Below are 72,089 nucleotides of genomic sequence, written 5' to 3' on the forward strand. Positions count from 1 at the left end.
GGACTTGGCACTTTTTTATGACCCTGTCCAACAGGAAGAGGCGGTGTCTGTGTGTGTGTGTGTGTGTGTGTGTGTGTGTGTGTGTGTGTGTGTGTGTGTGTGTGTGTGTGTGAGAAAGAGAGTGAGAGAGGGAAACCTGCAGATGAGAGAGACAGTTTGTATGTTGTTGTTGCCAACGCAAATGTGTCCGTATCCGGTCTTTTCGCTGTGCTTTTCCTGGTCGATCGCCCCCAAAAGTGCAAATAGAATTCATTCATACACATTAAAGAATCTACCTGTGCATTTTGATACATGTACGTGGACAACTGCATGTCTAATTAGTGTACGGAAGAGACCGTAATGAGAGAAAGCACTAAGAGCGCTTTGGTGACATTCAAAGTGGAAATTAAGAAGCTTTAAAGGTACATTGTGTAGTGTTTTAAGTATTTTATTAGCTAAAATCAATGTCTACATTCATAAATATGTCCTCATTGGTGTACAATGACCTCTGCCAATAATCTGATTTATCCTCGTAAGCGAAGATTTTGTTATCTGTATTTACATAGGACGGGTAAGTCAAAGGAGGTTTCCATGTCGTTCCGCCATCTTGACAAACTACAATAGCTGAGGAGGGACATACAGCACTAGCCTATCTGTCTAGCTAATCCACAACGCGTTTTTGTTCAGAGCCAGTGTCACGTGACTGAAACCAGAAAAGAGAGACAGCGGAGAGATCAGTGTGCCGTGAGAGGCCATTGTGAGAGGCAGAGAGAAGACTGCACTGCTCTTTAGTTCAAAAATAATGGCGGATCATACTTATGCCGAGCCACAGAAGGACTACTCGTCGCCAAAAAAGCGAAAAAGGGAATTAAAAAGGCAAAGTGACCGGCGAATTCAAAAAACGAGGGTAAACATCGGGATAGCCTTTCCCAGGTGGAAAGAGCTAATGAAGGAGAAAGACTTCCAAAGGGACGCTGAAGTTGCCTGCTTCCTTCTCGACAGGTTAGTCAATGTTACGCTCTAAATTATAAGCTTTTTTTCATTGCTTGGTTGTGTAATTCATTATTATAGGCAGCATAACCGTAGAACATGTGTAATTAAAAGCTAAACAGCCTCGTAAGTGAATAGCAGCATAGGCTATGTTTGATGGAATAAGGGTTGCATTTCATGCCCACCACCTCCATCAGTAGCCTACTTTTCATGATGGTCTTACACCTGCTATAACGTTTTAATATTAATTTGGTCTCTAGGGGCATTTCTATTTTCCTAATTCAATGCTAAGAGTGCTCCTGACTGCAAACCCAGGTGTATTGACGACAACCCCCACCCGTGAATGGGGGATGGGTTGCCTTTTGAGTAAAATGTAAAGTGGAGAAGGTGCTAAAAACAAGGTTGTAGCCCAGAAGTTTGATCAGAATCCATTTTGATAGAGCATATGACTGATGTTGCATTGCTTGCACACCAAAGGCCACTTCAAGTTGTAGGTTATCTGACATTTACTGTTATTTATCACTTTTACTGTGACCTCAAATTGAGTAATACAGACCCGTACAGTAATCTGTATGTATAGTGTCTATAGTGTTATTTGTCGACATGTTGGAGAGAGTCAACACCTGCTTGAGTCAAGTTCCTTGTATGTAAGAATATTTGGTCCATAAACCTGATCTGATTTGTCCATCTGATATGTCCAGTTATGAGAGTACTCTTGGGATTGAGAACTCATCAACCCCCATCAAGGCAAAACGTTTTCAAGTGCAAACTGCTCCAGCATTGTCAAGCATTTCCAGTGGGACAGATAGGTAAGTCATTGCATGGAAAGAATTTTATCATTGCTTTTAGTAGTAGTTTCATAAAAATTGTACTTTATCTACCTATACCTCATAATGTGTTATGATTTATTTTTTTTTCAGAGATGAACATCTGAGTGCAATTGAAAGCCTTGAGCAGAGGTAACCCATAAACTGTCATTGTTTTTAACTCTGTAGTCTGGCTGTGTCCCTTTTGAAAATACTCTCTGGTTACATGTTTTCATCTGATACATGTTTTTAATTATCATTTATTCTCATAGCATGCATGACATGAGCATTGTTGAAGAGGAGTTGAATGAAAATACCTTCAACGACCCCATGAACAGTGTGTAAGTGGGCTTCTATTCTATCTATTGAGTTGTGTAGTCTTCATTCACGAAGTTGCTATTTTCTGAGTATTTTGTATATTAAAGGATTGATTGGGCAGAAGAGGGTCCCTCATTTCATGGTCACCGTGACGACAGCTCTGATGAGGAATATCTTCCACCAATTTCTTTGCGGTGAGTCATAATCTATTAGTAGTCTTTACTTTGTTTCTGTGCTGTGTTTTTACATCTAATCAATGTTCAGGGCTATTTTTAAATGTATTTCTGTTCTTGTAGTTGGCACTGATGTTTAGCGGAATATATAAGGTCATGGCTATATGCTGAAAAGTCATGGAAATTATTTGATTGAACTGTGTATGATCCCTGATGTTCTGCCTTTCCAGAATGGGTGGTGCGCTGAAGGGAGCACAGGTAATTGATAATCTGCCAACTATCGGGATCGCTGAGACTGTGCACGACCTGCCTGCCCCTGAAGTCCCTTCTGATGAGCCCCCAAGTCTCGAGCTGCCAATTTTGCCAGGCCCTCAGAAGGTCCTCAGTGAGGATGACATTGTTGGCGTCAGAGCATCAGTGCTCTATGAGAACTGCTTGAGGCAGCTTGTCACATTTTTAATTCTGCCCGTGGACAGATGCACTGGTGTATTGAGGACTGGTTTGGTGTGTGACAGTGTTGCCCCCTTTCCAACAAACATTGCCATCAGGGGCACTGCAATGAGCGTTGAATGGGTAAGCCTTGACAATCGCATCACAATGAATGATAACACACAGTACTTTATGTGCCTTGTGAATTTATTAGGCTACTCTTATCTAACTATTAGATCTGCCCCAATGGACATTGCCTATGGCGGTGGAACTCCCAGCCTGTGTTGAAGTTTGGCATGCAGGCTGGGGACTTTTTTTCTTTCCACAAACATCTTACTCTCCGGAAACAACTACACTAAAGTTGCTCTCCTCTTCAAATTCATGAACATGCGAATGGTCAACCCTAACACACACTTCACCATCCAGGACAGCTATTGTGTTGACCCTATAAAAACATTCTGGGAAGAGAAGAGATCTGAGGCCATCAGCCGACTTCAAGGGAAAGATGTGGTACTCCTAGGTGTGTATTTTTATATATGACCTTGTTCTACATAATTTTTTATGTTATACAATGAAACAAATTTTGAAAGCATCTGTCCTACATGTTTTGTATTTTGAAATTACCTTCTTTTTTTAGGTGATGGCAGAAATGACTCACCAGGGCATTCTGCACAATACTGCAGCTACACGACCATGGAGCTTGACTCTAAGGAAATTGTCTATGTGGCCACTATAGACAAGCGACAGACCAACTGGAACTCCAATATCATGGAGAAGGAGGGTTTTATCCAGACTGTGGACAAGCTTACCCAAGACCTAAAGGTAGTGGAGTTCTGCACGGATGCTCATGTCCAGATTGCAGCCTTTTTGAGTAAGTGGTCATCAGATAAAATGTTTGAATACAAATATATAATATGCTCATTGAGATACTTGGAAATAAAATTATTCCTTACTTCACAGACCCAGACAAAGGCAGATATAAGGATCTGAGAATTCACCACAGCCTGGACATGTGGCACGGTGCCAAAAATCTGTCCAAAAAGATCTCTACCGTAAGTTCTAATGCATCTAATTTCATTAATAACACAGTCCTGTACCTGCCTGCATGTCAGTGGAATCATCATATTTGTTAGGTATCCAAAAAAAAAAAAAAAAAAAAAAAATTTTTTTTTTTTTTTTTTTTTTCTCTTAAAACCAAAAAAAGTGAAAGGACAGTCTTAGTTCTCATTCATGCGCTGGTTTTTTTTTTTTTTTTTTTTTTTTGGTGGGAAATTTTTTTTTTTAGTTTTTTTTTTTTTTTTTTTAATTTTTATTCAAGAAGTTCCATGATTCAAATATCTCTGAAATTGTCATTTGGTTTTGTATTTGTGTTTATTTGTTTTACTTTCCTCAGACACTTTGGATTGGAGTTCTGCATCATGTTTGCAACAATCACACCTGGGAAACGGGAAGCTGCCAACACGATCACCTTGAAGACACTCAGGGTAAACAGTGGATTGAGAGAGATTCGAAGAGCCACAAAGCACTAGTGGACATTGTCCTCAACAAGCGCTGGCAGAAGGATGTCCACAAGTATCTGCGCTTCAGGTAAAGTGTGGGGACATGACAATTAAACAGAAATGTCACAGAGCCATAAATCATCTGTGGGTGTGTGTTTTGGGGTCTAATTTCTTTGTTATTCATCCAGATCAACAGCACATCTTGAGTCATTTCAGAATCACATTCTGATGTATGCCAGCAAGCGCCAGGCCTTCACTCCCCGAGTGTATGACTCAAGAGTTGTGCTCGCAGCTCTGGACTACAATTTCCACCGCGAACGGCCAACATACCGGACAGCAGAGGGCCAACAAGTGTATGTCAAACTCTCATCAAAATGTATGTTTTATTCAAATAAATGCATATTCCTATTGTCTTACGAGTATGAGAGTCTAGTTTTCATAATGACTAAATGACTTGTAATAATTATTTTTTTTATTTAGTCTTAGGAAGAAGTACAACAAGAATGCAAGAAGATATAGCCTTTACGCCGTGAAGTGTGAGAAATCGTATGGTTACATCCCTGAGTTGCAAGCCCGCATCTTGAAAGGGAGAGTCACAAGTGGAGTCGGGATGCCGCGACGGAGGACCCTACATCCAGATGACCCACGGCGGCTTGGTGTTGTGCCCCCGATACCTCCACCACCGACATCAGAGTTGGTACGGACACAGGTCAGCAGAGGTCTGGGTAAGTGACAAACATCTACATGCCGTTATTTCAGCTAATACCTTTCCCTTTAACTGATACTGAATTGTGTGCACATGCGTGTTAATGATAATCGATTGTGTGCACATGACTAATGGCATTCAATGTCTTTCACAGGATCAGCCTTCCATGCTGCTACCAACTTGGAGGCAGATTGAGCTGTTGTTTTGCTGTTGTTTGAGGTGTAAATACATGAGCAAATGTTTTTGTAAATATGAATAAATATCTATATTGTTTTTTTTAAACAACATTAATTTCAATCGTATTGTGTATCAAATTGTTATTGCACCTAATTTTGACATTTTCTCTATACCTAGTGCAGAACAAACAAACCAACAGCACTGAGTCAAATAACAAATCTTTTATTCTTTGTAACAAAGTTAGAAGTCAACAGAATTCCAAAGACTACAACATGTATAAATATAACTATTTACAATATTTAGAAAAATACTCATGGCAATCTCTTATATCCCTGGAATGTAGCCAGTGTATTGTCCCTGAGGGTCTGGGAACTTTTCCCTTATCCTGCAAACACAGCAGCTGGGAATCACTCTCCTGTTCCCCTGTCCTAATGCGCCATGCTGCCAGAAAATAAAGTGTCTGTAAGCTGCGTGCCTGTATTCACGGTTGTCATCACTGGGCTCCCTTACATTTCCGAATGCTGTGAGATCCTCCCGATACTGCCTATGTATTTGCAGATAACCCTCATCCAGGCAGTACTGTGTGAAATGTGGAAGGAGGCTCACACAGTGGGCAGGGTCTTGTCCACAGCATTTCCGCTCTCTGTCCATCGGCATGTCTCTGCAGTGGTTACAGGTACACCAAGGTACCGCCGCGGATGTAGGGGCACCATTTCTTCGCTGATGCTCCATCAATAGATCAAAAATCAGACCCGGCTGCCTCTCCAACAGTCCAGCTGTGAGGCGTCTGTGATCCTCAAGGCTCATCTCCTGCAGAAGTCTCTGAAGAAATGAAAGGAAATAGGATAGGGATTGGACAACATGTTTTGCAGTATAGTGCACTGGAGGCAATGCAGGGATCTCATGTATCAATGTTGACAAAAGAAAACTATTGGTGTGCAAAATAAAACATTTATAACATTTTCTATAGGCCTTTGTTTTCAAAAACACTAAATTAGCTCACGTGACTAGTTTTAGATTAGACTCAACTTTGTCATTGTGCAGAGTACAAGTACAAAGACAACGAAATGCAGTTTGCGTCCGACCAGAAGTGCTAAAAAGCAGTAAAGTGCAAGTGATATACAAGTATAGACAGGACAAGAAATCTAGTGCAGTGTAGACAGTAGTGTACAGTTGGTTAACAGAAGGTTGTTTAGAGTAATATAAATTAAATATAAATATGTGTCGTGTATTAGCAGTTACCTTATAAGAGAAGAATAAATACGTAATATGAACATGTACAGATCTGTGCAATGTAGTAGCAGTAACATAATAGTAAGAATAATATAGATGTATGCATGCATTATAAGAAAAACAGAATACATATGAATATTCACTATGAACCATATAGACAGATGAGTATTTCACTACGTGCATAGGATTGGGCAGATAATTAAAACTCAGCTGCTGTTAGTCTTATAAATTGTACAAACCTCTGTCGCTTCTCTTCTCTGCCTTTGGAAATCTTCAAAAAAATCTTCAAATCTTTCGCGATCGTCTCTTGAAGCTGCCGAGCGTCCTCTTCCTCGTCCTCCTCCTCGCCTAGCTCCCGCCGATCCACTGCCTCTCTGTCCCCGTCCTCTCCCTCTCCCTCTCCCTCTTCCTCTACCTCTCCCTACCGTTGAATCACCTGATGATATCTAACAAGGCACGTACATCGAAAAATAAATTAATAAAGAATGTATCACTACCAATTACCATAGTTCATGTTTTTTACAGTCTGTGATTCATACGGTAACATTTGTTTGTTCGTTGTGTGTCAAGTTGTTAGCTGATGCTATAGGCTACTAATGGCAGACTACCAAATAAAACCCATAAACACGGCAACATAATTCACAATCTTGTTCGAGGAGTAATTACTTATACATGCTCACACTAATGATTAAATGCAGTTTGTTTGAAATAACAAACCTCATCACCCGAAAGAAAACTCGATGAAGCGCTATTGGAAGACATGTTGTCCTAGCTTCTTGGTACATAACGGCTACCGTAGTTGCAACACGCATTGGAAAAAGCGAAGCGCTAGAGAGCACTATTCGTTTGAATGCAATATACAATTTCACCGCTAGATGGGAGAAATTCCTACACAGTGTACCTTTAACTGCATCATTTGGAGTTGGAGCAGACTGATCTCATGAAGTGGCGTATGTATTTCATATGTCATTATTGGCAAGACGCTACTCGCTTTGTAGCGTGTTTATCAACGCTGTTTGGCCTTCATTGGCTTACATTACCTTGCGATTGCGTGTGAATTTACGCCGTAGTGAGTAGTATGAAAGGGAAAAAATCTGCGTAGGGAGGTTGGTCGGGGGGGTAGATGGGTCAAACACAGGACTTTCACCCAGGAGACTGGGGATTATGGCCAACCCCGTTTTTCTTTTCCTAAATTCAACCGTAGCTTAATAACAAGACGGCGATAACACGCCACGTTGCGCGTATGTTTACATCCGCTGTATACAGCGTAGACATACACGCAGATAGCTCAAAATGCGTACAGATAACACGCCACTTGGCTTAAGAAAGTTGGCGTGTATGTTTACGCAAAGTCATGACACCATGTTTGTTAAAGCATGCCATTTTATTGGGAAGAACAGAAGCACGGTCCCAGATGTGTTGACAGCATTGACGTTCATTTGGGTGACTTGTTAATACAGTTAATACCCAGAAAAACAGCAGCGGCCAGTGAGTTTATACAGCTCAAATGCTCGACTAAGTCACAGCTGTTAGCATCCTTCTGCAGACTCTGGTAAAGACACAGCTAAAGTAAATGGTTAAAATTATATTCCATTAGAAAGGTTAACAAGTTACACTTTAGTTTGACAACATTAAACTAACAAAAACATTACAAAATCATTTATATTTGCATTTAAACAGATATTCTGATACGTGATGAAAGCAGAATTGTCTTGGGTGTGCGTGTGTGTGTGTGTGTGTGTGTGTGTGTTTGTGTGTGTGACTGTGTGTAATAGTGAGAGCTGCAGCTGAAAAGCAATGCCTTCCTATCTCTGGAGGCTGTCTGGCAGTGAATATCTCTGCGGGTATATACAGTCTGCTCTAACTACAACACACACACACACACACACACACACACACACACACACACACACACACACACACACACACACACACACACACACTCTCTGTACGTGCATGTCCAGCTGAAACATGGTCGCAGCCAAGGCTGAATGAGAGCCCCAGCCAGACAGACACTAGAGGAGAGCAAGGACGGCTTTATTGCCTCTGGACAGAATATTATGGATGAGGTGTTCTGTACACCCAGGTAGAGCACCGAGGGACTCGAAGACGGAGTCGGGAAATCACTAAACCTGAGCTCAATTCAGCATTAACAGCCGTTTTCAAGCCATCAATTTTCACATTAAGGTTTTAGTTACATAAACTGTTTTTCTCTGAGGCAGAGCTGTCCTGGAGGCTTAAATAATCTCTTTGGTGGTGTTGACCTAGCCTGGTCCTACCAGACTCTGGTACATTAGCCTGGTCCTACCAGACTCTGGTCCAGAATTAGCCTGGTCCTACCAGACTCTGGTACACTAGCCTGGTCCTACCAGTCTCTGGTACATTAGCCTGGTCCTACCAGACTCTGGTCCAGAATTAGCCTGGTCCTCCCAGACTCTGGTCCATTTCATTTGTACAGAGAGTCTGGCCCTCTTCATTGACAAGTGTTAACTTCCTTGAAGTACTTGAAAGTACTCTGTTGAAGTGTAAAACTATTGGATCTGCCCAGAGCCACTCTGGATCGGCCATAACCAATCGTTAATGTTTGGTCATGACGTATGTCATGCGCATGTGCAACAAGAGGGGAGACCGCCAAGGCTTATAAAGCACTAAGAGCGCTTTGGTGACTCTCAGGTGGACGTTTAACTTTACATTCAAAGTGGAAATTAAGAAGCTTTAACTGCATCATTTGGAGTCGTGAAAGCAGACTGATCTCATGAAGTGGCGTATGTATTTCATATGTCATTATTGGCAAGACGCTACTCGCTTTGTAGCGTGTTTATCAACGCTGTTTGGCCTTCATTGGCTTACATTACCTTGCGATTGCGTGTGAATTTACGCCGTAGTGAGTAGTATGAAAGGGAAAAAATCTGCGTAGGGAGGTTGGTCGGGGGGGTAGATGTATTAGTAGTAGCATCGCCACTAACGGAGCGAGCTGTTAAATCAAACTGTTCCTGAACCCCGTGGGGAGGAGGGCCACGACATCATGGCCCCCACGCAACTCGGCAAAGATTGGTCTTGCTCGGGCTTTAACTTCTGGATATTCATCAGCGTTGCCACAACGGACCGAATGGCTTCGCTCGCATCTTTCTCCGCAGCCATTACGGAACTACAACTCAAACTAGCGCACGTCACGACCTCAACGTCATCGTTGTCAGCCACTCCCTCTGTTCACTGATTGGACCGGTAAAGATTGGCTGGAGAAAACCCAAGAATATACCGCTAAACCAGACGGTGTACTGAAGGAAAATTCTAATTGAGCCGAAGTACGCAGGAGGGCGGAGCCAGGCTAGTGGTGAATCTCAATAGGCAAAGTATTGTTAGAAAAGTGAACTTAGAGCTAAAAAGTGTGGTCCCGCAAGTGGTCCCCATAAGGATTCAGATTATCAGCCATGAAGTCTAAACCATCCGAGGCAGACTGACCCCGAGCTGTGAGGTCATGGAATTAAAGTTTCTGCTCCTGTCGAAGCCACAAGTCTGTAGAAAATCAAGAAAAACATGTTTTACTCACAGTGTCATGGAGAAGTACTACACTACCCACAATCCTAAGCGTTACAGAGATGTTTCTGATTGGTGGAGTTCGCTGTTACCGTGGAAATGTTGATTGCAGCCGGGGAACCTGTGAACAAGCTGCTACAATTCAAGTCTCTGATCGTTTCTGTACAGTCTCTTTGATTTTTCTTCGAGTTTTCAAAATCTTTTTTTTTTTGCGCGGAATCCAACGTTTTATGCTCACGAGTCATCTCATAACCTCCCCCCCCCCAATTTTGATATACATGTATGCCCATTCTGAGCCAGGAAAAAACATGTTTAACATTACAATTACAATACGAGTTCATGAACAATCAGCCTTTACTGGTTTACAAACTGCATGGATGACACAAAATATCCTTAATTTGAACGAGGACAAGTCAGATATCTTAACTGTATGTTTATTGTGTGTCGCCATTTCATTTCTCTCGAATGCCCAAGATGAATTTCTCCTATAGGAGACAATAAAGGCTTATCTTATCTTATATCATTTAAAGAATATATGCAAAGGTCCGACTTTTTTTCTCCGTCCACGGGCCGCACGTGTGGTTTAGGTATGAGGACGTGTTGGAAGATATGTAACTAGAGGAAGATGAAATAGGATGTTGTGTGTGTGTGTGGGGGGGGGGGGGAGGGGGACTTCCCCAGATAAATAAAGGTTATTAAGTGCGTCCCCTGATACCCAGTGAGGAAATGGAAAATTTCAAAAATGAACCAGATTGCAGCTTCTTGAGCTTTCGACTCACACACACACAGTGTCTCCATAGCTCGCCCTCTCAGCTAATCTTCTCTGCTCCGGTACGCGTGAGGTCATCAAATCTGATCGGCTTCTACTCCTCTACCGAGAGCCACTAATTCACCATTTTGCTCCTCCTGTCCGGCGTTCCTTTTTCCGTTAATTGAGATTCTCTTACACACACACATGCACGCACTCATGTACGCACGCACACACACACACACACACACGCTTGACGCACGCACACACACACACACACACACAAGCACACATACACACACACACACGCAAATACGCACACACACACACACACACACAGGCACACACACACACACACACAGGCACACACACACGCAAGTACGCACACACACAGGCAAGCACGCACACACATGCGCACACACACACATACACACACACACACACACAAGTGGCTGGGTTAGCACAGTTGGTAGAGCACGTGCCCATATATAGTAGTTTACTCCTTGATGCAGCAGCCGCGGGTTTGACTCCGACCTGTGGCCCTTTGCTGCATGTCATTCCCCCCCTCTCTCCCCTTTCATGTCTTCATCCTATCAAGACCTAAAATGCCTGAAAAAATCATCTTTAAAAAAAAAAAGGAGTCACGCACACACACACACACACATACATACACACACTTTATTTTAAGCCTGAGGTCGACCTGATGTGGCACACTGTCATTATCAGAGAAATGTAAATGGCGAGTGGCGATGAGACGCTGGTGTAGAATTTCAATAGTGGAGGGAGGCCATACACACCAACCACCGGAGGAGGAGGAGGAGGAGGAGGAGGAGGAGAAGGGGCTTGAATTTAAGACAAAGTGAATAGAATCATAGAGGGATTCGCATTATGGAGGAAAACATCAGTGGAGAATGGAAAAAGAGAGAGTTTGTTTAAAGGAACAAGGAGATATTTGCTCCTGCTAAGGATACTAATATTACTAATATTACTCTTTAATGACAAGATTAGGATCATCACAGCCAGAGAGAAAATCTATTTTTAACCCTCCTGTTGTCCTCGGCTCAAATTTGACCCACTTTCAAAGATTTCTATATCAGAAATTTGGGTTTCTTCCAACCACCTTGGAAAGGTGATGGGTTACTTATGGATAGATTACTTCATAGGCATAATTTATGTCAATAATCAAAGTTGGGCTTTTTCTGTTTTAGCTGGGTTTTTTTCAGAATATTTGCCTTTTTCAAGGTCTTTTTGGACTATTTTTTTTTTTATGTTTGTGTTGCTTTGTAGGAGTTTTATCTCCTTTTTTCAAGGTTTTTTTTTGGCACTTTTTAAAAAATGTGTCCCTTTTCCGACATTTCTCACTTTTTCCAAAATGTTGGCACTTTTTCCGGCGTTTTTTACCGACAATCCCCCCCCCCCTCAAAGTTACGCCCTTGCTTCAGTCAGAGCTTTGCAACATTGGCACATCAAGAGAAAATGGCAAGATCAGCTGGGGCATATATATGAGAATATACTGTAGCTCGGCATCAAGGCCACTGTGGCCATAGGGGCAGATCATTTTTTTAGAGGCCAGCCTGAGGGGGGGCAGAGCGGCCAAGGCCTTCATGGCCTCTATGAAATTCCTACCCTGATTATCACAAAGCACAGTCGTGTCACGCCTCTCTTTTTCTATTTTCATCTAGCCTTTTGATCCTTGTTGACTTCCTTTAAAACATCTAGAGTCTGCAGAGAGACGTCTTTTTTCAGAAGTAGTATGAGAAATGTATCATGAACTATTCTTCGTCTACACAGAGACAATAGATCTGTGTGATTATGGTTGACATAATAAGGATTCTACGTGGAATATTATCATCAATTATTTAGCAATATTTGGCATTTGGAAAACTGCCTTATCTTTGAACCGCTGACAATGATAATAAAAGGCCCTGTGGATGAAAAATGTCATTTTCCAAAACTCATAATTGTGATAACTACACTACACAATTGTATATATACTCAGCAAAAAAAGAAACGCCCTCTCACTTTCAACTGCTTTTATTTTCAGCCAACTTAACAGGCGTAAAACTTTGTATGAACATAAAAATTCAATTACTAACGACTTAACTGAAAAACGTTTCACAGACATGTGATTAACAGAAATGGAAAAATGTGTCCCTGAACAAAGGATGGTCAAAATCAGAGAAGACAGTTACAGGGAAGACCTCATGTGGTCCCCTTCCTGCAGGCTCATCCTGACATCACCCTCCAGCATGATAACGCCACCAGCAATACCGCTCATTCTGTGCGCGATTTCCTGCAAGACAGGAATGTCTTGTTAGTCTTCTGCCATGGCCAGCAAAGAGCCTGGTACTCAATGCAGCTGGTGGCCACACCACATACTGACTGTGACTTTTGATTTTGACCATCCTTTGTTCAGGGACACATTTTTCAATTTCTGTTAGTCACGTGTCTGTGAAACATTGTTCAGTTAAGTTCTTAGTAGATGAATGTTTTTATGTTCATACAAAGTTTTACGCATGTTAAGTTCTCTGAAAATAAAAGCAGTTGAAAGTGAGAGGACATTTCTCTCTCTCTCTCTCTCTCTCTCTATATATATATATATATATATATATATATATATATATATATATTATATATATATATATATATATATATTATATATATATATAATAGAATATAAAGTCAAATATAACCCTTGTGTTGTCCTCCCGTTGATCATGCAACTTTCTGTCTTTTTGGGACAAAATTTAAAATTAACGGGGCGCTTGGGTAGCTCACCTGGTAGAGCGTGCACCCCATGTAGAGAGGCTCAGTGCTCGCCGCAGCGGCTGTAGGTTTGGTTCCGACCTGGGGCCCTTTGCTGCTTGTCATTCCCCCCCTTTCTCCCCTTTCATGTCTAAAGTCTGGTACAGACGGCAGGATAATTAGGCCGATTTTAGCCCCGATTCACCGACAATCTTAAGGATGCTCCGATTATCCTAAAATAATCTGATCAGATATTCCTGCCATGTGTGCTGTGTTAAGACTGCTCTCGTCTGCTCGGAAGGACGTCGGGACCGCTCCGATCTCAAATCGGGGATATCCAACATGTTGGATTTATTTGGCCCGATTTCTCCTCGTGTGTGGTGTCCCCCGGGGACAAACGAGCACGCAGCCTGTGTAAAATAAATAAAGTCGATGGGCATAACTACATCCACAACTGCAGTCCACCAGAGTACATGGAAACGAATATATGAACGTGTATTTCAACGGTAATTAATCTGTGTAGTACGTAATGACATTTCTATGAGAAAAAACAACTCACCTCCATATCATGATGTAGCTGAGTATAGTCCATGCTCGCGTTGTCTTCTTTGACCATCGCCTTTTCTTTTGATAACGTTTCTTTTCGGTTAAAAACAAACTACAAACTATCGCCACTGCATCCGCCATGATTGTTTACTCTGAAGTCGTGTTTGATCTCGAGGTATTTTGCGAGATTTCCCGTCTGACCTGGGAATGCTCGGGAGTCAAATCGGTTGGTGTGTGATGTGTTGATTTTGCCGTGTGCTGCGCACCACACACTGTACCACCAAAACTGTTAGACCCCTGATTTTTTATCACCGTGTGTGGGGTCTCTCAGGATTGGAAAATCGTCCGACAATTTTAAAATCGTCCCGTGTGAACCAGGCTTAAGCTGTCCTGTCAAATAAAGGCCTAAAATGCCCCCAAAATCTCAACATTTTGGTCGTCTTTTCAGCACTTTTTTCCCCCCAATGTTGTTGACACTTTCTTCAATGTTTGTGTCACTTTTCCTGACGGATCTATTTCTGCGCTTTTTGACATTTTTGTCACTTTTTTCAAAGTTCTTTTATCAATTCTTTTTTTCAAATGCTATAAAATTAAACACTCAAATTCAATGAAAGTAGTAGTAATTTATCATTTATTTTACTTGTGAAGAGCATCGTATGGAACCATCCATATTATTTCTTTTGACAATTTGGTTGAAACAAACTGAAATTTCTGATATAGAAACTTGAAAATGGGTCAAATTTGACCCGAGGACAACATGAGGGTTAAGTCATAATGTTTTATCAAGGATAACGTCAAGCATGAACCTTCAAGATTAAATATAATACCATGTAATTCACTAACTAACTTTCTATTCCAGTCTTGTTTAAATCAGAATTCTTTCAGCTTGTAGATGGTTGGATGAAGGCGTTACCGGTGTCTAGACTGGGTAAACCCAGCCCGAACCCAGTATTTCGCAAAGTTTTAGTAAAATATCACATTTTTTAAATAAAATTCAAAACAGAGTTTATCAAACTGTCTGCCAGTGACTCCAAAGCCTAACAGTGAGGAGCACAGATGAGTTGTTTTCAATACTAAATTAACTCATATGTAAATTTAAACATTATTATTTGAATCAGCAGTTTTTTCCCGTGTTGTCGGACAGCAATGAAGCCGACCGTTTTGCGACACTGCCTCCAATTCACGTCAGCGTTACTTTTGATAATAATACAGAGTAGTAAAGTTCACGTTTCTTTTAGTCTCGCATTGCCAACCTTTCCTCTGGCTAGTCCACACAGCGTTCCTGGATGGGAGAAAAACGTGCTCTGGTTTATTGGCATTTCTTTAAACCAATCACAATCGTCTTGGGCGGTGCTAAGCTCTGGACGGAGCCACGGTGCCTCTGCTAAATAGTCTCAGGAAGGAACTTGTTTTGGTGGAACATGTTTACGTTCAAAAGTAGTTTTAGTCGTGCGAGAGAAAACTCCGATTGGACAGATAGTCTAGCTAGCTGTCTGGATTTACCCTGCAGAGATCTGAGGAGCAGTTAACCATAGTCCTCACAAATCCACCGGAGGTTAGAACCCCAACACAGAGACAGAGGAAGGGGACGGACATCTAGCTGAAAAGAGGGACATCCGGTGGAATTTCCGGCACCAATCCCGGTCAATATATGTGTGAGATAGATAGAATATCTGCTGAATCACTATACATAGCAAAACATCCTGTCATGTTGGTTTCTACCAATTAGCTTAATTGAAGGGCTTTATTTAAAGCGAGGGTTTTCTGCCCTCGGGAGGGATACGGAGAATTATTGAGATAGAGAATTTTTACTTGCGCTATTTAAATTGAGAAACCTGTGGGTTCTTTTTTGTTTGTTTTTTCGGAAGTCTTTTTTGTTGGTAGAGTGACGGATGACGTATTTTATAGAACCACAATCCACGTTTGTTGTTTGCGGTGTCTTCACCCCATCACCACCCAACCTCAGTGTGTCCTTGTCGCCACCATCATGTGTGGACGTGGGCTACCAGGCCCATTTTTCACACACTGCAATAAGATATTCTTCCTAGCTGCATATGTAAAAATACAGAAGAGTCTCTGTTTTTTTAACACTACATATCTAGCAGGGAGACCAAGAATAAGAGACATTGGGTCCATCTGTAATTTTAGCCCAAGTACCTTTTCAATTTCTGTCAAGACATTAGACCAGTATCTCTGCAGTTTATGGCATGGCCAAAGGAGATGGGTTAGAGTACCAATCTCTCAAACCGACTCAACCGGAGCCGGAGATGCTTCTGCTTGAGGCTGCTGCATGTCATGATGAGTGTTGATTGGCTGATACACATCTAACATCTACCAACCAGATAGTGTTGTGGGCGAGACATGAAGTGAGACTCAGTGGTGAGGTAAACAATTCAATTCAATTAAATTTTATTTATAGTATCAAATCATAACACGAGTTATCTCGAGACACTTTACAGATAAAGTAGGTCTAGACCACACTCTATAATTTACAAAGCCCCAACAATTCCAACAATTACAGTAATTCCCTCAAGAGCAAGCAGGAGCAGAGGGAGAGACTCAGAGCTGTAGCTGAGACAAAGTAGAACACCTTTTATTTCATTAACTTTATAATAAAACACAGATACAGATCATCTGCAAACTGCCAAATATGGGACAGAGCCTTTCCAGTTGCTGCTCCACGACGGTGGAAGCTGCTGCCTTCAGATATCAGATGTGCTCCCTCCATTTCTGTTTTTATATCTGGGATAAAGACCCATTATAACTCTCTAATCTCTCAATCTGTTCTCATCATTTCTCTCATTCTGGGTTTGGAACTTCTGCTTGTTGTTGGCGTTGGGATCTTCTTGGGTTTTGATATTTACATTTTAATGTTCTTTAATTCAGCACTTTGGTCAGACTAATGTGTGTTTAAATGTGCTCTAGAAATAAACTTTACTTACTAAAAGTTCACATAAGAAACATTTGGCTGACCGAGAGATATGTTGCCTATAATAATTAATCAGAAATCACAATCCAAACAGTTTTATTGTTTATTAATAATGTTTATTATACAGACAATATAAATATAGGCCAATATATAATAATGATGTTATATGATACAACTATTATAAATGCATTAAAGAAAATTCATATTCCTTCATATATAATATAAAACATCACATAATCTTTAGATTTAAAAAAAAACCTCTGGAACATATACAGACACACACACACACACACACACACACACATAAAGGTACAATGATTTGTAATAAGTCTTAGGTGACAATAATGTTAAAAAGTGAATGACATTTTTTTTTAAACTATTAAACCAGAGCATAAATCTTTTCTCTGCATGAATGTGTCCCATCCCTTGTTTTAAAGCCAGTGTATACCAGGCTGTATTAAAGCCAATGATGAAATGATCATATTCATATTAAGTGTGTGCGTGAGCTCCTCTCCGTGTCCTCAGGTTCGCAGCGACTACAGCAGCACAGAGCATCAGCAGCAGGACACTGAGCACTGAGCATCGCACTTTGAAGAAGGTGGAGTAAATCCCAAAGGGCTCCATGTACACTAACACAGTTCTCTCTGTTGACTCACACTGATCATATGGGTCCAAAACTACACACCAGTACTCCCCTGCGTCTCCCACTGAGACATTAGAGATAACCAGGTAACCATTAGACCTGCTCACTCTGCTCATTCTCTGATACATTGAATTAAAGATTCTTCCCTCTGTTCGGTTCGACTTGATAAACCAACCATGGTCCTTACCCTCTCTCCAATCTCTGCATCTGAGAGTGACTTTTTCTCCCTCTGAGAAGAGCACTACAGCAGGGGGGCCAAATTTGGGGCACACCACAAGCACATACTCTTGCTCTCTGATAGAGGCTTCACAGACGTACAGACCTGAGTGATTTAACATTAGAGCAGAAAACACCAGCGAGTAGTTTTGGTCTACTGAAGGAACAGTCTGGTTTTGTTGTCCTATGTCGGTGTGGGAGAGTGTTTTGGTAATAAACATCCAACGTGGGGGCTGGTCATCAGTGGAGTCAATGATAGTGCACGGCAACACAGCAGTCTCTCCCACTGAGCGGTAGATTGTCTCAAACAGTGGGATCAACTGTACAGGTTGACTGCTAACACACTGCTGTTGTTTCATCATCAAACATCTGTACCGTTTAAAGTCTGTTGCTGTGACGTTAGAAACAAGAAGAGCTGATGTATTTGTCACCACTTGGTATCTTCCTCTAACATTGTCCATCACTGATGTCGTATTGTCCCCAAAAACTCTGCTCCATGTTTCTTGCTCATATCTAGAGTCCTGTTTGAGCCACTGGATATCCACATCATCAGCTGCTCCCTCACATGGCACGTCCACTGGTTCTCCAAAGATCGCTGCAATAAATCCCAGATCTATTGAAGTAGTACAAACAGTAATAGTGATGTTGTTCTCATGCGTCACGTTGCCCTCAGTCCAACACTCCTCTCGGTACCGGCCGGAGTCTGAATGGGTCAGGTGGAGGATGGTGTAAGAAGAAGTATTCACCGTGCTGACAAGTCGTCGGTTCAAGTGTTGAGGTACTGAGGAGTTGTTGGACCAGAGGTCCGAGGTGTTCCGCAGGACAAGCTTCTCCTCACCAACAGATCTGGAGATCATGCAGGAGTTGGTGTTCTCGGGGAGGTTGAAGGTGTAAGAGTCTCTTTCCTTTTGGATGATGATCGGTTCTTCTGCATGGATGCTGTTGATGAGAGCAAACAGCAGGAAGGAGAGCTCTGTGACTGCACCCATTCTGCTCCGAGGTCAACAAACACTGACACCACTCAGCTCATACACGCTCTAAGCCAACCCTCATCAGCAGCTGCTCTTTTTCTTTTTTTTAATCAAACATGACTTCATCTCATCATCAGAGGAAACTTTGCAGCATCAGCTCTCTATCCAGTAATCAATGTCCTTTACATGACTCTAAAACCACAGAGACTGACGTGTCTTCATACACACATTATTCAGAGAGGAGAGGAAACATCCAGAGATAAGAGAGGGAGGGGGGGGGTGTCTCTGTGTGTGTCTGTGTGTATGTATGTGTCTGTGTGTGTGTCTCTCTGTGTGTGTGTGTGTATCCAGGTGTATTTTTGTGTCTGTTTTATTGCCGTTTTTGTTTAATAGTTACTTTACTTTTTTGGCAACATTTGTGGCTTTTTCATGTTATACCTGTGTGAAATTTGTGTTTTATTTTTGTGCCGTTAGCACAATTTCTCTTGTAACTTTTGTGACATTTATGTATTTTATTATACATTGATTTAAATTAATTAATTTATTTCTATACAGTATATGGACAGTTTTCTGTGTTTACACACGCTCCCTGGCTCCGGTAACACCGCGAGTAATTGTTGACGGACCCTTGATTTTCTGATGAAATCTCACTCCGACGCGCGGAAGCAACACGGCGGTTAAATCAGTCTTTATTCGAGAAAACCAGAACAGTATTAACACCGAAATAACACAAGAAATTGTGTTTAACTTGAGAAAAAAGCCAACAAAGTGTGTTTGTAGATCAAATATTTGACTCTACTATGGTTTACTAACCACTCAGAAAGATAGCTGTTACTGCTAAGCTAAAACAGTAATCATAGTCCTCAGAAATACACCGGAGAGTAGAACGCCAAGACATAGAAAGAGGAAGGTGACGGACATCCGGCTGAAAAGAGGGACATCTGGCAGAATTTCTGGCAGCACCTGTACAATCCCGGAAGTGGAACGGCGTCCATATAAACTACTTTGAACTGACCAGATGCTTCCCTGATGTCTCAGCATAAGCAGCACCATTCTTCCTCAGTATTGCGCATTTTTGAAGCGAGCTAAATTCTTTTGATGACTTTCTGTCAGGTCCATTTGAAAATGCTATATGCCAAGTTTCGTGCAGATCGGCCTAGTAGGAGTTTGAAAAAGTAGCTATCGCAGCAGAGACAATGAGTCATTTAATTTGTCTGTAATCCGGGTTTCTGCAGGTTACAACAAGTCAAATTTAAGTCAAATTTAAAACCTTTATGAATGAAATTTAAGACCTGTAATGTGTAATATACTGTTGAAGTAGGAGGCCTATTTCTTCGGGGGATATTTTGGCAGTTAGGTGGTTCGTGTTTGTTTTTATTTATTTGGTAAGTGGTCCTTGGTCTGACAAAGATTGATATTTTAGATGTCAGTCTCTCTGTTTTCTTCCTGTGCTCCCAGGACTCACTCTGAGCATGAGAACATAATTATAACATTTGGTCCAGGCTTTGATTGGATGATGATTTACCGTTAACACATTTGTAGTAGGGGTGGTCCCCCTGGGAACCCTTAATCCATAATTATAACAGCAAAGCTTTATTTACACACAACACAAACTCTCTGTCTACAGGTGTGTAATCTTTGAGTGCATATAATTGGAACTGTTCCTGTTGTGTTATTTTAGCTGTTGAGACTCTGCAGGTTTACTTAACTCTACTGCGGGACATGTCTTTAGATTTATATTAACAACAATACTTAGATGGTGAGGATTGTTGATTACTGTTGTGTGCTGCGAACATCTACAGCAGATCAGTGTTGGCTTGTTTCTTTGGTTTTATTTACCAATGTCTTTGGGAGATTTACTCCCTCTTGGGAATTATCTTAAACCAAGTTACTCCATGCTCCCTATCACTAATGTCAGTGTCAAAACCTGTGTGCTGCTTTTACTGTAAAGTGCCTTTGAGTACCATGTTTTTTTTTTTTTTTTTTTTTTTTTTTTTTTATCTCTCTCTCTCTCTCTATATATATATATATATATATATATATATATATAAAATGTATTATTATTATTATTATTATCATCAATACAAGAGCCAGAGAGCCCTGTGGTGATGAGTTTCAGTCCTTGCCATCCACAGAAACTGAAGTCAAGCAGTGCAAAAGCACTGAAAAGAAGTACGATGAAAAACACAATATGAGTATGTAATTCTAATCACAGTTACGTCGCTCAGTGGTGTTTTAAGCCCCCAACGGTGACTTCAAGGCAGCGCTGTGACCGTCGACTTCAAGGCACTTGACCCTAACCCCCCTAACCCTAACCCCCTAACCGTCGACTTCAAAGCACCTAACCCTAACCTTAACTCTAACAGGAAACCGGATGTTGTGATCCAACTGAATCCCGGTCAATCCACTTTACCGTTGATTTCACCTGTGGGAGAGACATTGTATATGTCGAAACGCTTCGCTATTTGAATAATAAACCTTTGACAGCGCTAACCATCACATCTCTATCGTTTTTAGAGATAGTTTTAAGTTTATTCAGTTTAGTTTTTTTACCACTCTGGTCGTGGAGTTTTGCAAGTTGGCGGACTACTACTGGGAGGACGAAGGCTGGCAAACAGTCAGCTACCGACGAGGTAGAAACAAAAATAGAGGGTATATTACCCCTCGTAATGGACAGCCCTCATATTACTGCAATCAGCAACGCTCCAACGGCTATACTAGCTATGTGGAGGTGACCAGACGGGGCCCAACCATGCTGCCCAGAGGGACCGGAGAACGGACCGAAGCTACCACAGAAAGAACAACCAAAGTAATTACAGGACCAACTGAGGTAATTACTGGGACAACAGAGGGGGAGAACGTTACCAGCAGCCACGCAGGGAGTTCAACACAAGGGCTCCAAGTTACAACGCTCCACAACGGCGTGGACGCCATTTTCAATAACTCTGACTTTACGGCTAAAACCAGCACTATACACAGAATGATTAAGGAAGCACACCACCTCAGCAACATTTCTACCCAAAACACTCCGACAGCTACAGTTAAAATCACCAAGTCTCTACAGGAGGCTATTAAACCGGGCGACCCCAACGCCATTACATGGACTCTCATTGCAGGGAATGCTAGACAGTGGGAATACACCACCATGATTATCCTCAAAGACCACTACACAGATAGTTTTGACAATAATCTTCAAATCCTACTGCAACTGTCTGGCGTAGATTGGAAGAAAGAATTCCCCATAGCTGCTGCTTGGTGCCGAAGCCACTTTGGTAGAAAACTGAGACAAGAAACACTAGACACTGTATTTAGCAAAATATTAGAAGCCATGCAGCCCAACACACAGACATCTACACAGGGGGTAGCTCAAACCCAAACATCACCAGACATAGTTACTGAAACACCAGTCACTACCACAGCTGGGGTTGAGGTGGCGACATCTCCACCACCAATACAGCCCTCCTTGCCACCCCCTACCCACCCAGGCCGACAGAGGCACAGTCCAGGGCAGCCAGAAACAGGAGCCCAGACATCACAGAGCAACTAGAGGAGAAAACACCCAGACCTGCCAGACCCTGTCCTCAACCACGGCAGAGAGCAGTAAAGAGGCCGGCGCCCAGGACAGGCCCGCTCCAAGTGGAAATAGAAATCCATCCAGCTCCACAAGACCAAGAGGGACCCACCTTATCTGCACCGGCGGAGACGCAGCAGCATTCACCTGGGGAGGACGCAGATCCATCTTCACCTCTTTCACCCCCTCTTCCACCCAACCTTCCGGATTTGCAGCAATATCATAGGAGGATGAAACTGGCTGTATATTATGAAGGTAAACCTGATACAATGCACTTACCTTTTATCCCGAAGTCCAACTGGGTTCCCTCCACTGCACAACTTCCACCTGAGATTACTAAATTGATTCAATCAGACACTGAAAATTTCCAGAGTAACCATAAAGTAGGCTGGTTGAAGCCTAATCTGACCAGATTTGAAGCTGAAGCACTCAATCAATTGAAGGAGAATGATAATATTGTTATTCTACCAGCAGATAAAGGGAGCTCAGTGGTACTAATGGACAGAAAGGACTATTTATGGGAAGGATACAGAATACCTAATTAAATAAACCTATATACAAAGATACCATACCTATAGTTAAAAAAAATCATCATTATATAATAAAAAATTATTAATAACAAACAGAAAACTTACCTCCTGGGAAACAAGGAGCCTTGAAAGCGCGGCTTCTACATGCTGCCAAAAATCCACAAGAAGGGTGAAGCTTGGAGTATTCCTTTCAGGATTCCTCCTGGGCGTCCCATCGTCTCAGACGTTACATGCAATTACATGCAAGTTACATAAAAGATACCTATGATTTTGTAGAAAAAATTAAACACATTGAGGTACCCCCCTCTGCCTTTCTTTTCTCTCTTGATGTCGACAGTTTATACACAAATATTGAGTCTTCACAGGGCCTATTGGCTATAAAAAACATATTCCAGAAGCATCCAAACATTAAGAGACTGGATAAAGAAATTCTACAATTATTGGAGATTAATCTTACAAAACATTATTTTTAATTTGATAATCAATATTTTCTTCAAATTCAAGGAACGGCTATGGGTAAGAAATTTGCCCCTGTGTACGACGACATCTATATGGCAGAGTGGGAGGAGGAGGCTTTGGCCTCCTGCCAGAAAAGACCAATTCATTATTACAGATATTTGGAAGATATATGGGGAATTTGGCAGCATTCAGAGGAGGATTTTCAGCAGTTTCTAATCACCCTTAACAATCACAGACTATAAAACTCAAATCCACACTCAGTCCAGATTCTATAGATTTTTTTGGATACCACAACCTTTAAAGGGGCAGATTTTAACTATTGAGGTTTAAAAGAATTTGTACTAGAGTTGAGGATTTCAAAAAGGCTATCAAGGTGCTATTCTCCTCCGTCGCTAGTAGGGGTTACTCACACACCATGCTTCGCCAGGCACTGAGGACTTTCACCCAAGTTAGACCAATTTGCTTGGACCCAATCCTTCCTATTATTACCACTTACTCCTCAACTAATGTGACACTTATCAGGATGCTTAAGAGGAACTTTATGAAGTTACTTGGAGCTTTATAAAGTTACTTGGAGCATTAACTACACCTAAGACTAGAACACAAGGTGAATGTTTCAGACACTATAAACTAGTACAAAACCAGAGTAACAAAGCGGTTTTCAGAACACAAAGAAACACAAAGGTTCAACTCAAAAACTGTGTTTATTTGATCAGATGTGTGCAGTGTTCCATACAATATGTTGGTGAAAAACAATGCTTACTAGATAAATAGATACAACATTAATAAACAAAAAAAAAACATGCATATCCCTCTAGTAAGACATTTTGTAGAACATGGTTGGGCTTACCTCAGAGCACCATATTATATTCCAATCCTAACTGGTCCACAAAACAGAGAAGGAGATTTCAAAGGTCTTGGATTGTTAAACTGGGTACTTTATTACCCAGGGGTCTTAATAAGAGATGAGAAATAGCTGATGTTCATGGTTTGTGCATTTAATTCTGCCACCTACAGTGTCAGAATTCCATTCTTCAAACCTAACCATGCCTTCCAGGCAACGCTGGCCAGGAGTTTTTCTAGGAGTTTTTTGGGGATTTTTTTTTTACGTTTTTGTCATATTTTTCAAGTTAGGTTCCACCCACAAAAAACCCGTCATTGTTAACAAACCCCAAAAAGGTCTAGAGTTGTTATTGGGGTATTTAGACTGGGAATGTCATGTTTCTGTCATTATTATTTTTTATTAAAAAAAGGAATCTGTGGACTTTGATTATTGATTGGGATGATAAATGGGTTGCATCCATAATATAGTATGTGAATGTTAACTAATTATAAATGCACATGGGGAAATGTGCTAAAATGTGTGAGTACTCCAACATTCAAGGTTCAAGGTGTGTTAACACTGTGCATCCTGCAGTGGGTTTCGGCCGTCATAAATCTACTGACACCCCTCTCTAACCCTGACCTAATGCACATTTAAAATGTCCTTGAATCCTCCCCTCACCCAAGATACTTAGCGGCTTGACCCGGCCTTTAATCTACAGGTTATCTGCTTCGGCTACACTACTGTGGGGGCCCGCAATAACTTAACAAAGCCCGCTCAGAAGTCTAACTGCCACCGTTGTTTATCCAGTCCCACTGGTCTTAGAAAAAGCTACTAATTAGCAACGTCACTTGTACCAAAAACATTTCCATGCATGAATCGTGTGCCTCGACCTGTCTTACCAAAGAACAAGAATAAACACATATGTAAATGGGTGAATTAACAGGCCGGCAACATTACGCTTCCACTTTAGTCAGTGAAACTGGCGTTAATGGCCACGAGAGCAGTGTAGTGGCGCGTCTGCACCGCGGAGATCTGCTCTACAAGCGTAAAAACTTGACAGTCTTCTATTTATATTTATTACGCAATGTGTACGGCCCTTTAACACAGAACCCGATCATAAAGTGTGTATATTTCTTTTAAATTAAACTACCGATATACAGGAAACGACTTAATGACAGTCAGTGAACGTATTGGCAGTTTCATTTTGAGAGTTTCTGTTTTTATTTCTTGTTTCCTGTGTAGGGGATTTCCTCCTCTGTGTCCCCCCTTATGGGACAATGTATCTGACTCCAAATAAAAGACCTATATATCCCGCGCATTTGTTAAAATGGTTTTACATTGATCCTAAGCAAGAGCCAAATAAGACGATCAGATCAAGTCAAATACATTTGTTTAATCAGTCAAGCATCGGAGTTATCTTCATACAACACACGCCAGGGTGGGGGCCACTGTGCTGTGTCTCGTCCTCATTTGCTCTCACGCGAAGCAATACATTCTGCTCCGGTTTCACTTGTTATTATTACTCAATGTACTTTGCTCGAGGCCACTGTGACCCTAACTATCTTATAGTTATGGCTTAAGCTAAATAAGCATACACCAAAACACACTTGGTCTCTTTTGGAAACATTTTACATTCTTATTATATTTATCTGCAAATAGTAAGAACATTATTCGACACCTGTCACCTGCGTCCTCTGATAACAGCTGACAGTAGACTGACGTTTGACAGCGCTGTGCCATGTAGGGTCCAAGTTGAAAATACAACAAAGTTACCCTTAAAAATATAACACTAAACTGGAAGCTAAGTACCACCTCAGCAGCTCAATCAATATAAATATTGATCAGTATTATTAAGCCTTCACAGTCAGGCTCCAGCAACAAACAGGCACACACACTGAATTCATGGCCAAAAGTAATAAAGTAAGCACTTTCTTAAGCACATTGCATGTAAACCGGAATAGTAACGGGGATTTCGGTGCCTCTTTTCGATTCGGATTAAATGTCTGCGCTGCTCTCTGATGCTCCGAAAACGAACGTTAGAGGCAACAGAAGCATCGCTGCATGTCACGCTAGTAAACACTAACGTTACACTTGGCAGCAGCTAGCGTTGATGTTAGCCTACCGTTAGCTAGTAGCTGGATTAAATACAGTTATGTATTTCTCTGTAGAGGATTCCAGCATCGGGACGTCCAACAGTCTGCAGCTAAAGACACAAACTAGCACTATGGTGCGTTATTATGGATCCCACGTAAGTTCTAGGCAAGTCCCGCCCTAAGAAGCAGCCCGATTGGTTGGGGTTAGGCATTGACCTTGAGTGGTTAAGGTTAGGATAGCTGATTGGTCAGGGGATAGGACCTGTACAAATGGGTTACGTTACCTTGCGTAGGCATGGACGTCTGGCCAATGGTAGTGTGTGAATGCTATTGAAGGGCGGGCCTTGCCTAGAAGTCACAGCTGTTGTCAGAAAAACAACACAGACGGGACTAAATGGTGCATTTATTTATTACTTTACTTACAAAGTTATTTTAAAATACCCTTTTCTGATCAGTTTTTGTCATTTAACAGCAATGTACTGGTGAAAGAAGTAATTATTGTTAAATGTTAGTTATTACATTTTTAATTAATGATTTAAATGGCCCCCTTTTTTGAGCTGATCTCCATGACTCAAAAAGGTGATCTGATCCGAAACCGTGAGTTTTGTGATCTGTGGCTCCCCTACTATTTGCATGTATGCCACTAGCTCCTAACTCCCAAGGATATATCCAGCCTTTGCAGGACAGTTGGTAGATATAGAACCTGACCTTTTGTGATGGACAGATGACAGACAAAAGTTAGCTAACCTCTGTCTGTATCTCTTTGTTTCAGGAGATCAGCTTAAAATGTGTCTGACGGTATATGGGGCTAGGTCAAAATTACGTATTTTTATGATGATGAAACCTACTTTTTATTCCACTTACATTAATCTAACAACTTTAGTTACCAGTTACTTTACACATTTCTGCACATAACACACATGTAGTTTATAAAATCTGATGTTTGATTCTAAAGTAAACTAGCCAACAATATAATAAGTCCAGCTGAGATGATGAGACCATTAAACACACAACTGGTTGGATCCTTTACACTTTCTACAATGGGAGGATTGTTCTTTATTTTTTAATAAATACTTTTATATAAATACATTTTCCTGATGATATTTACAGACTTTTACTGAAGTAGCACTTTTACTGCAGGACTTTAACTTGTAACAGAGTATGTTTACAGTGTGGTATTAGTACTTTTACTGTAGTAAAGGATCTGAATACTTCCACCGCTGGCACCTGGAGCTGCTGATGGAGGTGGAGGAGAGTTTTGTGGCTCCACTGAAGCAGTTGGCGGTTACGTGATTGGTACACGAAGTCCAATTACTGAGCGATCAGGAGGCTCAGAGTGTGTGTGTGTGTGTGTGTGTGTGTGTGTGTGTGTGTGTGTGTGTGTGTGTGTGTGCTTCATGTGTAATGTGGCTTGCCTCATGCAGTTCTGTAACTGCACAAAGGGAAGGGTGTTTGGGCTGATAGCATAGCCTCCGAGGATAAGTGATGCTGGTCGTAAACCAAGCCTGCAGATATTCTGCCTGTTGAAAGGAGGTTTTTCAATGCCACTGTCATTTCATTTCATTTGTTTATTTGACAGGGACAATTCAATTCAATTTTATTTATAGTATCAAATCATAACAAGAGATATCTCAAGACACTTTACAGATAGAGTAGGTCTAGACCACACAATAATTTACAAAGACCCAACAATTCCAGTAATTCCCTCAAGAGCAAGCATTTAGTGTGACAGTGGCGAGGAAAAACTTCTTTTAGGGAGAAACCTGGGACAGACCCAGGCTCTTGGTAGGTGGTGTCTGACGGTGCCGGTTGGGGGGGTGATGAACAGTGGCAATACTAGTCACAATAAAAATAATGGATCAGTGTTTAGAAATAGTAGTTGTAGTAGTTAATGACGTAGCAGGGCGTTACAGGGTGTAGTAGGGCACTGCAGGGCGTAGCAGGACGTAGCATGGCAGTGCTCATTAATCAAGAGCAAAGTAACTGTAAATGAGCCAGAGTTAGCTCTGCAGGCTAATTGCCATCTGTTGTCCCTGGCAAGTTTTAAAATGGCAACCTTAAAAAAATGAAATACAGTAAAATGACTTAATACAGTCGGCACGTAAAAGCAACATACACAGAACAATAATCAAATAGGCACAACAACATGTAACGAACACAACACATCAGACAGCAAGCAACAAAAACGACAAATCTGCTAGCAGGCAGCAAAAGTCAACAGGCAGTCAGCCGTCTAACACTGGGTTTCCACAGGCAGCCGAAATAACGGCAGACCGGAGCGATTCAATTCATTCCCTCTGAGATCAGTGGTACGAGCCAATCCGCTGATGCCTCGGCAAAAGTACCTGGATGTTCACTGCTTTGAGAGGGCAGACTCGCGAACGTGCCTCCAATATATTCTCCCCTGTATACACACATGCTATACGTGCAAACTTAAAGGTGTGATGTGATTTCCCCATAGCCGAATTTATGATACGTCTCTGTATGACAACAGGGATGTTAACAGCTAGTTTGGCAAAAAGTTGTCCAGGCAGTTTACTTCCTGGTGGGTTTTTATATATATTTGTGTCAGTAGTAGTAGTAGCAGCATTTTAGTAATGTTAGCATTGTAGCAACTGGTGTGTTGCTAGTAATATAACGTTATGCTATAACTTAACTAAACACAACTTTTTAAGCAGCAAAGTGTGTGACTGGAGTAGAAAACTTACCAAACAGTTGTGTCAGGCCAGATATAAACTAGATAGAAAATGGATATCAACACCAACAACTCCTTGTCTGCAAATCCCCCTATCCCCCCCGTAAATTACACCTATGGGTATGATAGAGATAGGGCAGGGAAATATATCGATATTATTATCTACATGGATATATGAGGCTGGATATCGTCTTGAATTCAAAAGTGTCTCTTCCTGGATTTAAAGGCTGAATTACAGTAAAGTGATGTCATTTACCAGACTAGCTCTTCTACTGTTTGCCTTTACCCATTTAGTCATTGTATTCACATTGTTGGTGATTATTTATCAAAACTGTCAGTGTTCATATTTTGTGAAAGCACCAATAGTCTACCCAACTGTACAATATTGTCACAATGTCAACGTCTATTTGGTCAAAAATACTGTGATTGGGGCTGCACGATGCGATATGCGAACATTTTTGAATATCACGATAACAATATTACTTGCGATAAATAAACAGATATTTACAGTGCTCATTTTATGCTAATTTTCAGGTTCATAATTGTATTTAGAGGTTGTACCAGAATAGGTTTATGTGGTTTAATTTTCAAAAAACACCATATTTTTGTCGTACTGCACATTGCTGCAACTCCTCTTTTCACCCTGTGTGTTGAGCTCTCTGTTTTAGCTACAGAGTGAGACATCTCACTTCTGTTAATCTTTGTTGGGAGTCGCACATGCACAGTAAGTACTGCTAGCTAGTCCGTTGCAGAGTATGAGGGCGTGCCATGCTAGCAGCTAGGCGAGCATTATAACGTGTGTTACAAACACGTGTTACCACGTTTGTCTCTGAAGTAAAGGCTGGACTTCAATAGAGCTGTTTGGAGCAGATTGTGAACAGTGTTTTCTGTTGGAGATGGTAAGTTCCTTTGGGGTGGACTTTGGGACTTTTTCCACTTTGTAAACCTATAACGTGCACAAAAACATATATAACACAATAAAGAAAAGGGGAAAATCCAAAAAGCTTAATATGAGCACTTTAAAGTGTTCTCAGTTCTGCTTTTCTGCTGCTGGAACAAATTAAACATTAAAGGGGTGATAGAATGATTATATAGGGTATTTCACACTGTTCCTTATGGTCTCCTAATGTGGTATGTAACATTGTTTGGGCTGAAAATGGTCTGGTTGATATTTTATTGGCCCTTATGCATCCCTGTGTTTTGGCCCTGTTTTTAACAAGAGCTTTTCTTCCAAATATGGTATGGTCATGAATATTTAGATGAGCTGCGCGCTGATTAGTTGAGTGAATCCCCATACACACACATTAGAGACGCGCGCTGATTGGTTGAGCGAATCCCCATACACACACATTAGAGAAGTGAGTCTCATATTCCAAACACTGCAATGTTTCATTACCAAATTCACTTCTGAGACTTTGTTATGCGAGAAATCAACTATATAAAGCTCAAATATGGGATTACTGCACTACGGGGCTCCGCGGCCGGCTGCCGGCATAACTATAATATATTTACGGTTTGAATTTTGTCACGGCACTTATATCACAGCTACCCCAAGGTCTTACAAAGCTAAAAAAAAGCTAACAATCTGATTTGAATTTAAGCCATTTTTATGAAGGTGAGGGGTCTTGTTAGAAGGAGCAGCTAGTTAGCTAGCTATATGTCCCATTCAATACAATGGGAAAATATCGCGGCTAACTAGCTACCCTTTCGGCATAACTATAGTATATTTACAGTTTGAATGTCGTCACACCACTTATATAACATCTATCCCAATGTCTTATAAAGCTAACTGTTGTGTCCGATTTCAAATTAAGGCATTTTTGTGAACGCCGGGGGTCTTGTTAGGAGGAGCAGCTAGCTAGCTATGTGTCCTATTGAATACAATGGGAAACGATTGCGGCTAGCTAGCTACACTTTCGGCATAACTAAAGTATATTTACAGTTTGAATTTCGTCATGGCATGTATATTACAGGTTCCCCAAGGTCTTACAAAGCTTAGCTAACACTTCTGACCAATTTCAGATTCAATGCATTTTTGTGAATTTCAGAGGTCTCGTTAGGAGGAGGCTAGCTAGCTCTCATTGATGGACTCCAGCTCACCGCGGGCTCTATCAATGAGACTCGTGGACAAGAGGCGTTTATTTCCCCAATCGTTTGTTTAAATAACTCAACACACATATTCATTATACAATTACTGGAACCTGCGGTAAGAGATTGCAGACATAACAAGCTCGCTGACCGCGCTCTCAGTCACACACCGGCCATTTAGCAGGAAGAGGGGAGGGAGAACAGCGAGCTGCAGGCCCTGGAGCTCTGTCAGGGCACCGGCGTTTGGTAGTCCAGTCACCCAAAAAAGGGTGAGTTTGCGCAGGTATGGAGAACCGCGGGCTGCCGGCCGTTACGGAGCTCAATCAAGCAAAGGGTGGCTACTTTGAAGAATCTAAATTATAAGACATGTTTTCAGTTATTTCACACTTTTTTGTTAAGTACATAATTCCATATGTGTTCATTCATAGTTTTGATGCCTTCAATGAGAATCTACAATGTAAATAGTCATGAAAATAAAGAAACACATTGAATGAGAAGGTGTGTCCAAACTTTTGGCCTGTACTATATATATATATATATATATAGTAGGACTACTGTGTTTTGTTTTCTCTTTTATTTGAAGATTATTTTCTAGTTGATTACAAAATGTTTTGTATGTGATTGTCAGTGACAGTGAATAACCCGTTTACATGCGTGAGCAGAGAGAGTTACTCCTGTATACGTGGCATTTGTAATCAAATGGCGATATCCCGACGTAAACGGCGACCCACGGTTAGCGTCTGGACGTAGCCTACGGACAACCTTAAGAAGCAATACATTTTCGGTCACCTTCTTATAAATCTCACTATCTCGGGACTTTCTGCCGTCAACAAAAGACATTATATTCATGGTTTTCACCACACTAATAAAGAAATTGGTTTCCTCCTCGCTCCAAAAGTGTGGTGCTGTGCTGCGTCTCGCCATGTTTACCTCTACTTCTTGTTTACTTCCGGTATACTGCACGCAGGTTTTCTGCATTTACATATATATATATATAACTATATTATTATAGTATATAATTATTATTATAACTATGTTTTCTGGCGCATACAATAAGTTCCTCTACTCAAAAGACCAAGATTCCTTGCGAATAGAACATGCGCAGAACACAAATCAATGTTCCTTTTGATGGAGATATGCCGATACGCGTTTACATGACCAAAATTTCGGGTTAGAAAAGGGGTAACCCAGGTAGCATATTCGGGTTTTTAAAAACCGGAATATGAGCATATTCGGGTTTTTGCCGGTGTTTACATGGCCGTGCGCGACCGGGTTATTGCTAATATTCCGGTTTTGAACGGGTTATTGGCTGCATGTAAACGTAGTCAGTGATATGACGGAGGGAGGGGGATAGAGAGAGAAAGCAGGATGGAGAGAGAGTGGACAAAGAGAGGGACCTGGAAGAACCAGGTGAGAAAGTGGACATATATTGTACAGGCAAAAACATTTAAAACACTTGTTAAAACACAAATATTCCATTCACATTATATTTACATATGCATTTCATGGAGGACTAGGCTCTTAAGAAAAAGAGATGTTGGATTTTCCCCATCTGGTTCAGAGGCATTATTAGATAAGATTATTCATAATTTAGCTGTACAACCAAATCAGTTTCTATCAATGATGTAAATGAAAAACTTGAAAATTAACAGCAGAAAAAAACATGAATAATCCTGTCTAAAAATATGTTAAGGCTTATTTTACCAGTTCAAAGTATGTACAGGGGCGTAGCTCAAAATTCTGGGCCCTGTAGAAAGACATTTTCTATGGGCCCCTCCCTGCATCCACAGCTATTAATTCTAGCATCTTTTTGGGCCCTCCTCACATGAGGGCCCTGGGTACTCAGTCCCCTTTTTCCCCCCAGTCCGACGCCCCTGGTTACGTGTGCTGCAATCATCATGCTTTGTAGTTGTCATCTTTTTTTCACAGCAGATGCCTTGAATCTGTTGATAGTTTGTCATAATTGCATGTCTCAATCTGCCTATTTCTTTCCCCAAAACTCACCAGAAATCATGATTTAAGGGTTTAAAAAAATAATAATAATACTCTTACGGGGACATGCCCCCGAACCCCCCTAGCTTAACTGCTATCAACTTTTCATTAGGGGCTGAGCCCCCCCAAATGTCAGATCCTAGAATCGCCCCTGTGTTTTTACCATTCGCGCTGTGTTTATTGCGCCAGTTGATATCACGATAACGATAAAACGATATATTGTGCACCCCTAGGCATTGTACAAACTAACCTGCTGCGTAACAGACTGATAACATGAGCTGATGACTGGCCTCTGCTCTCATTATACTTGTGATTCACCACACATTCATCCACAATCCGACAGCCCCAAACTGATAGTGTGCAGTCTGACAGGCTGCAACTGAGAATACATTAGACCCTCTCACACAGTGTGACAAGCAGTAAACTCTCACCCTTAACTGTTGTCACACACTTTAAAGTGGCCTTCAGTTGCAACAACAATCTGTCACACAGCATTTACATGTGTTCAAACTGACGAGTTGTTTCATTGAGTCATGCCCCCCCTCATCGCATACAGAAAACCTTTCACACACTAATAACCCAAAGCACTTTATAACAATTATGGTGAAGGTAAACCTTATTATATCCGTAGGGGGCAATTTGTTTAACAACCAGCAAAGAATAAAATACAACAGTTGATACACAGAATACACAACATAACATACAGATGCACTAATACTAGGGTTGGTACCAAAACCCTGTGCTATTATGGCTAGTAGCTGGATTAAATGCTGACAGGTAAACGCTGTAAAGTGTGTTTTTCACTATAAAGGTTTTCAACAGCGGGACGACCAACGAGTAGTATGAAATTCCAAAAATCCACGTAAGGAGGTTGGTTGGGGTGGTGGATTGGTCAAAAAATTCCGGACTTTCACCCCAGAGGCCGGGGATCACGTCCAACGTGTGGCGTTTTGTTTCCCCATTAACCATCCCGTTATGGTCGCGCGTTCCCCGCGGCCGTCTCCCGGCGTGTGAGGCGTCCTCCCCCGCGGCCTTGTCCCAGTGTGTGACATTTGCTTTCCCCGTTAATTTCCGTATAGACCATTTCATTCTGGCCACCACAAAAAAAAACGAGATTAACGTGTTGTTGTACACGAATCAATAGATTAAAAATAACGTGACCATTTCACGAACTGCCGTGAGACTGTGTTGGACGATTTCCTGCATGTCTTCCCCCTCTCTCCCCCCTTTCTCACCTGTCCAGTCCATTATAGGCGGAAAAGCCCAAAAAATTATCTTAGGAAACTCAAATAGCCTAGCTTTTACTGCTTCGGGGGGAGACAAAGCTGGAGTCTACGGATCAAGAATCAAACATTTTCATAAAAGATATATCAACAATTAAAACTTCTCAACTTGCAATCGAAGTACATATGCTGGTGGGCCAGCATCAATATGCTCAAAGCGTTCACCAAACGGCGTTGCTGATGAATGCAAAAATAACTTGTCAAAAGCAGATAATTACTTATATAAGCGATACATCTAAGGCTGATTAGAAAATGACAGCGAATAACTCAGCAATTTAGCAGCGTGACGGTGCATTGGCCCTCAAGCAGCAACATTTTGAAGCCATCATCCGCTGATTGGCCTGAAATATTTTTTGCCCACGCCAGCATAGTTTCCCTCCCCTTTGTGTTCTGACAAAAGGCAGAGCCAATGAGCAGCGCCGATTCGCCTGGCTGCCACTGATGGCTGTTGGGGGGGTTGAGAGGGGTTAAACACACAAGCTACTTAAGTGCTGTCAAGGCACAAAATTGGACAGAGCACCGGGCTGAATAATTACAGAATAACAAGCTAAAGGGGGTCTTTGTTTGGCCAGGGGAGAAAAATAATTGATTAAGCCAGGGGAGGGTATATATATATATATATATATATATATATATATATATATTTTTTTTTTTTTTTTTTTCAAATGCACCAGAGGACATGCAAGGTCTCCCGCAGTGGCACTTGGCGTCCGAGGGAACTTCCAACCTACTAGAATGGAGAGCAGGGGGAGCTTGAAAAGATGTAATTAATTGGATCAGATTAAAATTAATGAAGTAATTAAGGAGCTGCCTGCCCTAGTTCTCCCAGTCTCGAACTGTGGAACGTACCACTGGCAGCAGGAGAGGAAGCAGCGAGGGAGAGAAGTGACTTGGATTTATAAACACTAAGAGTGCAGGCGGTGGTGATAAGAGCGAGAAACATTACGAATAAACAGCGCTAGGAAATGGTCACTGTGGGGTACCGCTTTGCAATTTATTTTGAACATCGTTGGTGGTACGTGCTCATTGCTGTGGTGTTGTTTTACTCTTTGCAATATAATCAGTGTTGTAATGTAACTAAGTACATTCACTCCAGTACTGTATTTAAGTCCAAATGTTAAGGGTACTTGTACTTTAGGTTTAAGGACACTGTGACACTCAGGAGGGTAAAGTTTAAAAAGCCTTTATTTAATTGCTCGGCTAAAATATTAAAATAAGGCAACGAGTTTCGGCCATGGAGGGCCATCATCAGGGCAAGTGTAAAATGTTTGCCTGCTAACCTTACTTACCCTTTTTAAACGTTACCCTCCTGAGTGCCTCAGTGTCCTTAACTGTCATGTTGTCCATCCATCCATCCATCTATCTTCGTCCGCTTATCCGGGGTCAGTTCGCAGGGGCAGCAGCTCCAGCAGGGGACCCCAAACGTCCCTTTCCCGAGCCACATTAACCAGCTCCGACTGGGGGGTCCTGAGGTGTTCCCAGGCCAGGTTGGAGATATTATCCCTGCACCTAGTCCTGGGTCTTCCCCGAGGCCTCCTCCCAGCTGGACGTGCCTGGAACACCTCCCGCAAATTTGACCCGTTTTCAAAGTTTTTTATATTAGAAAATATGGGATGTTGAAATAAGCGCCGAAAATGTAAAAAAAAAAACTATGAAAAAAAACCCCGTCAAAAACACTAGGAGAAAACTTCAGAAAAAAAGTTACCAAAAAATTAAAATAAAAACTCCCAACAGGGCTCCCGGGTAGCTCACCTGGTAGAGCGCGCCCCCATAGATAGAAGTTTACTCCTCGACGCCCGGGTTCGACTCCAACCTGCGGCCCTTTGCTGCATGTCATTCCCCATCTCTCTCTCCCCTTTCATGTCTTCAGCTGTACAGTCAATAAAGGCCTAAAAATGCCCAAAAGGTTATCTTAAAAACAAACAAAAAAAACACCCAAAACATTGAAAAAGTGACAAAATGTCAGATTAAGCGATATCAATATTGAAATAAGTGACCAAAACGTTGAAAAGAGCACCGGGGGGACACTCTCTACACACCCATACTCCATGCAGCCTGCATTGTGACTACTAGTACTTTGAATCTTTTCATGCCACTTTCTACTTCTACTCCACTACAGCACTAGGAAAGGGTCACTGTGGGATACTACTTTTCATTCTCATTGCTGTGGTGTTTTTCTTTTCTTTTTTGTCTGTTTCAGCCAAAGTGGACTCCAACAATCTGACTATCAAGTTCCACATTTGTTCATTCCCAATAAGCTGCCAATTCTGCAATAAAAACAAACAAAAGAAAACATATATTTCTTTTCAGAAAAGGCTTTTAGGCAACAGGTGTAAAAAGCTTTTACAGTATTTCCAATTGCTAACACACTAACATGACATGCGTAGCACAATTATTTAAACTGACACACATATAGCAAAACCTCTTCTCAAGTCTCCAAAAGTCTAAACACGTGTTCTGCTTTACACACATTTTGCAATTCAAAATGGCATTTTTTAAATGCACTGAACACGTTGCTCTGCATAAGACACAACAATCTGACATAAAGTCACATGTTAGTATTTTGGCAAAGTATACTAAAGATGAGAGTGCTTTTCATTATGCCCAATAGTGAAGTGAACATGCGCTCACCATCTCACATGAAAGGTATACTGTACGTAGCCCTGTAGAGGGAAAGTCTTTAACCTAGTGCAGGCTACCCTCTGAATCTCCTGTACTGTTGGGCCTTTGGAAAACAGTTTTGACATGCTCCCTTACATCAAACCAGCTGCCTGTAATGAATTAATATCACAACAATGCCCAGAGTGCCTCTTTGTCCACTTGATGCAACCCGGTCTCACGCCAGGTCATGAAATAGTCACGTTATTTTGATTTATTGATTCGTTTACAGGTCACGATTTTGACGTTTATTTCGTGCACACGTCACGAATTTTGAACGTGTAGAGGTCATGATTTTCAAACCTGAGCTGGGGGACGCAACAACGGGGAAATGAGGCGCCACACGCCGGCCACAACAACAGGACGGACCGCCACATGTGGGACGCGATCCCCGGGCGCAGGGGCACACAACAATGGGGAAACGAAACGCCACACGCCGGCCACAACAACGGGACAGGCCGCCACTCGATGGATGTGATCCCCGAGCGCAGTGGCACACGACAACGGGGAAACGAAACGCCACAACAGCGGGACGATTGTGGTTAGGAAGAGAATAACGAGGAAAGGAACTGCAACAAGCAGGACGCGATCCCCGGTCTCCTGGGTGAAAGTCCTGTGTTGTTTGACCCATCCACTACACCGACCACAACCTCCCTGCATGGACATACTCCATTGGATTCCACTTTGACAATGGAGGACCATTCAGGTTAACAAACATCAACGCTGAGATGCTTTCGATCAGGAGTCTACATCTCAGTGGACACATGATGATATTCATTAAGCTGAATCCTCGCTCACATTCTGCACTGCTCACAGGGATCAGGCTGAGAATGTTGGTGAGCGGGGACTTTAGGTATCACACTAGATTCGTCTTTGTAATCCCTGAAGCCCTCAAGCACTTTTTAAATGCACTGAACACGGTGCTCTACATAAGACTCAACAATCTGACATAACGTCACGTTTGCCATTTCAAAACACTGCCATTCAAAATGACACTACATGAGCTAATTGGCCAATACATGTGCCACCTGGCCAATCACCTCAATGGTTCATTGTTCCCACTTCAATCAGGAAGTAAGCACTATGAAAAGACCACAGGTGAGCGCCTTTATATTTATGTTTTCTGCACATTTTTTCTGCAATTTTCTTTTACACTTTACTGTTTTTTGTGAGCATATTTTTGTTCAGTCCAATGTAAATATATCTGCTGTGCATATGTTGCCCTGACTTGTTTGGCGAAAAATAGCCTTTATTTAATTGCTCGTTTATTTAGTTCTAACCGACGTGAGAGGACGCTGGCGCTGGTTATTCGCCGCTTCTCCGTCTGCTATTCATCTGCTATTCGTCTGCTATTCTCTTGTGTTTGTGTTCGCTGTACCCCCTACCTCTGGACAGCCTCTGTACCTCTGGACAGTCTCTCTGCTGGTTCCCGAAGCCGCCTGGGGCTCCTTGACCGGACTCTTGCCTCGTCGGTTAGCCGCTAGCTAGCTGCCCCTGTTCACCAAACGCGTGGCGGCAAATCCTAGCTGCTTCGGCAGCTAACCCGATTGCTGACCTCCTCCTCATAGGCAACCTCCACCACGATGCGGCAGCGACCAAGACTAGACATTCCTCTCCTTCGGTCATGCTGTGGATCATTTTGGCAATCACCTCATTCATCCATCTCCACCTCCACCTCTGTGCTCCTAGCCCACGGCTAACCACTATCACGGAGCTCTCCGTCCCTCCGCTTGGCATCATGATCAAATATTCAACTCTGCAACTGGTCCAATTCGTCAACTACTCCATTCCATCCTGCATCCCAGTCATCAAACAGCTCGGACTTCGGACTTCTACGTCGACGCCATTACATCCACAGAAGCTCGCGCCAAGTAGTTTTTGTTTTCTTCCACCACGGACAATCCATTCCATCCATCTGGTCACCTGCACGCTCTGTTGCACCTGTCCCACGTCATCTGAATGCTTCACCCACTGGTTCACATAGGGCTGAACGCATCATCAGGCTACAGAGAAACCCGGACCGGACTACAGTGCTTTCCCACTTCACATACACTCAATCATACTCTCCAATCATTTGCAACGGCTCATTCGTCCCCCACTGCAATACCCCCACACCCCAACGCACCACACTCACTGCTAACCGGGACAACCTCAGATCTCTCCAGCCTGCCCCCATCCCACCACCCTCTCACCATGCCAACTTTGCCCTCCTTAACACCCGATCGGCTCAACAATAAAGCCCCTGCCCTCCATGAACTAATCCTCGACAACACTCTTGACTTCCTTCTGCTCACCAAACCTGGCAACAACCCAACGACTTCTTCTCCCTCAACCAAGCATCCCCCTGGCTACAACTACATCTGCAAACCCCCCTCCCACCGTGGAGGTGGCCTCACGGCTATTTTCAATCAGAACTTCCGGATCACAGAACTCACCCTCCCCTCAGTATCATCGTTTGAATATCTCGCCTTCAAAACTCTTTCCTCCATGACAGTCATCCTCATTTACCGGCCACCTAAACCAAATCCCTCCTTCCTCTCTGATTTTACTGAACTCCCTACACTAGCCTCATCTCTCTCTCCACGTCTGCTGCTACTCGGTGACTTAAACATCCACATGGGGCTCCCCACATGCAAGCTCTCATCAGAATTCAAAATTTTACTGGATAACTTTTCTCTCACCCAACATGTCACATTCCCCACCCATGAAAAGGCCACATCCTCGACCTGGTCTGCTCCACCAACCAACCAGTGCTCGACCTCCATCCATGCCTCTTTCCCCTCTCTGATCACAAACTGATACGGTTCACCATCCCTTCTCCAACCCCACGCCCCGCCTCCTCAGAGAAATCACCTTCCCGAACCCTCAAATCTATCAATCCCCACCATCTCTCTGACCTGCTCTCCACCACTCTCCACCTGGACTCAACCCTCACCTCACCCGATGACCTCACAGACCACCTCAACTCCACCTTGTCTACCTCCCTCAACACCCTGGCCCCCTCAAAACAAAACTCGTCACTTTTAACACCTCTTCACCCTGGTACACACCTGCACTCCGGAAAATGAAACAAACTGGCGCCCAACTTGAACGTCTGACAAAGAAATCATCCCTCACAGTCCATCATGAAGCCTATAAATCCCATCTCATCGCCTACAAAGATGCCCCTCATTGCTGCCAAATCTGCCTACCTCTCCACCATCCTCACCGCACTCCCCGCAAAACCCCAGAACCCTCTTCTCCACATTGAACAACCTCATCAAGCTTCGGACCAACAGCCTCCTTACCTCTACTCCGGATCTCTGCAACTCATTCCTCCACTTTTTCACTGACAAAATCAATCTCATTTACAAATCCCTATCCCCTGTATCTGACCTTCCAGGATCTACTCCAGCACCTACCTTGGACCCTCCTCTCTCCATCCCTCCAGACCTCCCGACCCCTCCTCCACACTTCCTCCTCTCCCAGTTTAACCCAGTCACTCCTCCTGAAATCTCCAAACTCATCAGCTCTTCCAAACCCACTACCTCCTCCCTTGACCCCCTCCCTACTCCACTTCTGAAGTCCTGCCTCCCGGTCCTATGCCCCTACCTCACTAACCTCTTCAACTCCTCACTGTCCCTTGGAACTGTCCCTCTGCTTTCAAAACTGCCGCTGTCACCCCAATCCTTAAAAACCTGGTCTGGATCCCTCCTCTCTCAACAACTACCGCCCAATATCCAACCTCCCCTTTCTGTCTAAAACCCTGGAACGCCATAGTCGCGCCTCACAACTACAAACCCATCTTCTTGCCAATAACCTATTCGAACCTCTCCAATCTGGTTTTCGCCCCTACACAGCACAGAAACCGCTCTCCTCAAAGTCCTCAACGACCTCCTCACCTTTGCTGACACCGGTTCCCTCAACATCCTCATCCTCCTCGACCTGAGTGCAGCCCCGATACTGTGAGCCATAACATCCTGCTCACCAGACTCAAAGACCTCGGTATCGCGATGTTACTGCACTCAGCTGGCTCCACTCCTACCTTTCCAACAGATCCCATTTCATCTCTCTCCACAACCACACCTCTGCCACAGCCACAGTCACTCAAGGTGTTCCCCAAGGCTCCGTGCCGGCCCCCTCCTCTTCATCATCTACATCCTCCCTCTTGGTCAGATACTCCGCCACTTCAACCTGGACTTCCACTGCTATGCTGGCGGACACCCAGATCTACCTCAGCACCAAATCCCCCCACAATCCTCCCCTCTCCCACATCAACTCCTGTCTGTCAGCTATTAAAACCTGGATGCAACAACAACTTCCTCAAACTCAACAGCGACAAAACAGAATTCCTTCTGATCGGCTCCAAATCCACACTCAGCAAAACCAATAACCCCACTCTCACCATCGACGGCACCATTGTCTCCCCATCTCCCCAGGCCCGCAACCTTGGCGTTATCTTTGATTCCACCCTCTCCCTTGAGCCTCACATCCGTCAAGTCATTAAAACCTCCTTCTTTCACCTCCGCAACATCGCCAAAATCAGACCCTTTCTCACACCCCCCGCTGCTGAAAGACTCATTCACGCCTTCATCTCCTCCCGACTGGACTACTGCAACTCACTTCTTCGGCATCAGCTCTACCAACATCAACCGACTCCAACTGGTCCAGAACTCAGCCGCCCGCCTCATTACCTGCTCCAAATCCTGGCACCACATCACTCCAGTCCTAAAACAACTCCACTGGCTTCCCATTTCCCACCGGATCACCTACAAAATCCTGGTCCTCACCTATAAAGCCCTCCACCATCTGGCCCCCTCATACCTCACTGACCTCCTCTCCCCTTACCAACCCTCACGGTCCCTCAGATCCACCTCAGCCGGTCTCCTCTCCATCCAAAAGTCCAACCTGCGCTGTTTTGGGGACAGAGCCTTCTCCAGAGCAGCTCCCAGGCTCTGGAACTCCCTCCCCAAGAGATCCGGCACCTCCTGAGTCCCTCACCATCTTCCAGTCCCGCCTCAAGACCCATCTCTTCACCTCAGCCTACCCATAGTCCACCTGCCCCCCTCCCTTTTTCATCTGTATCTTGTTTTGTTCTACTTGTTTTGTTTGCTCGTTTTGTTTTGTTATGTTTTTATAATCTACCCTGCCCTGTAAAGCGACTTTGAGTCCATGAAAAGCGCTATATAAATTCAATTTATTATTATTATTATTAAAATAAAAAAAATTTCAATTTCAATCAGTTTTGTGTGTGTATCTGCAAATATTTCTGTGCATGTGAACAATCTGAAGAATTGTCTACAATTTGAACTATTTTAGTATTATGGCAAAGCACACTAAAGATGAGAGTGCTTTTCATTATGCCCAATAGTGTGTAGTTGGTTAGACAAAACTCTGGTAATATGAATGAAGTGTGTGCCATTTGGTGCAAAAGTTTGATTTTGATAATGCTATATGTAGTTTTGGTTGCAGTGCAGGATATATGAGGTATTTTGCAGTTTGGGTGTGTGGTTTTGTGAATTGTGTTAAGTATTTTGATAAAACCAGCCTAGTTTGCAAAATTGTGTTTTAGCAATAACTGTATTAAATAGCTGATAGTGTCAGGGTGGTGCAGGTTTGGACCCAGAATTCAGAGGCAAAAATGAACTTAGCAATATAAGTAGCAGGCAATTATCCAAAAATCTAAAAACAGGGACAAACAAGGAACGTGACAAAACAGAGAACTAGGCCAAACTTCGGAAACTGCACATGAAGTGAACACAGACTAAACACACCAGGCAACGATGGTGTAACGAGAGACAGGGGACATCAGGGAAGATGAACAGGTGAAACACATCAGGGACCAATCAGACTCAACAGCAAACAACGCAAGACTACAACACCACTACAAAATAATAATGATACAGGAAGTAAAGTACACAAGGATGGACATAGGAAAACAAAACCAGAATAGAATAGAAAATAGAAGACATGAGTAAAACATAACCATGGACAAGAAACAAGGTCAAATACAGCATAACAGCAGAAAAAGCTGAAATTACGCTGTAAAATGGAGCCAAATGTACAACCAGTCCTCCAAAACCATAGGGTGATATCTGTTGTTTGTCCCGTCCCGTCCCCCCCTCTAATCTGACCCACAGGCAGAGGTGGAATGTAACTAAGTACATTTACTCCAGTACTGTACTTCAGTCCAAATGTTGAGGTACTTGTACTTAACTTGAGTCTTTTCTTTTCATGCGACTTTCTACTTCTACTCCGCTACATTTCAGAGAGAAATATTGGACTTTTTACTCCACTACATTACTCTGTTACAGCTTTAGTTACTAGTTACTTTAGTTACTCCACTACATTCATCTGTTACAGCTTTAGTTACTAGTTACTTTACACATTAAGAGTCCTGCACACAGAACACATGTAGTTTGTAAAATCTGATGTTTGATTCTAAAGTAAACTAGCCAACAATATAACGGCTACAAGTCACGCTGACATGATCAGACCATTAAACACTTAGGTCATTGACAGAGGTGATTGTTTCCAGTTTCTAAAATATAAGTATTTTTCTGCTTTAAGTACATTTTCCTGATGATACTTAGATACTTTCACTTAAGGAACATTTTCAATGCAGGACTTTCACTTGTAATAGAGTATTTTTACAGTGTGGTATTAGTACTTTTACTTAAGTAAAGGATCTGAATACTTCTTCCACCGCTGCCCACAGGAGAGTTTTCTGTCCTCATATCTAAACCAGAGAAGGTAATGGTCGCAGTTTTAAACACGTGGTTAACGTTGTGTAACAGTTCCAGTGTGGTTAGGTTTAGACACCAAAACTACTGAATTAAGATAAAAAGATGGAGGTTTGGGTTCAAATCAGACAGAACTTCACTTCCTGAAGGTTACCACGTGATGCAGGACGTGACGTAGCTCTGTTCGTTCCGTAAAGTTTTCGTTTCAAATGGGACATGAACCCCGGTGTGTTTGTTTGACCTATCCACCCCCCCGCCCCCAACCTACCTCCTTACCAGGACACCAAATATTTTATCCTACTATGATCACGCCAAGGCCCGCCCTTCAATAGCAGCTTGATTGGTTGGGGTTAGGCATTGACCTCGAGTGGTTAAGGTTAGGATAGCCGATTGGTCAGGGGATAGGACCTGAACAAATCAGGTTACGTAAGTAGGAAAAGAAATTTGCTACCAGGACTTTTGGCGCTCTTATACTTCCTCACCTTACTTTCTGCTTTGCTCCCGTCTGAACTACTACGGCCACTAGAAACCTAAATATAGGTCAGGATGATGTTGGGACAAACAAGTTATGAGGGCGTTCTTCCGGAGTCTCATCATTACATTCTGCATCAGAACATCTCTCTAATGATCTCAGGTACTTAGGATGAATTAGTGCCATCAGGTCTTTATTCCTCCACATAAGTTTTATGAAGTGAGTGAGTACACTCCCTCTTAAATAACGCAACTAAACATAGCTCAACAGAGGCACTACATTACTGAGACAAGCGAGCGCTCTTTCCAAACAGGCTCGTACTAAATATAAAAGACCTGGCAGCAAAATGAGTTGGTGAAAGAGGGAGGAAAGAAGGTTTTCTGGTTGAATAATTACGTCCTATTCAGATGAAGACAGAAATATGAGTGGGCAAGAGAAGGAGCAAGGATGAAATATAACCAAGAAATTACAAAACACATGATCTGCAATATTTTACTGAAGACATAACCATTATTCAAAAACAGCTTTCAGAGATTAAAAATTCTCTTTCACAGACCTTGAAGGATTTATTCACTCCACTCCGACATGTTCTCGCTCGCAGCGCTTGAAAAAACCCACGTCTGGTGCCTTTGGCGTAATTTTTCGACACGCTTGAGTCCGAAATTTGGCGTCACTTTTTGGAGCTCTGGGTCGGGAGCGATTTGGTGTCAATTTTCGACGTGCAGGGTAAAACCACTTAGAAAAAATGGTGTTAGCGTCAGATCTATACACGCTGAATTTAAACGTGCTGGGTCGGGACTATTGGCGTCACTTTTGACCCAGTTAGGTTTAGGAAAAGATGGTGGGCGGGCTTTTAAAAAGTACTTTAACGTGACACGCGGGACAACCTCCCTACACAGAATTTTGGGCTTTCATACTACTCTCTAGTGTTGTCTCTCTACGTCATACTACTCTCTACCGTTGTCTCTCTACGTCATACCACTCTCTACTGTTGTCTCTCTACATACTACTCTCTACTGTTGTCTCTCTACATACTACTCTCTACTGTCGTCTCTCTTCATACTACTCTCTACTGTTGTCTCTCTTCATACTACTCTCTACTGTTGTCTCTCTACATACTACTCTCTACTGTTGTCTCTCTACATACTACTCTCTACTGCTGTCTCTCTACATACTACTCTCTACTGTTGTCTCCTCATACTACTCTTGTTGTCTCTCTTCATACTACTCTCTCTGTTGTCTCTCTACATACTACTTTCTACTGTTGTCTCTCTACATACTACTCTCTACTGTGTCTCTCTTCATACTCCCTCACTGTTGTCTCTCTACATACTCACTCTACTGCTGTCTCTTACATACCACTCTACTGTTGTCTCTCTTCATACCACTCTCTCTGTTGTCTCTCTTCATACTACTCTCTACTGTTGTCTCTCTACATACTTACCTCTACTGTTGTCTCTCTTCATACTCACTCTCACTGTTGTCTCTCTACATACTCACTCTCTACTGTTGTCTCTCTACATACTCACTCTTACTGTTGTCTCTCTTCATACTACTCTACTGTTGTCTCCTTCATACTCACTCTCTACTGTTGTCTCTCTACATACTACTCTCTACTGTTGTCTCTCTCTTTCATACTACTCTCTACTGTGTCTCTCTACATACTACTCTCTACTGTTGTCTCTCTACATACTACTCTCTACTGTTGTCTCTCTACATACTACTCTCTACTGTTGTCTCTCTACATACTACTCTCTACTGTTGTCTCTCTTACATACTACTCTCACTGTTGTCTCTACATACTACTCTCTACTGTTGTCTCTTCTCATACTACTCTCTCTCGGTCTCTACATACTCACTCTCTACCGTTGTCTCTCTATCCATACTACTCTCTACTGTTGTCTCTGTTCATACTACTTCTACTGTGTGTCTCTCTACATACTCTCTACTGTTGTCTCTCTACATACTACTCTCTACTGTTGTCTCTGTCTATACTCACTCTCTACTGTTGTCTTTCTACATACTACTCTCTCTTGTCTCTCTCTTCATACTCTCTACTGTTGTCTCTCTACATACTACTCTCTACTGTTGTCTCTCTTCATACTACTCTCTACAGTTGTCTCTCTTCTTACTACTCTCTACTGTTGTCTCTCTACATACTACTCTCTACTGTTGTCTCTCTACGTACTACTCTCTACTGTTGTCTCTACATACTACTCTCTACTGTTGTCTCTCTACATACTACTATATTTCATATACTACTTTCTAGGATGCTTTTTGCGTGGTATTTCACGCTGAGAGCCACTGCCCAGCATCCGTATTTTATGAGTTCAGAGTGAGAACGGGTTGCCTCTGCTAAATAGTCTCAGGAAGGAACTTGTTTTGGTGGAACATGTGGACGTTCAAAAGTAGTTTTAATCGTGCAACAGAAAACTCCGATTGGACAGATAGTCTAGCTAGCTGTCTGGATTTACCCTGCAGAGATCTGAGGAGCAGTTAACCATAGTCCTCACAAATCCACCGGAGGTTAGAACGCCAACACAAACAAAGAGGAAGGTGACGAACATCCGGCGGGATTTGGAAAGTTGTCGATATAGACTCTCTTTATAGTACGTCATGTTACAGACGCTAAAGGTTGATTTGTGCATCGGTATCTGACGCTGAGAGACTTTGACGAGCGTACTGACGAGTTGTGAATGAGAACGGGTTGTTCACTCTCCTCCTAGGGTTGACCCCACAAAGTTTGCTTCAGTTTTTCAGACACTTATGATGGTGGCGGGGATCCCCCTGAGAGGAAGAAAACGAGGGCATGTCGAACCACTAATGAAACGCAGCGACTGTCAGTCACCTCCACAATTAGCAGACAGACAAATTTGCTTCTCTATGAGTCACACGGTGACCTTAACATCTGGTTTGCGAGATGAAACCTGTTACTCAGCTCATAGAGCAACAGTATGCCTTCTTCTAAATGTAGAAAGATAATAAGAAATCAGTGACGAAAGAACACATTACAGAACATTATTCAGAACAAATGTGCCCTTTATGTTCACATATTTAATATTTCACAGACCCTCTGGGGATAATCTTTGGGACAATGAGCTGATGCTTCTCTCAAAAATCGTACGGTAAGGTACAGAAATGAACATTGTGTATTTATATTTGTCGCATTTAGCTGATCATTTAGCTTCTAATAACAGTAAAATGTGTAAACATGAATCACCCTTGCAGATGCCCTTTTAATAAAGTGCTACAGATAAAATTGCAAATGTAAGAATGAGGGTAATATATTTTTCTGATGCTGTAATTGTTATATTCCAAGTTTGGGATAAAAAAACAGACAGTCAGACGAAATCGAATCACATTTCCAACCTGAAGGAATACAGAAGGAGTGAAGGGCAGAATAATACCCAAGGAAAGGGATTGTTCTTTGCTCTTATCACTCGAGTCCATGTGGGCAGGAAAGCAAACACAGAAAACCTTGACTCTCAATAAAGCAGACAAACCCAAAGTTTCTCCTCAGATACACACCTGGCTGGTGTTGAAACTAAATGCCAAATTAAGAAACTGCTGCTATTAAACATTGGTCTTTTTTTTTATTATTTTTTTATAATGGTGTCTGCACATTTCTCTCTCCGGAAGAAAACCTCAATTAAAAAAAACAGTTGAAAAATTCTTGGGAAAAGATCTATCTATCTATCTGGGCCCTATCTTGCACCCGGCGCAGTGTCTTTGCTAGTTTAAGACCGACCCAGTTGTCAGTTTCCCGTCCAGCGCCCGCGTCGTTAAATAGCAAATGCACCTGCGCCCATCTGTGGCCCATGGCCATGCTGGTCTTACAGGGAGGTGTGTTCAGGTGCATTCTGGGCATGCTGGTCTTACAGGGAGGTGTGTTCGGGTGCATTCTGGGAGTATTGCTATCTTGAGGCAGCGGAAAGTGATCGCGCCATTGACCAACAAAAACCTGGTCTAAAGTCAATAACGCAGCATTTCATTGTTATTTTAACAGAACATTAGTAAAATGCTCCTAGGCTCGTGCACAGAGCGCACACACTATGCTTGTTACACACACAGGGACGCACAGCAGCACACACACATGCAGAAGATTACAAATAAAAATATTACGGTGCAAATCCTCCATTATAATAGCAATGCTCCAAGGTCCAAACGCGCCTGGCTTTTAAAGGGAATGGGAGATGATCTCTGATTGGTTGATTGCATGTTACGCCCAAAACACACCTCTGATTAATGAAGACACTAAGGACAACCCTTTAGAACCAGGCGCCCTAAACACACCTCTGATTAATGAAGACACTAAGTACAACCCTTTAGAACCAGGCGCCCGGCGCACAGACCCTTTTTTCCGCCGTCAAACTAGCAAAAGTGGATTTGGACACGCCCTAAACACACCTGCGCCAGGCGCTTCATGCTGTGTGCTTAGATCGTTAAAATAGGGCCATCTATCTATCTATCTATCTATCTATCTATCTATCTATCTAATTTAAATGGGCTTTATTGACATTTCCTCAGCACAAGAGTAATAAGCAATAAAACATTTTAAAAGGAAGGAAACCTTGCCTTGAGCACTGAGTGAACAGAAAGCTCCCAGTGCTTCTGCCCTTGCATCTCCGTCACGTTCCATTTCCCATTTTGTTCAATCACTGTTTCAATCCAGCAGTCAATCAGATTCCTCTCCTTGCCAATAACAAATAATAAAAATGTCAGACTCCGAGTTGTTAAGGGATTTCTGCATTCCTTCACAAACCATTGCTGTGACACTTTTAATGATATTCATGCAGTTATTGGGGGGGGTGGGTGGGGGGAATTATTAAATAAATGCAGACGAGGCAGCAGCGTGTGGGAGAGGGATTATGCATTTCAAATCGTCCTCGGTGCAATGTAATAAGTGTATCCGACACCTTGAGGAGGAAACTGATTGCTTCTGTTCATGTGGGTAATATTTTCCATGTCGACCGCAAAGCGGGAAAATAATTACAAAAAAACGATCTTCTTCCACACCCAATTGCTTCCTCTGCATTGCCCTTGTTGAGTGAGTGTATGTCGGCCTGTATATACGTTTGGAGTGAGTGATGCAGAGAAAGAGATGAAAGAGGGAGCAATAGAAGCTGAATTAGCTTGTCTGCTTGTATGACAGTGAGTGGATAATTTAGTTGTATGGCCAAAAAAATAAAATAAAAAGCTGTTCAGTTTTTTGGTTTTCGTTTGAACTTTTACTTGTCTTGGGGAACCAACAAGTTTACACCTTTGCAAAAAAACATTTTAAGTGTAACAATGAATGACATTTATTTACAGGAACATGAATAACAGATATAAACCGACTAATTATAGCAGAAATGGAAGCAAATAAGGTTCTTCCAGGCCAAAATAATAACAATAAAAGCCCACACTAACTAGAAAATGAAAATGAAAATGCAATTGGTATAGGGATAGGGAATGAAAAGGTTGGACAAGAGGGAGCAAATCCATGGAGTGCTTTATATACAGATACTGAAATGAACTCTAAAACTGACAGGGAGCTAGTGGAGGGAGGCATGTATGAGGGAAATATGGAGTATGTTCAATATCAAATGGTGTGCACCGTTTTGCTATGGTTACCGGGTTGAAAGACATGTTTACGTGAAACGCCTTTCAGATAGTTTTTTGAGTAGTATGTAGAGAGACAACAGTAGAGAGTAGTATGTAGAGAGTAGAGAGTAGTATGTAGAGAGACAACAGTAGAGAGTAGTATGTAGAGAGTAGAGAGTAGTATGTAGAAAGTAGTATGTAGAGAGACAACAGTAGAGAGTAGTAGAGAAAAGTGAAAAGTGAAAGTATGTAGAGAGACAACAGTAGAAAGTAGTATAGAAGAGTAAAGAAGTGATAGAGATGGTAAGTGGTATGAAGAGATGAAAAATAGTAGTATGTAGAGAGTAGAGTGTAGTATGTAGAGAGATATGTACAGTGAGAGTAGTATGTAGAGACAACAGTAGAGAGTAGTATGTAGAGAAGACTGTAGTGTGTTGAGAGAGTTAACAGTAGAGAGTAGTATGAAGAGAGACTACAGTAGAGAGTAGTATGTAGAGAGAGAAACAGTAGAGAGTAGTATGAAGAGAGACATTTTAACGTTAGAGAAGTAGTATGTAGAGAGACAACGGTAGAGAGTAGTATGTAGGAGAGAACAGTGAGTATGTATGTAGAGACAACGAGAGCAAGTATGTAGAGACAGCAGTAGAGAGTAGTATGTAGAGAGACAACAGTAGAGAGTAGTATGAAGAGAGACAACAGTAGAGAGTAGTATGTAGAGAGACAACGGTAGAGAGTAGTATGTAGAGAGACAATGGTAGAGAGTAGTATGTAGAGAGACAACAGTAGAGAGTAGTATGTAGAGAGACAGCAGTAGAGAGTAGAGACCTATTTGTGGTTTGGGACGGGTAGTGCTGCTTTAAACGTACAGTCAGCACATCACAGATAAAGAGCGTATTAAAAACCTATTGCATGTATTATATGGGTCATCTGCCACTTTGGAAAGCAATAATGAAGTGTAATAATGTACTGTGCCATTATGGCTAATTTTCTGTTTAGTTCTGCTTTATTGCATACTTTGTATTAAAGTCATCAATCATAAACAGCCTTGCTGCTTCTGAAGGTTAGCTGCGTGTGTGCTTGGCCACTCGGGACGCTTCCCGTCATATCTGGTTAACATGCTGCGAGTATTGTAGCGCTGCTTTATGTGTGATTGGTACCTTAGAAAGAGTGGTTGGCACCACACGTAAACATTCAAAGTACCTTGCTCAGGACCACCTCAGCAGCTCCATCACTATTAATATTGATCAGTATTATTAAGCCTTCGTAGTGAGGCTCCAGCAAGAAACAGGCACGCAAATTAAATTCACGGCCAACGGTCATAGAGTATGCACTTTCTTTAGCTTTCTTTCACATTAGTGAGGACAGACATGACATTATGTTATAGTAATCTGTCGGCTCTAGGTGGATGTTTGACTCCTAAAACACAGGGCTTTTAACCCGGGAAGAGTCCTGAAAAAGTTACGGAGAAAACACAAGACTTTCACCCAGGAAACAGGAGTTAATGTGACACAGATAAATCAGTAATTTCATTATCTGATAATCTCTGAGCTACTGAACAACAACGTCAGCTAATGTTTTTTGACACTATGATGGAACTAAACCTGACACAGTAATAACGACCAATTTGACACAATGTTCTAACATTCAGCAATTTTAGTTGCGTACGTTTCAATTTGGGTTCTAATCTGCGCCATGAAATGACCAACTTCTTCTCTGGGGACTACCAACGTTAAACTACACAACCGTACACTGCTTTCCCTCTGACAGATTAGACAAACACACACACACAGACACACACACACACACACACACACACACACACACACACACACACACACACACACAAGAGACACACAGAGACAGACACAGACAGACAGACACACGCACACACACAATGACCAACTTCTTCTCTGGGGACTACCAACTTTAAACTTCTGACAGATCAGATAGAGACTCAGCCGAAGGCGGGATTCTGACACGACCACCTCTGATTGGCCTAAACTACGTTTCTGTTAAGGCTTTCCTTGACGGGGTTACAGGTGCGTAGCATCGGCGACAGACAAACAGGATATTAAACCTTTTTCAAGCCCTTTGAACCTGTAATTGTTTGTCCTCTGTCACTAACCGACTACTTCGCAAACTGTCACTTGAAGCACTAAAATTGATTTTTGTTTTAACTGAGATGAAATTTAGAAAAAGGGTCTAAAATCGCCCATGGTACATTTTCAATTCCACAAAATAACTCCACAAAATTTGCTAGAGAACTGTTGGCGGGATGTTTTCTACAAAGGAAGATGAAGGTTCTCAGCCCGTCTCTTTGGGTGATTATGGAAATGTGATTTGTTAATAAATATATATACAGGTTTGAAGAATGTCAAAATATGGTTTTCTTTAATTGAATTTTGTGTATTTTATTTCAATTTATAGAATCTCTTTTCTTCCTAGACCACAGATGTGATTATGTGCTGCCATTAAGAATAATAAAGTGGTTTCAAAACAGTATCCTGACTAAACTTTGACATCTGTTGAAGTATGTGATAATCCATCAACAAATGGTCCTCTGATTTTAACTATTGTTTAAAGAATTCATAATTTCTGCTTTTTTAACTCCAAAATGATGTAAAATGTCATGTACATTACATGCATTACATGACCATTGATGAATTCCAAAAATAAATTTAAAACTAGTGGTAATAAATTGTTATGAAGTTGGCTAAGAAGGTGTAACACAGAATTGGGTGATAATACTTTTTGCTTTATAAAAAGTTAAAACCAAGGGGGTAAGCCAGCCACCGCAAAGCGTCCCTCTTATGGCGCCATTTTGTTGCTACCAAGCCATCACCTCCCGTTAGCATTCCATTGACTCCCATTCATTTTGACGTCACTTTGACAGAGAATAACTTTACATCTGAAGCGTTTAAAGACTCTATTTGTCCATTGTTCATTTCTAAAGAAACACGACAAAGTATAAAAGGCTCCATTACCTTGTATCTCACGTTATGGCTCCGTAGCAGACGCTTTCATAAAAATAGGCTAACGATTGGGTCATAAGCACGACACTTACTGTCACACAGTAGAGGAATTACCGTATAGTACAGGAGAAGCTCACAGGCAGTTTGGACTTACATTAGCTGTTTAAGTTTAATTACTAATGTTAACTAGCATGTTAGTGATCAATAATTAGCCTGTGCCTATGTTATCTCCTTACATATACCTACGCTCTCTGTCTCTGTAAGATTGGGAATGATTGTAAAGATTATTTTTGGGGCTTTTCTGCCTTTATTTGATAGGACAGCTAGGTGAGAGAGAGGGGGATGACATATAGGAAATCGTCACAGGTCGTAATCAAACCCTGGACTTCTGCATCAAGGAATAAACCTCTCAGTATATGTGCGCCTGCTCTACCCACTGATCCAACCCAGCCACACAAGATTAGGAATGATTGAGATTTCTCTTGGCACAGCTACCAGAAGACTTCCAACTTTCAGACTCACGTCCCATCTACGTCTTCGAGCTCAGTTGGAGGCTGCTCAGTAATGCTCAGCCAGCACCGGAAAAGTGACTTCTAATATCCTTCACTGGTCTCCGTGGAAATCTACGGTGTCACATTGTCCATGTATTTAACTGTCTATGGTTAAAACAGACTGGGTTCATTTTGACCCAGGAGGAAAAGAAATGCATGGTCGACGGGAAGATAACACAAGGGCTTAAGGGATGAGTGGGCCATCTATCGTGTCCACACAAAGACAAAAAGGTGGAGATTTGCATGTGTCTTTCTGTGATTATTAATTAGAGCGAGCTGGTTGGTTGGTTAATTGTTTGGCTGATATGGGAGGAGGAGGAGGAGGAGGAGGAGGAGGAGGAGGAGGAGGAGGAGGAGGAGGAGGCACTTGATTCATGACAGAGAACCGCAATTTTGAAGGGTGTCGACAGATAAGACTGCAAGGGTAATTAACAGAAAAAGAGAGGGATGATTAGAGAAAGTAGAGCGATGGGAAAGGGAGGGAGAGAAGTGCCAAGCAGAATAAATGTCATAAAACTGTCCTAGGATCCAATAATGACTTCACAAAGAAAAGGGGAAAAAATGAAGAGCTGGCGTGGAAGGAGAGAGATAAAGAGCAGGAGAGAGGGCAATGATTAAGGGCATAATTCCATTTTATTACACAATGGTGCTTCGGCGCCGCATGCCAACTGGGCAGGAGGGCTGCTGAGTCCACGGACAATTAACTTTTACACAAAAAAACCCTCAAAATACAAGCTTTGATTCTTCCCAAGGTCGAGAAACGTCAAGTGGAAGAAGGTGCACATAAACATTCCCGCAGTCTCAACAACCGGCACATTCCTGTAGAGAAAGAGAAGAGTGGACTCAAAGCTAAGGATGGACTGCCAACCGGCCAATAAGGCTCCAGTGTGGATGTGTGGTTAGTACTTTAAAGTAATTTAATGAATTTGTCTGGTAATACGCACCACTGACACACAATTGAAAACTGAAACGGTAAAGTGGGAGGTCCAATTGAACATGAAACCAACCACCCCAATATTGTTATCACCTAACCCACCAGATTCCATGTAAATAATCAGTACTTTTATCATCGTAAAACACTCTTCATTCAAAGTGGACAGAAACAAAATAAAACTACCAAAAGCCGTCTTGGTTCATCTTTCCACTGTTCCAACAGTCACCACTCTGGTTTGTAAGTAAGTAAGTAAGTAAAATTTATTTATACAGCGCTTTTCACAGACAAGGTCACAAAGTGCTTTACAATGTGCATAAACAATAAAACATGGTAAAAATAGTCAATAGAATAAGATACAAGTACAACAGAATCAAATGAAATTTGATTTGGTTGAAATAAACCCTTAATTCACCCATTTACATGTGGAGATATGCTGGCTCTATACACGCTAAAAGTCCTGATTATTTACATGGAGTCTGGTGGAGATATGCTGGCTCTATACACGCTAAAAGTCCTGATTATTTACATGGAGTCTGGTGGAGATATGCTGGCTCTATACACGCTAAAAGTCCTGATTATTTACATGGAGTCTGGTGGAGTTTGGTGATGGTGATTTCGGGGCTGTTTCATGTTAAACAAAAAGGATCTTACTCTTTAACAAAAAGGTCTATCTCTGTAGGGATCCTTTCCATAATGTTGACAGACACTTACAATAATAATCTGAGTCTGTCAGCGGCAAAAACAGAACTTTTAGTGGACGCTAACTGACGCTGAACAATTGCCCATTAACTACTGATGGCCAAATTAAGCATTAACGTTACATTGCACCTTGTTTCTCGCATAATACTGGAACAATTTCAAAGATTGTTGTAACATTGGTCACTGAGACACTAGTCTATATCTTTACGTTCCACTTCCGGGATTGCTCCGTTGCTCCGGAAATTCCGCCAGTTTCCACTCATTTAGGCAGGATGTCCGTCCCCTTCCTCTTTCTTTGTGTTGGCGTTCTAACCTCCGGTGGATTTGTGAGGACTATGGTTAACTGCTCCTCAGATCTCTGCAGGGTAAATCCAGACAGCTAGCTAGACTATCTGTCCAATCGGAGTTTTCTGTTGCACGACTAAAACTACTTTTGAACGTCCACATGTTCCACCAAAACAAGTTCCTTCCTGAGACTATTTAGCAGAGGCTCCGTGGCTCTGTCCGGCTCTTAGCACAGCCCAAGTTGATTGTGTTTGGTTTAAAGAAATGTCAATAAATGCTTTCTCGGCTGTTGTGTCACTTTTAAAAAAAAATGTTGCCGCTTTTTGTTGACATAAAGCCCTCAAAAAAGTCAGTAAAAAAGTTCCTTAGCCATCAGAGAATTTAGCAAATCAAGCAAAACTTTGCTCGGCATATCCATCTGGGAACTTTCCGTTGGAGAACTTTTGGGAAGGGGCGAAAATCCTGGTTAGCTGATTGGATAAACCATCTGTCTATCACCACCTGTGTTGGTGATAGATGGGCCAAATCAACCAATCAGATCAAACTCTTGCTGAAACCAGTTGGGAGAAGAGCAAAAACATCTTTTCCTCTGAGAAAAGCCTCCAGTGCCTCCATTTGCTCTCCTTTCAATGAAGGAATACTTTTTAATTCAGATAAAACTTGCTGCTATAGCTACACTCATCTCATCCGTGGAAGCCGCCACGTTGTTTAGACTGAACAGTCGCTTCTCGTTGCGTCACACCTAAACCTGCCTCAAAACCAACACTGATTGGTCGGTCGTTTGGCGAACAGCTCCAAATTTTCTCTATCTCAAGATGCCAGACTGATGTGAGATCGAAGTATTGTGCAAAATCTACCAAAATCTGCTTTGAAATTGATTGTTGCGTAATTGCAATTTTGTGTTTTGACACACAACTAGGCTTTTGGCCCAGAAAAAAATGAGTTTGACACACGTGGTACAGATTTTAATAAGGCCTTGGTTTAATTTTGGTCGTATTTTTTCGACACTTTTGTCACTTTTTTCAAAGTTTCTGTCAATATGTTTCTGCGCTTTTGACGTTTTTTTCTTAACTTTTCCCATGTTTTTGTCAATTTTCCTGACATTTTTGAAGATTAACCTGACGTTTTTGTCACTTTTTTCCAAGTTTTTTGTCACTTTTTCCAATGTTTTTGAAATTTTTTTCCTACTTTTTTCAACGTTCTATTATCATTTTGTATTTACATGCAATAAAATTGAATAAAACACCCAAATTAGTAAGAAAGTAGTGAACTGATCATTTATTTGACTTGTGAAGAGCGTTGTATGGAACCATCCACGTTACTTTTGTTTTTAAATTTGGTTGAAAGAAAACCACATTTCTCATATAGAAACTTTTTTTAAAAATGGGTCAGATTTGACCCGAGGACAACAGCAGGGTTAAATACCAATACCAAACCGTCCAAAGATGTCACAAACAGCCTTTTCCAGACGACAATAAGAGAGAGAAAGCAGCCGGTGGAAGGGAGATGGCACAGACGTACACACTGAGAAAGAAAGCTGTAAAAACAAAAGGACGGCCCTGAGCAAAAAACCCTTATCAACAACACACAATAACAAGTAAAGAGAACAGAGAGTAGCCTCTTTTCTCCTGTCATACACTCTGTCGTCTGTCCCCCCGGGGCGACCCGTGTGGAGGCGGGGGGGGCGGCATTGATGCTTCTGTTAACTGGCCGAGTGTCTGTTGTCTTTGGGTTGTGTTTTGATCTTTGACCCCGGACCTGCGTATAGTCCACAGAGACCCATGGGATCGGAGAGGATGGCGTCTGGCGCTGAATACAAAGCAGGGGGTGGGGCGCACATTCCGCAGCCGAGGTCAAGGGAGCAGAGCTATTTACGTCGCCGTTTTATCGCTCTTTCTGTTGGCGAGTCTTTAGTCTCATCCCTCTATAAAGTGCGAAATTCAGACAGAGTGACCCAGGAGCTTTTCATTTCAATCGCTCCGTCTCGCTATATGAGCACTCCCATAACCTGGAGCCTTTCATTACTGTAGGCTCACTTTCAGTTCTGCCTGTCTTTCTCCACGGGATGCAAGTCTTTGACCTGAAAACCAGCGGTCGAATGTAACTAAGTACATTTACTCCAGTACTTAAGTCCAACATAACACCCAGTAAAAGGCTGATGTCTCGGTCCTCTATTATATAGTCTGTATACCTATGACTGTGTTGCAAAAACATCCCACTAACAGTATTGTGAAATTTGCAGACGATACTATACTGTGGTAGGTACTCGTTGACAGCAATAATGAAACTGGATGAGGTGAGTAACGTGATCATGTGGTGCCGCAGAAATAATCTGTCCCTCAAGGTGGGGAAAACTAAGGAGGTCATCAAAGATTTCAGAAGGAACAAACCCACACACGCACCGGTCTACATTAACGACTCTCCAGTTGCAATTGTCAACTCCTTTAAGTTCTTAGGCATCCACATTTCAGACCCCCTCTCATGGTCCTTCCATATCAGCTGTGCCATTTAGAAGGCACATCAGAGGCTTTATGTCCTGAGGTGTCTCAAGAAATGCGGTATGTCCCTTAACATTCTACAGAACTTTTACCGCTGTACAATTGAGAGTATACTGACAGGCAACATTGCAGTGTGGTTTGCCAGGGCTACGTCACATGACCTTAATCTTCTGACAAAGGTGGTCAAAACTGCATCTAAAATAGAGTGGTGATTGGGCCGCATTTTGTTGTCCGACAGAGCAGTAACTGAACCCGGGCCGAGCCCGATATTTAATCATTAAGATATTTCTTTCCGAGCCCGACCCGAGCCTGATACAGTTAAAATCTAATTTTTTTCTCATACTAATGACACATGTAGTCTACGTTTGTTTGCGTGGAAAGCTTTTATTAAGCAACTGTAGGAAGGCATTCAGAAATGTCAACAGATGAGGGATCAGGGCAGACGGGGCAACAAGCGCACGTTAACACAGGCGCGCAGCTACATAATAAGCATTAACATTAAACATAATTTAAAAATGTTCAATGCCTTATCGCGCTGTTGTGACTAATCAATTTTTAATAGCTGTCCGTACACGGCTCGGTTCGGGTATCCATCCTCTAATCTAAAATCAGTGGGCTTCTACTTGAACCGCTCCAAAACATTTAGTGGAAACGCAGCACTAAGAAGGCACACAATCTGTTCTCCCACCTTCCATCAGGAGACGTTTGCAGAGCATCCCAACGCGCACATCCCGTTTCAGGGATCGTTTTTACCCCCAAGTAATTAGGCTACTGAATGATAGTACAACAGGAAGGAGGGCTGAGGTCTGAGCTTAGTTACGATGTTTACTGGGCTTGTTATTTAGAATTGTTACTTATTGACTGGTGCTGAGAGAGTGCCAAGGCACATTGTATTTCACTGCTGTGGTACTAATATGCTAATATAAACCTGAACTGAACTGATGTTGAGGTACTTATACTTTAGTTTACCCCCATTTGGTTGCTTGTTTTTAGGTTTTGGATGGGTTTTTTTCTACATTTGAGTCGCATTTTGTTAACGTTTTGTTTCTTTTTTTTCGACGTTTTTTCAAAAAATGTCGCATTTTTCTTTTGGCTTTAGTAGTACTAGTGGCCAGTGCGAAATGTAACTAAGTACATTTACTCCAGTACTGTACTTCAGTCCAAATGTTGAGGTACTTGTTCTTTACTTGAGTCTTTTCTTTTCATGCCACTTTCTACTTCTACTTAGTTACTAGTTACTTTAGTTACTCCACTACATTCATCTGTTACAGCTTTAGTTACTAGTTACTTTAGTTACTCCACTACATTCATCTGTTACAGCTTTAGTTACTAGTTACTTTAGTTACTCCACTACATTCATCTGTTACAGCTTTAGTTACTAGTTACTTTAGTTACTCCACTACATTCATCTGTTCCAGCTTTAGTTACTAGTTACTTTAGTTACTCCACTACATTCATCTGTTACAGCTTTAGTTACTAGTTACTTTAGTTACTCCACTACATTCATCTGTTACAGCTTTAGTTACTAGTTACTTTACACATTAAGATTTCTGCACACACACACACACACATAGACACACACACACACAGCTTTAGTTACTTTCATAAGCGTAATTTACGGAGGGGGGGGTGGGTGGGTTAAACCCCCCCCCCAATAATCAAAACTGGTCGAGGTGATGAAGTCTTTAAATTATTTTAAATGCTGTGACAAGTTAAGATGTGCATAATTCCTAAAAAAAAAAAACATCCCGAAACAAGTGTAATGTTTAGAATCTGCAGAAAGTTTTGAACAACACAGCAGATTTACTAATTTATAATAATAGTATTGACATAAATAAATTCATCTGCATGCAGAAAAGGCCCAAATTGTTGCAGAAAGATTCACCAGAATGCAGGAAATGAAGTGTTTGATGCTCAAAATCTCTCTTTTCTTTCTCTATTTCCTTTGTGGCATCTAATCAATCAATCCCTCCTCTTCTAACCAATCCCTTTCGTCTTCCTTTCCCCTGAGGGAGCCAATCATCTGTTTGCAGGTTTGAGAAAATATTTGAGATTCAGTTTTCTCTGCAAAACAAATGAGGTTTGTGTGCACCTATATCATTTCTTTTTCTTTTATTCCTGCCGGGAGATATCCTGGCAAAGGTTTGAAGTCAACACACTCAAAGGTCAAAGGATGTACGTTTTAAATGTAGTGTTACAGCCAAAACACACCGGCCGCGTAAGCGCAGCTCTTTTTATTTCGGCGCCCATGTTATCCATTCTGTCAGTTCATACCGCACTGCAGCGATAGTTTCAGCGTCTCGTCTATTTCTTGCGCGTGACGCGAGCGAATGTGTCGAGCCAGGCAGGTAATCTCATACAGGAAGACCACAGTGCAGTTGGATGCTTTACCAAAATAAAACACATTTCAAAATAAAACACGTCAAAATAAAAAACACCTAAGTTCATGGTGATTATGGCTGTCTTGACTTCTCACAGCGAGACACGCGATCAGGCACATGGAGAGAGACACACACATACACACACACACACACACACACACACACAGGCTACAAATAGCAGTTTTCCCACTCATCCTGTCTCTTTCTATCGCAGAGAGAGAGAGAGAGCCGAGAGGAGAAGGATTGCTTTGTGACCGGCACGTGGAAATACGCGGTGTGAATGGCCAGGCGCACGATCAGGCACGTAGCCTATCTACGCTACGCGACACTTACGCGCCCGGTGTGTTCCAGCTGTTAGGGGTTTACTTAGGGTTAGGGTTAGCTTGTTCCTTTATAGGCTGTGGACTGTTTTTCCTCACATTAACATGCCAACCCAGTTCTCACTAGGAATAACAACGCCAAAGGCACCTGACCAAACGTCATGGGAGTGATAATGTGTTGAACATGCACGTGTGCGCGTCCCTCATGCATGTATACTAGCCGACATGCCAGACAAACACCAAGGACGCGTCTCAACAAACCAGGTCACAAGGGCAGTAAATGTGGCGTGCGTTTGAAACTGGAGGCAGCAGATGTCTCAGCAGTGGCGGTTCTAGAGGGGGGTTCAGGGGTGGCCAGTGCCCGACCCCCTCTCTGGCCTCGCTAACAAATATTTTCATACATTTTGAACCCCATCTTATCCCCAATTACTGGGCACTATTAATGTGCACTGATGAATAAAATGTAGGTTAACAGTGAATGATTATTTTTGTGTTTATTGTTATATGTGTATCGTTAGTCTTTTTCAAAACCGAACCAATGGAGGGTTGGTGGTATGTAACACTTGTGCTTAATCTATTTGGTAAACCCTAAAATTGCATGTGGCCCCAGCCTGGCCGCTCCATTTGAAATGGTCTAAAACCACCGCTCGATGGTGTTTTAAGCCCCCAACATCAACTTCAAGGCAGCGCTGCAACCGTCGACTTCAAGGCACCTAATCCTGACCAATCCTAGTGCCTTCCAGGCAACGCTGCCTGGAAGACAACGTTGGGGGCTTAAAACACAGAAGACCAAAACCACCACTGTGTCTCAGACAATCAACTGAGGACAACAATACTGGACAATCAAATGCTTTGAATGCTTTGAAAGAAAATTAAAACTTTTTTTTTTACCGTTTTTTTATATATTTGACACTTTTTTTCAATGTTTTAATCACTTTTTTTCCCACGTTTTCGATGTTATTTTTCACTAACACCAACTTATTACCACAAGTTTTACACATATTTTTGGAATTCATGGTCAATAAATCTCATTTAGAGGAGATTATACCTCATTTTGAAATTTCCCCACAACGCTGGTCTCGTGCTTTTAAACTCTATTTGTCTAAAAGCCCCTGCTGCTCAAGGAGCTTTTGTTTCTGCGAGCCGTCCACGTTACTGCTGCATCACTTCCTGATTCCACAAACTGCGTGCGGCCTGAGGCCCAAATCACAAATCACGTGTGCGTTCATCGTGCATCATCGCGTTTAGGGATAGACAGATTATCGGCCCTGGCTGATTATCTGTTTCTGTGTTTTATTTGCCTGATCACTGATAACGTTACCTGACTTAATGTCCCGCCCGCAACACTATCTGACTCTCTGTCACTGGGGATTATGTTGAAAAGTTTCGAAATTATTATCCCTTGTGTTATATTTGGGTCAAATTTGACCCGTTTTCTAAATGTCTATATCAGAAATATGGGTTTCTTTTTAACTACCTAGTTTTGATAAAAAATAACCCGGATGGATTATTACTTACAACGCGCTTCGTAAGTACAACAAAAGATCGGAGCTCTACTTTCATTTACAGTTTTGGATGTTTTTTTCAATTTTTTAACATAAAAAAAAGAAAATGAAATGTTTTCGAAACTGAACCCAACTGAACGTTGACATAGAGAGAGTTGTGTGGAACTGATAGTCTTAATTTGGCAATGGCTTGAATGTAGAGCTGCACAATATATTATTTTTTTTTTATCGTTATGGCAATATCAACTGGCGCAATAACTATATCGCGAAAGGCTGCCACATATCGCGGAAGACACTCAGAGATGTTTTGTGTTTGTTGAAATAACGTATCAGTAGAAATTGTAAAATGTAACTGTCATTTGTTATTTAGTGGAGCCTTTTATATTCAATTACATTTTGAATTTGTTCAATCAAATAATATTGGAAATGATTTTCTTTTCTTTTTTTTCTAAATTCAACAATCAATTTGTTGTATTTGACCAGAATACTGAAAGCAGCAGAAATGCAGAACTGAGTACCCACTTTAATATCGGTTTATTTATCGCAAGTAATATCATTATCGTGATATTCAACAACGTTATTGCATATTGCATATTTTCCTCATATTGTGCAGCCCTACTTGAATGTAACGGACGTTCATTAATATCAAAAAGTTACAAACTAACAAAGTTTTGTGTTGCAAATTGAAAATTTTGTCGAGGGGGGAATGAATGAAAGAGGAGAGAGAGAGAGAGAGAGAGAGAGAGAGAGAGAGAGAGAGAGAGAGAGCATGCAGAGACTGGAAGCTGTCCTGTGGGGTTAACGGTAGGTCTGAGTGATGTGAAGTGATTTGGAGAATGTTGCAGCGTGTAAAGCCCTCGTCTCCAGGACATAAATGTATTCACCCTGGGTTCTCCCTCATTGAGCACAGCATTACAGAGGAGTAATCTTTTCTTTCTCACTGTACCGTTGCCTCGCTTCGATGCCCAGCCCTCTCACTCCCTCTCGTCTCCCCTTTTCTTCCCATTTTCTCCTCACCACTTTTTTCTTTGTGTGATACACTTATTGATAAAGCAATCTTGACCACCATTAAGAGACATCGTAGCACTTAATGCTGACCTTACACCAATCGACTAAGCGACTAATTTCCAATATCTGAATGAAATCCTGAGTCGGGCACCCGGGTAGCTCACCTGGTAGAGCGCGCGCCCATATATAGAGGGTTACCATTATTTAATCTATTGATCCGTGTTCACGGGGACGTTTTTGTCGTTTTTTCTGTGGTGGCCAGCACAAAAATGTAAACTAATGTATTTAAATGGGAAGCATATGTCGTGGTCACAGCACGACTATGGCAGCGAGTAGTATGAAATGCCGAAAATCCGCGTAAGGAGGTTGGTTGGGGTGGTGGATGGGTCAAATAATTCAGGACTTTCACTCCGGCGGCCGTGTGCCGGCGTGTGAGGCGTCCTCCCCCGGGGTGTGGCGTTTCATTTCCCCGTTAATCTCTCCATAGACCATTTCGTGCTGGCCACCATGAAAAAAACGACAAAAACGTCCCTGTGAACACGTATCAATAGATTCAAATTAACGTGACCATTTCACGTACTGCCGTGAGACCGTGTTGGCTATACGCAGTATACCCACTAAGAAAGATCCATGATTTCCATATAAAAAATGCCCATATGTGGGTGTATGGACAGTTAGTGCCGTAACTTTGCAGTGAGAGACAAAATATATAACCCCGACCTGAAGCTGCTGTGTGTTAACCTGCGGCCACATTATCTGCCAAAGGAATTTACCAATATATTTGTGTGTGTTGTTTATATTCTGCCAGGTGGGAACGCCAGCAGAGCAGCAAAGGCAATCACAGACTGTGTCCATCGCCATCTATGGAACAAACCTGATGCTCCCATGCTGATAATTGGCAATTTTAACCACTGCAATTTGAGTAAATCTTTACCTGGCTTTCATCAATATGTTAAGTGTAACACTAGAAATAACAACATCCTCGTTAAATGCTATGGCAGTGTCAAGGATGCCTACACAGCCGGAGCCAGACCTCCCCTGAATAACTCTGACCATAATGTTATCCAGCTGCTCCCCATATATCGCTCAGTTTTTAAGTCCAGCAAACCGGAAATCCAGTCTGTGAAGGTATGGTCCAGTGTTAAAATGTAGGAGCTGAAGGGATGCTTCCTCTGCACAGACTGGGATATCTTTTTCAAGGATGCGGACATGGACAGTGCCACTGAATCAATCACTGCCTACGTATCTTGCATGGACACTAAATGGAAGCCCCTGTTTGCCCACAATGAAACCACAAAGGCAAATAAACTGAATAATTTCTATATGCGTTTTAATACTGACAGTGTCAGGGAATATGCTGTAGTGTTAGAGAATGTCATTTGTAATGTGAACTTGGACACAATCATAATTGAACCACACACTGTTACTAAGGTGTTTAACCCTCATGTTGTCTTCGGGTCAAATTTGACCAGTTTTCAAAAACAAATTTATACCCGAAATAAAGTCCAAATAAGGGTACATTTTTTTTAAAAAGCCACAAAATCTGTGAAAAAAAACGAAAGAAAGCATCAAAAAACATTGGAAAAAGCACCAGTGACAAAATGTAGGAAAAAAGTGTTTGAAACGTCGAAAATAGCACTATAAACAACGACAAAACGTTACAAAAAGGGATAAAGACATTGGAAAAAAGCAAAAAAAAAATTATTGAAAATAGTGACCAAAAACACAAAAAAAACATAAAAAATGTCATAAAAAAATCTTTGTTAAGAGCAACAAAAACGTTGAGATAGGAAAAAAAATGTATTTCATGGTCAAAGGGAAGACAACACAAGGGTTAAAAACATACAAACAACCAAAGCAACAGACCCTCATAACCTGTCTGCTTTTCTTTTAAAAACTTCTGCAGAAGAACTGTCACCGGCCTGGCATAAACTATTATTATAGCTCTCCATAGACACATACACAGTACCAAAACTGTACCCAAAAAGGCATGTCCGGCCGGTGGCTATTACCTCTAATGTTTTTAAATCAATGGAGAGGCCTACAGCGGTTTGCGCTAGCTTGTTTCAAGCTAGAGACACATTCGATTAGCATAAAAACATATCCCAGAGAACGTTCGACTCGGTACACATATGTTATTAATCCCATAGGTTCATTTTGCGCCGGAATTGTCCTTTAATGTTTGTGATGTACATTGTTTCTGTAGGTGTCAACAAGTCAAATTTAAGACTTTTTAAGACTTTTTTCAGACCATAATGAATTAAATTTAAGTTGTATATAACGACATGAAAAGTCTATTTAGGGACGTGTATGCATGTATTGAAAAAAGTGAAAAAAACTAAACAATTGTCAAAAAAAGACAGAAACTTCCAAAAAAAAAAACTGTTGAAAAAGACCTAGAACACAATACTTTAACAAAATCAAGACTTTTTAAAGGCCTAACATTTTGATTTTGAAATTTTAGACTTTAAGACTGTTTAAGACCTCGCAGAAACCCTGGATGTAAGTAACTCTTTTACAAATACACTTTAAATATGAAATACTTAGTAGTTAGTAATAAAAACAATCATACTTGTGTAATGTAATTACACTACATTGTTAGGTAGGTTACTAAAGAAATCATGTCAACACAGGAGTAGCAATAAAACAGGGAACAGAGGTTAAAATGTGCATTTAATAAGACATTGTTCTGCATTGTTAGGTGCTAATGGAAACATGCAAAGCAGAAACAGACAGTACACAGACATAAAAGGTTACACCAGCAGTACATACATACATAAATCACTCTGGCACAGTAAAGGCAAGGACACAATAAAAGACACGCATGCATATAAACATTCACTTGTCTCCTATAGAAAATTAATAACATTTGTCCTCATGCTGCACTGTGATGCTCTGCCTCAGGTGTACAGCCATAGACTGTAAAAATAATGGATTTTGGACGTTCTAGATGCTTTTTTCGACGTTTCTGCTTCTTTTTTTCCAAACGTTTTGATGCTTTCTTCAACACTTTGTCGCTTCTTTTGAAGGTTTTGACGCTTTTTCATTTATTTATTTTTTTCCGCCTTTAATGGCCAGGACAGGTGAGAAAGGGCAGAGAGAGGGCAGAAGACATGCAGGAAATCGTCACAGGTCAGAGTCAAACCCTGGACCTCTGCGTCGAGGCACAAACCTCCAAATACATGTGCACCTGCTCTACCCACTGAGCCAACCCAGACGTTTTCCTGTTGGAAATTAGATTAGAGGCAGCTTTAAGAAAGCTACAGCATTTGTACTTGTAGGAAATAAAGAAGGCTTCATAAAAAGGCAGTGTGTTTCTTTTTTTACACGTTGGGAAGAAAAGAATTACACCACATCGGGATATAAGGGGTAAGAAACTAAGGGTTAGTTGAAGTAAACCTGCTAGCGAGCAAAAAATGTCTCTTCCGTCAGGTAGCTGTCAGTGGTTTTTGGGGCTAAAAACAGCGCTATGTGCATGTTTAAAGGATCAGAATCGGAGGATTCTTGAAGTCGCTACACTGCTCAAACATTAGAGCTCTTTTACTGAGTGTAAGCTCTCTCATCCACTGAGTATCTGTTTTTTTCATCCCTTTTTTTAACTCCCCCCACCCTGAAAGCCATGTGCATCTCCCCTACTCACCATCCTTATCCCCCGAAAAACAATGTAACCAAGCTAGCTATGAGCAGCATTGGCGCTGCTGCCCAAACTCTTGCAAGACTCTTAATTTTTCAGTCTCAGATTGGGAAATTTGCCTGTGACAGCGTAATCGCTTGCAAAGTAATTTGGTGTTAGGTCGGCATTAGCGGTTAGCTTTGTAGTTTTCAAATGGGAAGCATGCCTATGTTCCCACAGGCCTATGTTCCCACATTTCTAAGATTCTTTTCATAAATTTGTATCAGATTTTATCGCCCTTTCTCCCAATTTGGTAGCCAATTACACCCAACCTATTATCCAGTAGCAATGGACTACAGATGGAATGTAACCCTAACCTAACCTAGGGCCTAATTTTAAGAAAAATCTTAGAAATGTGGGAAGTGTGGGAACATAGGGCCTAATTTTGAAAAAAATCTTAGAAATGTTTGAACATAGGGCTGACCCCTTCAAATGCACAAGCAAAACCAAGCTCTGTAATAATCCTGGACTGACACAAGAGTAACGGAGTTTCCCCAGGGTTGGTTATGCCATGACTGGATAAATCAAGGAGTAATTTAGATCCAGAATTCTTTTTAAATTAAATTTTTTGACAAAATGTGTCTTACTCTCCGTAAGATACCGATATGTTTTGATAATCTTTACTACCAAAAGTGTCTCTTCCGTCAGTTAGCTCTCAGTGGTTTTTTGGGGCAACAAACACACACTGTTATGTGCAAGTTTAAAGGATCAGAATCGGAGGATTCTTGGAGTCGCTACACTGCTCAAACCTTAAAGCTTTTCTTTTACTGAGTGTAATCTCTCTCATCCACTGAGCCTCTGTTTTTTTTTCCCAACTCCCCCCCACCCTGAAAGCAGACTGCATCTCCTGTACTCTCCCTTCTCATCCCTCTCTTTCTCCAAAGCCCGCTGTATCCCAGGCAGGTAAGTAGAGCTCTGCTGGGGGCTTAATGAGCTGAGGAAGGGGCCCTGCTGGAGAAAAGCAGCGTGATCACTGCTACCTCTGTTCCCATTTAGGGCCAGGTTACGCTTCACCGGACACAGGGAGGAGAGAGAAAGAAGAGAAGGGGGAGAAAGAAATGGAGATAAAAGGGGAAAGGAACAGGGAGAAGGAGTGACTTTAACAATGGCAAAGGGATATCATCCACCTGCTGCCTGGTCCATGTGTTTCTCTTTTCCCTCTCCCCTTTTCATCACCCACAACTTCATCATAATTCATCCCCATCTCTCCCTCCGCAACCCCGCCACAATCACTGCATCTCTGTTTTCTTATGTGGCTCTTCAGGATTGGACAAGCTTCATTACCCCCTCTTTGATGTATTTTTTCCTATTTCCTCCCCTCCCTTCTCAATCCGCCCTGCTCTTAGGTTCATGGCTCTAGAAATTCTATCTTCTTGTGAGAGCTGTGTTGCTTTTGTTGTTGTTGTTGTTTTTGTTAAATCTCATCTGTTGCATTGTGATTTATATTTCTTAGCTAATGGCATGCCATCACTTCTGTTCATTATCACCATGTCCCAACCCTTTTGTCAGGGAATCTAAGTCCCATAACATAGGTAGAAACTGTCTGATATTTCTGTTTCTATAAGTCCCATAACATAGGTAGAAACTGTCTGATATTTCTGTTTCTATAAGTCCCATAACATAGGTAGAAACTGTCTGATATTTCTGTTTCTATAAGTCCCATAACATAGGTAGAAACTGTCTGATATTTCTGTTTCTATAAGTCCCATAACATAGGTAGAAACTGTCTGATATTTCTGTTTCTATAAGTCCCATAACATAGGTAGAAACTGTCTGATATTTCTGTTTCTATAAGTCCCATAACATAGGTAGAAACTGTCTGATATTTCTGTTTCTATAAGTCCCATAACATAGGTAGAAACTGTCTGATGTTTCTGTTTCTATAAGTCCCATAACATAGACAGAGTGTGTTTGTGTTGTCAGAGCATTTGTTGAAGTTGGTTGCTGGCATTCATTCATTCTCATCAGTGTTCTGAGAAAATATAAATATTAATTTGCCCATTTTTAATAATATATGAATGTGAGGAGTGTTTATTGACCCAGGGGATTAAGCTCAGAAACTCTAGATATTATAATTCATGTTGACTTTATTTCCAAGTAAATGAAACACAGTTCAGCAAATGAAGTCTTTTGTACAAGTTCTGATATCTATGTACATTCATTTCAAAACAGTAATCAGCATTCAAATCTACAAATAAATGTTAAATATTTACATTATATACATACACACTTTGGAGATATCAAAGTATTTAAGTCGAGTCCGCTTCCCAAATAAAATCTTTCATCACAAAAGCATGTTTCACCTGATAGAGAATGACCCGATGATCTATTATAGATCTGCAATTAATTGCTAAACATTTGTCAAGTATTTAATGTTACGTTAAAACACCAGGAGAGTGACATTGCATGAGACATAAAACCCAACCTGAGACGTATCGAAACCTGCCAGCTCTGTTAAACTGGGGGCATTTCCTTAATGATCTTTAATCGGCACTTCTGATCTTTATAAAAGCAGTCCAGTACTTCCCCACGAGTGATGGTTACAAAGCTGTTACTATAATAAAGTGCAACGAGTCTCTTATATCTCCGACTCCAACGTGCAGGTGGCAGATGGACATTGATAGCAATCTATAAATTGATTTGTTCCATATTGCCCAAATAAAACAATGTCATCAATATCCTTACAGGCTGTTCTCATGAACCATTAGTTCATATAGGTATGAAAGGCAATGCTCTGTAATTGGTATGTATTCTACATATTTATTACTATCAGCAGCACATTGACAGCTGCTAGTCCGAACATCCGCGTAGGGAAAAGGTCGGGGAGTATGGGGGGGTCATAAAGCATTTCCCCGGAGAAGCATTTCAAGCTGCTTCTCCAGGGAAAACAAAAGACTTTCACCCACAATGTTTTTTTTCTAATCTTAACTAGTCATTTTGGTGCCTAAACTTAACTGTCGTCATTGCATTAACAACCGGCACATTTTGTTAAACAAAACTGTAACAGCCTCTGAAACGACGGTCCCTTCACGGTGCTCTGTACCCGGCTAACAGTTACCTTTTCTCTGCTAAATGTAACTGTAATGAACGCTGAACTTAACCGTCACGTTCCCGACCAGTGGTCGCCATAATTTCGTAGGATATCATACAAATTGTTGTGCATTTGTGTTTTTGTACAATATTATACGAACCCGTTCATGAGAATGGGTTGATAGTCTACATACCAACATGGCTGTGCGAAATTAAGTAGGCACCCTTCTGGTGGACTACTTGGAAAACATGTTTGGCAGAGGATTATTGATCCTGCTACACTTTCAGACTGATAAAAATATGTTCTGGATAATGTGTTGATCCTTCATGCTCACTACTATATTATGCATTTGGTTAGCCAGAAACAGCTTGGCCAGAAGGACACTGGCGAGTGAACCAGGTGGATAACTGATTGTCCCATTCGCTGTATTTATGCAAGTAATCCTCTGTAAGAAAAACAGTTTGTTTACTGGGTGAGTTAAAGGCACACGTGTAAACCAGAAAAGGTCTTCCAGAGTCTGGAAAAGTTACATCTAGTCAGCATGATTAGGACTCATGAAATAAAACAAAGTATTTATTTATAAACTACACATTCCTAATTGACCTTAACACCTTCATTTGTGTACTTATTGCAGTCATAAATGCTTGTCCGTCCAAGATGTTTTCATAGTTGATCCTGACGTACATGTCTCTGTTGCTCCTACTTTGTTCATGGTAGAAGCCAAGTGCGTGAATAAGTTCATGCTGACTGATGCCATTGTAAACGCATCCTGCACCGAGAGATAATTGTTGAGGCCCTCCACTTCATCTAACCAAGGACCAACATCCGGTTAGTTTCACAATGCTGATGTAGTCGGTCTGGCCAACACGAGGAACAAACCGGATGCAGGTGCTTATGTGGAAGGCACTGATTGCGTTGTCAATCATGATCTTTTCAGAGCTGGTAAAAGGAGTCACTGACGCCGTATGGCACCTGAACCATGTCACTTAACTTTGGCCATCCGCAGTTACTGCAAATTCTTGCATTTCTTGTTCTTGGCACAACATCTCCTTCTGTTAAAAGGTCTTTCATTGGTTGGTTTCTGGAATTTGTGAAGTGACTGTTTGGGTATCTAAAAAGAGATAAAAAAAAAAAAGATTCAGTCAAATTCAATTTATCTGTAAAACAATGTTAATCTCTCTCCTATAGCCACAAGCAATGAAGTACATGAACAAACACGTTACCTTGTATTGTTCCTTTGCAGTGATTTAAACTCCAGCGATCATCTCTGTCAATAAAAACACAATGTCATTATGTGATGTTGTTGGAAAGCTAAAGTCTTTCTTAATAAATTCATCGATAAAAGCCCTACTCTTCTTGCTTTAGGTGCAGACTCTTTATTTTAATGTATGAAACCTTGAAAGACACACAGACAATTTGCATTATTAACAGCATCAGTCCTTGAAAATGCTATCATGAAGGTGTTTGTTGATGGATTTTAGACCTCTACTTAATATGTAGTTATGTGTGCATTTTATCAGTTTATTTACCTGTAAACATTTGTATTTAACCAGCTTTGTTTTGATTCATTTATAAGTGGAAAACAAGTATGAATATGTTTTAAAACAACACACTTATCTTCTCAGTTGTAATTCAGTATAACAGTGCTTGTATATTATTTAAATTCAACTTCTCAAATCAATTCACCAGACAATAGTGTTAGGTTTTAATGCATAATTTAACCAAAAAAAAAACAACCTTACCTTTTTGTTTTTTTTTTTTTTGTTTTTAAAAAAGAACAACAACAACAATTTGGCCCACCGCCAAAGCCTTGCAGTCAATCTTCCATTGGCGATCTTAGTTTTTGGGACTGTAGGAGCTTTGACATGAATCAAAATAATTTAATGGAAGCACCAGATGTACCAGTGAAATAGTAAATAATAAATAGTGAAATGTGCAGACTGATAACTCAGAAGTTATAATACAGAAGTTGAATATATGGTTTCATCTTCATGTGCAACTTACCTATTAATCTGAAACACAACTTGTTTATCTGGACAAACATGATGCAAAATGCCTCTCAAACTGTTGTAATAGTTCTGCGCATTGTATCCAGCTGCAAACAACATGTGGTTAAATTGGTTAATACAATCAGTCTATATTTTAGTAACACCAACAATTGCTGAACTCCACGTGCGGCTGGCAGGATTTTCAGGTGATTCAGTCTTATCTTTGCAAAGGTATACACAGAGATATAGAAATAATATCCCATCTTTCAGCACTTCATACTCTCCTCCTTTAGCGTCAGTTACAAAAAAAAGAGGTTGAGGTTCTTACCTGTCAGAAGGATGAAAACTGCAACAAAGGTCCACATTTTGTCTGACGTGTTAGTGTCTAACCTGTGAGGAGACTGCCTTTACTGACTGCAGCTGCTGCAATTTATAAGTAAGTAGTGACGCTACATCTTCATCTGTGGGTGTGTTGGCGGGTTTGCATGATAAGTGTATTTGCATCCTCATACCAAACAGCACAGCTACGTGTGTCACTTGTAAACAAAATAGAAAAGAAAATTTGCTTCTCCTTCCTGTGCCAAAAGTAATTATTATATTGTATGACCTACATAATAATTGCAACAT

The 72,089-nt window shown here is 41.6% G+C and overlaps 1 long non-coding RNA gene across 1 annotated transcript; it reads right to left on the reverse strand.

The window, feature by feature from the left end:
• Nucleotides 1-71,285: 71,285 nt before the first annotated feature.
• LOC120557202 lies at nt 71,286-71,857 on the reverse strand. Its single transcript, XR_005638941.1, has 3 exons — nt 71,791-71,857; nt 71,479-71,569; nt 71,286-71,332 (listed from the first exon to the last, which is right to left on the reverse strand). It is a non-coding gene; the product is annotated as an uncharacterized LOC120557202 (long non-coding RNA).
• Between the last annotated feature and the right edge of the window lie 232 nt (nt 71,858-72,089).

The sequence above is a fragment of the Perca fluviatilis genome, chromosome 4, assembly GCF_010015445.1.
Source record: "Perca fluviatilis chromosome 4, GENO_Pfluv_1.0, whole genome shotgun sequence".
Classification (NCBI taxonomy): domain Eukaryota; kingdom Metazoa; phylum Chordata; class Actinopteri; order Perciformes; family Percidae; genus Perca; species Perca fluviatilis.